This window comes from Sceloporus occidentalis, unplaced genomic scaffold, assembly GCF_023333645.1.
Source record: "Sceloporus occidentalis isolate IW3139 unplaced genomic scaffold, rSceOcc1.0.p SCAF_1, whole genome shotgun sequence".
Taxonomy (NCBI): Eukaryota; Metazoa; Chordata; class Lepidosauria; order Squamata; family Phrynosomatidae; genus Sceloporus; species Sceloporus occidentalis.
This window is the reverse complement of record NW_028316981.1, coordinates 176,316,634-176,387,483: the sequence shown is the minus strand read 5'-3', so window position 1 is coordinate 176,387,483 and position 70,850 is coordinate 176,316,634. Positions and strand designations below refer to the sequence as shown.

Genomic DNA, 70,850 nt, shown 5'->3' with positions numbered 1-70,850 from the left:
ACAACTGCTCATACTAAAGACTGGATGGATGACAGAATGGAGGGGGAGATCAGTGCTTCTATGATAGATTGTGCTCTTGCCTTTGACAACAGGATGGTTGCTTTTTAAAAATAAGAGTTAAAGTACAGTACTTATATTGACCCATGAATAAGTCAACCCAGGTTTTTTGGGTCAGTTTTGGCCAAAATTTATAGACTTATACATGAATATATACAGTAATTTCGCATGCTCTGCCCACAATTAAAGACACAGGAGTAGAGGTAGTTTGAGCACACACAAAAACCATCCCCCCAAAAACCCGACATTGCAATCTTCATTTAAAAAAAAAAAGGGGGGGGGGTTAGGCTGCATATACACTGTAGATATAATGCAGTTTGACACCACTTTAACTGTCATGGCTCTATCCTGCAGAATCTTGGGAACTGTAGTTTTGTGAGGCACCAGCAGTCTTTGGCAAAGATGGCTAAAATTTTGTAAAACTACAAATCCCAAGATTCCATAGGATGTGACTACTTAAAGTGGTGTCAAATTGCTTTATTTCTGTAGTATAGCTCCACCTTTAGAGCATGGCAGATAATACAAACTTTGCCAACTAGCTTTGCCAACTAGCTTGAGACTAAGGACCTTATCTCACACACTTTTGCTCCTGATGTGGGCACAGGCAGGGGCCGTGCATGGCCAAGTGAAAATGCATGTTATTGCATGCCATACTGTCCCCAAGGCAGTCCCATGCCATCACCCAGCACTAAGCCAACCCTGATCAGGGCTCAGCCATGTGATTTTGCTTTGCTGGAAAGCTTCTGTTTTTCAAAATTCATGCACCTGAGCCCTGATGAGGGACGGCTTAGCGCTGGGCAATGGCCTTGAGGACAGTATGGCATGTGATAAAATGTGTTTTCATTCGGCCACATGTGCCCCCTGCCCGCGCACGGATCGGGAGCAAAAATGTGTGTGATAAGGTCCTAACCCAGCCTCTCTTGCTCCTGGTCTCTCAAAATATGGAAAAAATGAGTAGGTTTTCACAGAAAGAAGGGGCTGTTACATAGAGCATGGATAAGTTACCTTTTCAGGGGAGCCATGATTTGCCAAAATAAAATAAAATAAAAATAAAACTTTTATTTATATCCCGCCTCTCTGTCAGTGATAGGACAGTTTAAAAAACTTATCCAAGTTATGTTCTTACCCTAGCTGAGTGGTAGAATGTCTGTTGTCACTGCAGCACATGGTAAGTTCAGCCCCTGGCATCCTCAGATAAAAGTCTCACAGGAGGCTTTGGGAGAATTACTGCTTGTCAGAACAGGCACTCTCATTCTTTAGCTAGGTGGGCAAATTGTTTGATATGCACCCTCCTTTTTCCTCCTAATATTGCTCCCCTGCTAATAGCTACACAGATCAGACTACTATTTCAGGTTCAGAAGTTGGTGATGCTAGATATAATACTGAGCCATTCAGTTCCACGATGTAGTAGAAATAAAATCTGTCCCATGCTGGCTGAGGGATTCTTGGGGTTGATGTCTAAAAGGTAACTTTTTCAAAATCTCTGTCCAAATCCAGCGTTTTATTCTACCTGTCCTTAGTCATCCTCTTTCTCAACGAAAAGGCTCTAAACAACTTAGCCTTTAGCACTCCTGTTGTAGAAAGGTGTTAAATCAGCATGTGTTTTCTTTTGGAAGGTTTTTGTGTACATGTGATCATGTGGGTATAAATGATGAGGATAATGTTACATCATAGTGCCAGCATAGTGGTATAGTGGATTGCACATTGGACTAGGACTCCTGAGACCAGGATTCAAATCTCTACTGGGCCATGGAAACCTACTGGGTGATTTTGGGTAAGTCACAGTCTCTCAGCTTCAGAGAATGGCAATGAAGAAGAAACTTGCCAAGAAAACTCCATGATAGGGTCGCCTTAAGGTCACCATAAGTCAGAAACAACTTGAAGGCAAACAACATATTGCATAAATAATATATTAGAATAAAATATGTTTTAGAGCAATGCTTCTCAAACTATCTGAAAGAGCAGCCCAGCAATTTCTCCCCCCCACCACCATGTGCCAGGAATCAATACCATATTTATGTCATAGTATTATTGTATTTGCAAAGTTTCCTGGCATCTCACCACAGACTGGCAGCTGATGGCTTGCAGACCGGCACTGGGTCATGGTCCACCACTTTCAGCTGTACTGTTTTAGAGTATTCACTTAAGAGAGAATGCATTTAAAATGCATAATTTTGTGAGGAATAAAATAGAAGAGCTCCTGTACCTAGTGTCTGCTAATCTGGCTCAAACTGTAGTTGAGCTTGGCTTAACTGAAAGACCCTGCAGTATGGAGAGGTATCAAGGGCAGCATGCATACCTGATCTGTATAAAGTGTGCCAAAAAGTATATTTGTGTATTTTTATTCATTTTGCCTGGTTTCTGCAGTTCATAGGGAAGGGGCAAGGTGGCATACCCAGTACTAACAGTGTACAGTGAAAAAACCCCTCACTGAACACCCTCATTTACACTCATGCACCTCCCAGTTTCTGATGTTTTATGAAAACAGTTACATAGCCATGTTAATCTGGAAAACCAGTATGCCAAGGGCTCTTGTAGCTCCTTTGAGACCAACTGAAAGAACGTTGGTCCTTGAACAAAAGAACTGCAAAGGAAGATTGGAAAGAAAAATGGCAGTATTGGAATGTATCCACAGCCCTGTTTTTTTGGCACAATTCACACATTATAACACTATCTAACTTCCCAGCCTCATGAGGACTCCCTTGACCCATTCGTCACATTTCCTCTCTCGTTCCCACACGATTTTCCAATACTCATTCATATGGTTATCTGCTCTCCTTGGGTTTAGGCAACATCCTTCCTCCTGCCTTTGTCTTCCAACGACCATTGTTAAAACTGAAATTGTCACCTCATCTCTATACTCACGAAAAACTCCCCACTCTGCTCCATGCATCTGATGAAGTAGGCTCAAGTCTATTAAAGCTCATGCTACCAGCTTCTTCTTTTTCACTTTGTCTCAAAAGTGCTACAAGATCCTTTGGAATACTAAATATCAATTAAACATCACTGACACACTGGCAAGAGTGTTTTTATAGATGTGAGAGCTAGACACATGATTAGACTTTCTGAAGACTGGTACTGTATCTCCACTTAATGACAATTGCTGTGCAGCTACAGTATGTCATAATACATATTTCTGATCACAGCTTGGGAATGGTCCAGCTCAGCTATGGAGAGAGTTCCATAGGGAAGTAATATCCCATCAGGAGAACCCATCAGCCTCAGACTCATCTTTGCCTATCTTTCTCTTTTTGTCCTTTGCCACTTTGTACTTGAATCGGCGGATGGGATCAGTGATGCTCCTCAAAGTCACAGGGTCAAAGTCCTCTGGCAACTGGAAGTTCCTCTCCACCAGATCGGCTGCCTCCTGCCAGTTCTTGAAGCAAGCTGGGCCAGCCTGCCTGATCTCCTCTACAGCATTTGCAGTGATGATGTCTCCATTTGGCTTCAGCACTACCACTACTGGAGGGGTCTTCACAGAAAATCTCAATTCCAGCTCCCTAGAAAAAGGTGTTTATTTGTTAGTTACATTTATACCCCAGCTTTTCCTCTATGGGCTCAATGTGATATACATGGCTTTCCTCATCTAACCTGTTGTATTATCCTTGCAACAATCATGTGAGGCAAAGGGAAAGATACTGACCCAAAGTCACCCAGTGGGTTTCAGGGCTGAGCAGAGAGCAGACCTTGGATCTCCCTACACTCAATTTACTACTCCACCTGGGTTCACGTGATATAGAAAACAGTGTTTCCAGATGAGTGGCTCTCAGAACTACCACTTAAAACTCACTGCCGCTGTCTTATCTTTCCATAAATACATTTCTCTGGTTAGAAACAAGAGGAAGGAGCACCAGGAAATCACCAGAAATATACCAACAGCAAACTTCCATGTCTGATAATTCCCTTAAATTTTGTGAATCGGGCAGGGTGATAGACCCTGGAAGGACCCAGCTTGCAAAGATTTTGACTAGAAGATTAATTTTCCTTGGAAGAATTGGAGCCTTTTTCTGGAAAGCTTTCTGAGGCATGATTTCGTTGCTGCCTGATGATTGCTCATTTCCTCTGTCCGACTACTATATCTGGGTGTAACTGAACCTTGTACTCAACATGAAGATGCAGCCTACTCTGGTACCTCTATGTCTGGACCTGCCTCTTCTCCTCCCACTTTCAGCGAGTAGGTTCGCTTACTTAGTGTTGTGATATCATCATATTATGCATTTCCTGCCTCCAGAAGCAGCAGCCAATGAAATGGGGCAGGAAAAGGCACATCAGGTCAGCCCTGTGACCTGGAGGGAACTGAGCAGAAAGATGTTCTTGTCAGTAGCAGCCCCATGCTGAGCATAATGCATTGTTTTGAAGAGTGCTCACTCCATCAAAAATAATAACAGAAGCAAAGAAATAAATGATGTTCTTTTGATGCCTGTTTTATCGAAACATTTCCTGTATTGCTATGTACTTTATATGTATTAGCCTACTAGCCCCACCACCTTTCCCTTCTCCTTTTATGTATTAGCCTACTAGCCCCACCACCTTTCCCTTCTCCTTTTATGTCATGTCTTTTTAGATTGTAAGCCTGAGGGCAGGGAACCGTCTAATTAAAAAGATTGTATGTACAGCGCTGTGTAAATTTACAGCACTTTATAAATAAAGGTTAATAATAATAATAATAATAATAATAATAATAATAATAATAATGTACAATTGGCTCTCCTTATCTACCGATTTTGCATCCATGGATTCAAGTATCCATGGCTTTAAAATGTTTTTTAAAAATCCAAAAAGCAAATCTTGATTTTGCGTTTTATAAAAGGGGCACCACTTTACTATGGCATTGTATATAATGGGACTTAAGCATCCACGGATTTTGGTATCCATGGGGGGTTCTGGAACCAAATGCTAGCGGATACCAAGGTACCACTGTTTATACTATAGACAACAATGATGGTATTCAATCATTTTCAACATGTCACATAGTAATCCTATGTACATTTCCATAGCAGAAATTACAAATGTTACTTTTTAAAAATAAAACTCACAGAATCTCCCAGCCACAAGGCCAGAGACCAAACAGCAACAACAAACAAAAGGTATTTGGGAGTATTTTGCAAAGGGTTCAATGACACCCAGTCCTGGATGAGTGGATACACGACTGTCATCTTTGAACACACTGTCTGTCTCTCATCTACTATGACTTGTTCCATTTGTTCTTGAATGCTAATCTACAATGAGTTTTGAAACTGATAAGGTGCTTTCTTTTATTTCATCAGCTGTGGGTGACAAATGTGCAATTGACAGAGACAGCCTATTTATTTGTTATAAACAATCATCTGCATGCTTATAAACTGTAAGTGTGAAAATTATATTTTAAAAAGTTAAAATGGCACATATGCCACAATCTAATACAGAAGTGGTTCTCAAACTTTGATCCTCCTGGAGTTTTGAACTTGAACCCACAGAAGCCCTAGCCAGCTTGACTGTCAGGAATTCTGGGAGCTGAAGTCTAAAATATCTGGAGGATCAGAGTTCAGGAAACACTGAAATACAGGGATGAGAGCCAGTGTGGTGTAGTCATCTGAATATTGGATTAGGACTCAGGAACCTGGGTTCAAATACATGCTCACCCATGGAAATCCACTGGGTGAGCTTTGGCAAGTCACATTCTCTCAACCTCAGGGGCAGATAATGGTAAATCTCCTCTGAACAAAGCTTACGCAGAAAATCCCATGATAGGGTCATCATAAGTGAGAAAGAACGTGAAGGCAGAGAACAACAATACTGTATAGTGTTGTATGCTTCAGCCCAGTGATTTTATTACAAAAGAAACAACATACCAACTTCTTTATTTCAGTTAGTCTCAAAGGTGCTACAAGATCTCACTACATACTGAACATATAACCTAATAAATGGAGGGAGGGGGTAATCAATCACATAAAGGTAATAAAAACCACGATTGATCATCATGACTCCATGATTTTGCTACCTACTCCACCACAGGAGCAAGTCACTTCAAAATTAGTTCTGTCTCCTATTTCTGAGCACAGTTCTTTAAGTATCCCAGCTGCACTAAGCTAACCTTTCTGCTGCTGTGTTGGCAGCTTCTTTCTAGGAATTGAGGGCTGAGGGGAAATGGCTTGGCCTGCTCTCATGGATGCTCATTTGTTGGAGGTGTTTAAACAAAGGCTGGGCATACATGCTGTACCTGTATCCTGCATTGAACAGGGGGTGTAGACTTGATAACTCTTAAGATCTCTCCCAGTTTTAAGGTACGTTTGCTTTTGACAGCATCTTTTCATTCATGTGACATTTTTTCCAGCCATGTAAAGAAATAGCAGCTGCTCATAGCCACACATACAGTTGCTGTTAAAGATACAGCTACAATGACAGGTTGAAAAGTTGTCAGTAAACCATGCAAATTAAGCAGATGAGCAAATGGCACCTTATTCAGAACCAGAGCATTGCTCTGGTTAAACTGCAGAATTCTTACCTCTTGAACTCATCATGAAAGGGTAAAAACAACCACCTCTTGGGCATCGTTTTCAGAAACTTTTCTTGCTTCTCCTCAGTCTCGTCCAGTGACACATAGACCAGGACCAGCTGGGAGGCCCTCTCCACATAAAATTCATCTGTGAGCCTCACAAAAAATTCCTTCAGGATGGGCGAAAACTCCTTGCACTCAGGACACTCGCTGGAGCCAAAATACAGGAGCATGACTTTATTCTCCAGCGCACGGTTGAGTTCACGTTCCAGTTCCAACTCATCGCTATCCTTATTGTTCACAATCAGCATCTTGTTGATAAAGAGGGCAGCCATGGCTACAGGTAAGCCATGAGGCCAAAAGGACCATTCTTAGGAGAGACAAACACCATGTACCAGTTTTGAGCACTGAGGAATAAGACATTGACACCAACAGATTTTTTAATAATTTTACTACTCAGTTATAGAATTATTATTTTTAATTTAACAAAGGAGTAAATCACATATTCAACCTCTTGCCCTAGAGTTAGAAAAATGCATTTGTATTAGAAAATCTGGGGAATCAATGGGATAGGGGTGCACTAGGCAGTACTTCACACATGCACACCACTGACAAACAATACCCAGTTTACAACAAGGTTTCCTCTGAAGTCAGTGGCTTCTGGTGGCTCTGACTTCAGGGATGGTAAATCTGCTCTGGCTTTCAGTCTGACCTGCAAAGGAGCTATCCAATGTACTGAACCTAAAATAAGTTCATCATTTTGTATGGTTGCTTTAAAATTTGGACTCACACTCCAAATGTTGGGCCTGTTTTAGGACCAGCACCTTGGACAGCTCCTTTAAAGTTCAAACTGAAGGCCAGAGGAGATTTGCCACCCCAGCAACATTGGAACCAACACTCCCTGAAGAGCTAGATAAATAAGGCATTTCAGGTTAGGCCGGGCTTTGGCTAAACTCCAGTGTTATCATAACCAACAACATCAACAATAACAAATCATTACTACAGGCATAGAAGGGTATTAGGAACATGAAATCTAGTTTATATACTTAAGAGCTATGGTCAGATTTAATGTAGCTGGCAGATGTTAGGCAGCTTTCTCCCAAGGACAAGGACCCACAGTGTCCTTAAGAAATGAATAAGCAATCATGTTTAGATCCAGTTCAGATTTTGCTCACCTTGAAAACTCCTTTGTGCCTGAGAAGAAATGGTGAATCCTCACACTGCTTCAGAAAGACCCATCCAATTCAGTGGCCAATGGTAATGCCTCCCTTGCGGCTATAGTTTAGCACTCTGGGGCAAATAACCTTTCCTGATGGCTATAACAGCTCTACCTATTAATAGAAAAAATATCCAGTGCTTTAATCTTCTTAAAGTAGCCCTTGGGAGATAATATGACCAATGCATTGCTTCCCAGGAATCTATTTATTTTGATGACAGCTTGCTGGCCAGGCAGTGATCCTTGTGAAACAGAAAAGAGTAATTCTTCATTTTTCCTCCTGCACCGTCTTTCTTAAATGGACAGGAGCAACCTGTTGCACACTTGCCAAATAAATAAATCTATTGATAAAAAAGCGCATCTACCCTGCCTTTTCGTAAAGTGCCTAAGACAGCTAATCCATCAATAAAACAACAATAACCATATAAAAGCAGCCATAAAAAATGAAACAGCACATAAAACACAAGACCAAGCAGCTAAAAGTAAAGCTACGACTAGGAGGGGTAAAACAAAAACATGCCATCAACAGGGGGGATAAAAGCAGATCCTGAAAAGCCAAACTTCTAAATAAAGGAATTTTGTCATTGCAGTTGAAGGCCTCTGGAAATAATAATAATAATAATAATTATTATTATTATTATTATTTCCTGCCTCTCCCAAGGATCCAGGCGGGATTACATCAGTAAAAATGATACAATAATACAAAATACAATCAATAAAACACTAATACTGAATTAACCGACATTCCTATTAGTTCTCTAAAATAACAATTCATCAATTCATCAATAGTCAGCCATCATAGTCAGGAGTGAAGCAATCACCATAACCTTTTATATGGAGTCCGGTGGATAAGCCCGCCAGAAAGGGGCCAAGGTGGACTCTACTTAAGTTCCAGATACTGGGTACCAAAAAGAATCCCTGTTCCCTAGAAACCTATGTTGGTTTCTGCTAATGATCTTAATAAATGGGCAGAGCGTACCCTCCAACATTTCACAAATGTAAAACAGGGCAGATATAGCCAAGCAACATAAGAATGAGATGAACATACCAAAAGTTATTATTATGAAAGAACATACAAGTGAGGTGAGGCTGCAGCAGTTTGCTTTTGCTCAAGTTTACAGGGAAGGGCAAGATCCTGTTCTCTCCTCCCCCCCCCCCCCCCAGTGAATTGAGTTCAAACTACTTTTTCACTTTGAACCAGTTTGCAACAATTGAAGTAACCTGAGGACAAAGGGGGAAAGTGGGAAAAGGAGAGAGAATCTGGGACATTTTAAAAACTGCTGAAAAACTAAATGGATTGAGGATTAATTGGGGCTTTCCTTGCCACTTTGAGACAATTGGAGAGTATGGGCAGACATACCCTTATGGGATAAGATGATGTTCAGATCCCGTGATGCCAAAGCATCTAGTATGCATGAAGACGCTTTGGCTTTCCACATTTTTGGATGAGTTCCCACAAGCTTTTAACAGTGGCCAAGCTGGCAGGGACTAATGTGTGTTGAAGTTCAAAATAGTTAGAGAAGTGCTACTCAAAGAAGTGGTCCATATACCAGTGCTGGTCCATGAGCCACCATTGTGACTTTGCAAAAAAGAAAGAAGCAATTGTCACACATGGGAGGAACTATGTTACCAGTCCTTCTTGTTGCTGTGTGCCTTCAAATCCTTTCTGACTAATGGAGACCCGCCTAAGGCAAACCTATCATGGGGTTTTGGAGGCAAGATTTGTTCGGAGGAGGTTTGCCGTTGCCTTTCCCTGAGGCTGAGAGCATGTGACGTGCTCAAGGTCAGCCAGTGGGTTTCATGGCTGAATGAGAATCGAAACCTGGTCTCCAGAGTTGTAGTCCAACACTGAAACCACTAGGCCACCCTGGATTTACAGTCCTTGGCACATTAAAAAAAAATGCCAGTCCCACTATGAGATATAGAGGACCAGGGGTTTGCTAGCCCTGCCCTACAGAACTTTTAAATTAACTGCTACTTGGGGTTTGAAGGTTGTATATATCTCTCGACATCTTTGAGAATGGTGTCTTTCCCTGCTTCAATTTTTTTAAAACCAAACTGCCCCTCTGGCGGATTTGGGGGGCATTTTGCCATTCTTTCCCCCCTCTCTGGGCTGTTTTCTACTAGTGCCTTTTCAGGCCTTGTTCTGAAGTGAATCAAAGGTCACTTCTAATTCTGAAAATAGGCCTCTCCTGGGCCTAACACAGTTCAGGAGGGTCTCCTCAAATGGGGTAAGTCTTTCCCCAAACCCTCTAGACTGGAAAGTCGATCTTCCCAAAAAACAGTTTTGGAGACCACACATGACCCATGAGCTTCACTTCCCTTGCCCATACTTTGACTACCCTTGTGATGAGAAATTTCAACTACATCACAATAAGAGGTCGAGCCTTTATTTGTTGTGACATTACCCATAGTGTACATGGAGGACTGAGAATACCTGTCAATTATAATAAAATGAGACAAAGTCTCATACTTTTTGACACACAATTGTCTGCCTCCAAATGCAAGTTTTTAAAGAGAAGGCTTGTCTCTTTCTCTTCGCTGTTTGCCACAAGCCAGGATAAGCAGCCTTCCTCTGCATTTGGGCTATATACTTAAGACAGACATTTCAGATGAAAATGGGTGCATTTGCACTGTAGAAATAATGCACTTTGCTGTAGCTCCATCCTATGGATTCCTGGGATTGTAGTTTTACAAGATCTTTAGCCTTCTCTGCCAAAGGGCGCTGGTGCCTTGTCTACTGGGCAAGGTTTTCCTGTCTTCCTTTCCTTCATGATTCACTGTGTAAAACATGAGCCAAACAGTTGGCTGTTTGGGATACAAACTGACTCTTCTTCAAGGTATAATTAGCAATCCAGTCCAGCCCAATAGTCCAGTTAGGTAAACTTCATAAAATAAGGTTAAAACAGGATAATGAAGGAAAGCTATGACGCTGCATGGTAAAGCAGGCAAAGGCATCCTAGACCAGATATGTTGGTCTAGTGGCATCCCTATGTTGAATAATTAGAAGAGCAACTGGATAGAAACCCAAACACGATACTGTCATTTTGTGCAATACCTTGCATTGGTTAAGATGAACAAGGAGTGTTTTAAAAAATACTTTTATTCACATATTAAACATTTTCTCTGCATTATTTAGGATCTGTGACACATGTGTCTGTTTCCCAGTGAATATGCAGATTTTCCAAGGCTGTGGAAAATTGCTTTTAGCATAGAAGCGCACAGACATGCGCCTCTGGATATGTGAGACATGCAAAATGACGTGTTTTCAAGGCTTTGTTTTTCTAAACAAAGAAAAACATCCAACGATATCTCGCATCTTCCACAGCCTGCTTTTATCATCTGTTGGGGCCTCTTCAAAACACCTGGATAATCATAAGATCTTAGGATAAATAGAGAGAACTTAGTTCTGCTGTTCTGAAAAATAGATGAAAGGCCATAGGAACATCCTATTCTTTATCAAAACAAAAGAAGTTGAAAATTGTGTCCTTTCAAGATTTAGTAATCAAATAGTGCCTTTGATAAAAAAAAAAAATTAAAAATTGCTCTCAAATAAATAGGTATAATCCATTTCTTTTGAAAACAGTTGTCTTAGCACACAAACATAAAAGTTAAATTGTGTATTCTTTATGACAGCTCGCTTAGAAATAACCAGACACTGGAAAGCATTGTCTAAAGTAAGTACTGTGTCTGGGCTTTGTTCAATAACATATGGAGTACTGGACTTGATGGAAAATTTTATAGTAAAATGAATCTTTCAACAGATCTAGACAGACACTAAATAAATTTATGGCAACATAATTGACCTTTCCCCACTTTCTTTCTTTTTAACTTTTGTCTGCCCAGGTGGAGCATCTGATAGTTTGGAAAGGCTTAATTCAGTTGATGTGTTTGAAAACATCAATGGCAACCTATGTCTCATCACTGACTGAAACCAGAGACAACAATTTGCAGACTTCATTCCCAGTGGAAATCACAATAGCATGGACATCCAAGTTGGCCACTGCAGTAAGATGCTTGTGGATTCTTTAATCCTAATGTTTATTTTGAAGTTGCACTTTTCTTGCTCAATGATTGCATACAACACCTTTAAAATAAGTCAGTTAAAAAATTAAACAAACTAGTGCCTTTTCAGGAAATAATGTTGAACAAAGGTATAATTTTAAACCAGGGGTACTTCCAATGTTCAGATATGGTTGCACTGACATTGGAGGGTGCATCTACACTACAGAAATAATGCAGTTTGGCATCACTCTAAATGCTGTAACTCAGGCCTATGGAATCCTGGGATTTGTAGTTTTACAAGGTCTTTACCCTGCTCTGCTGAAGAGTGCTGGTCCCTCGTTAAACTACAAATCTCATGATTTTATAGGATGGAACCATCCTGGATACCAGTTAAAGTGGTATCAAACTGCATCATGTCTACAGTATAGATGCACCCTTAGTTTGGCAAAAAGAAAAGACAAGACAAAAGGATGTGGGGGGGGGGGGGAGGGAAGAGTCCCTTCTTTTATCAAATCTCTTCCTATTTCACAACCAAGGAGGATTAAAATGATGGCTTTACTTTATGGCAAATGAAAGTGTGGGTAATAAGGGTTGCCTCCACTGCAATACTGAAACACAGGGCAACCTTTTACAGCAGTTCAGCAGACTTACAACTAACTCTTCAGATCCTTTGGACATGAACTCCCCCAGTCCCTTACCATTGGCCATGCTGGCTGGGGTTGCAGGGAGTAAAACTGTGTGCCATTGAGATATGCCTGTACTTCAGAGGAAGGCAATGCCATTTAGCAAGCCACTTCTAAGTAATCCCTGCTAAAGAACATCCTGTGACACTAAAGGCCCATATTGCTGCTGCTGCTACTACTACTTTTGTTGTTGTGTGCCTTCAAGTCATTTCCGATTTATGGTGACTTATCCGACTTGTCATGGGGTTTTCTGGGCCAGTCCCCTGAGGCTGAGAGAGTGTGACTTGCCCAAGGTCACCCAGTGGGTTTCATGGCCGAACCAGGATTCAAAAACAAAACACACTGCAGAAGTAATCCAGTTTGAGACCGCTTTAACTGCCGTGGCTCAATGCTAGGGGATTCTGGGAACTGTAGTTTTGTGGGACATTTAGCTTTCTCTGTCAGAGAGAGCTCTGGTGCCACTATAAACTACAATTCCCAGGATTCCCTAGCACTGAGCCAGGGCAGCCAAAGCAATCTCAGACTGGATTACTTCTGCAGTGTGTTTTGGACCATATTTCAGCATGACGCCACTTTAATTGCCATGGCTCCGTGCTACTGAACTCTGGGAATTGTAGTTTCTCGTGGCGCCACAGCTGTCTGACAGAGAGGGCTAAAGGTCTCGCAAAACAACAACTACAACTCCCAGAGTTCCATAGCAGTGAACAGCGGCAGTAAAAGCCGTGTCAGATGGAGCCTCTGACGTCACAAACGGGCTCCCAGGTAATTGAAGGAGCGCGCGTGACGACGTCAGAGGCGGCGAAGAAAAGCCTTCCGCTCTCTTATTATGACAGCCACAGGCTCTGCGTCGTATACCGCCACCTTCCCGTGAGGCCTCAGGGAACGGCCCCCCGCGCTCTCTATGATGACCCCTTCTCTGCCCTTCTCTCCTTCGCCATCTCTATGGCTTTGGTTTCTCCTGCCCTCGCCCTAAATGTAGCTGGAGGCGGGGCTTCTTCCTCCCTAGGCTCCGCCCCCTCCCCTTGGCCCTATGAGCTGAGGGGGAGGAGCTTCGTCAAGCGGCGGTGGTAAGGTGAAGAAGACGCGCGGAAGGTGACGGTTGGGAGCGCGAGGTATGGAACGGCCGTTTTACCCCGGGGGAGGGGGAGTAAGTGGCGTTACCTTGGCAACCGTGGAACTGGGCCTGGGGGGAAGAGGGAAGGAGCTGTGGCGTTCCCTTGGCAACGGGGAGGGGGAGTGGCGGCGTCGCCCTGGCAACGGAGCTGAAGGGGGCTGAAGAAAAGGCCAGTGAGGGATATCTATCTATCTATCTATCTATCTGTGGCGTCTAGTCTTGTTGTTGTGTGCCTTCAAGTCCTTTGAGACCTATGGCGACCCCAAGGCGAACCTGTCGTGGGGTTTTCTTGGCAAGATTTGTTCACAGGGGGTTTGCCACCATTGCCTTCCCCTGAGGAGGCTGAGAGAGTGTGACTTGGCCCAAGGTCACTCAGTGGGTTTCCAAACCCTGGTCTCCAGAGTCATAGTCCAAGGCTCTGCTCTGGCATAGTGGGCCAAAGTACTCTTCCAAAAGGCACCTGCTCCCTGTCTGATCTTGGAAGCTAAGCAGGGTCAGCTCTGGTTAGCACTTGGATGGGAGACCACCAGTGAATCCCAGGTGCTGTAGGCTATATTTCAGAGGAAGGAACTGGCAAAAAATACCTCTGAGTCTTCCTTGCCTGAGAAAACCCTGTGAGAAATTCAAGAGGTAACCGCAAATCCACACAAACCTGGTCCAAACGCGCACACAGTGATGGTCGGTGCCCCCATAAAATGAAAGGGCTGAGGGTTTTTTAAGGCGAGGGGGAGGTTGTTTGCCATGTGGGGAGGCCATAGGTCACTGGGAGGAAGAGGATAGATGTCAGGACCACGTGCCAGTCATCATTGGGGTGGTTTTGAGGAAGTGTGGCGGATATGGGGTCATCTTGACTTAGGTCCAAAACCCACTGCAGAAAAATCCAGTTTAAGACCGGTTTGACTGCCCTGGCTCAGTGCTAGGGACCCTGGGGATTGAACCTTATGGTGACACCAGAGCTCTCTCTGACACAGAAGGCTCAATGTCTCACAAAACTCCAATTCCCAGAATCCCCTAGCATTGAGCCAGGGCAGTTAAAGCGGTCTCAGACTGGATTTTTCTGCAGTGGGTTTTGGACCTTAGACCTTTAAAAAGCAGCTCCACAGATGAGCTTGTCATAATATCTCAGGACAGCATACACATATAAAACATGTAAAGCACTTCCAGTTTAAAATAGGAACAAGATGAATTTTAAATGTGGATTGTTCTAATGTGTGTGTATCTTATTTGCCCTTTTAAACTGATTTGTATTTTAGCTGATGTTGTTTGTCTGTTAATGGTTGTTGTTCCCTGCCTTGATTTGTGGAGAGAGATGGGTAAGAAATACTACTACTACTACTACTACGACTATTTCTTACCCACCTTTCCTTATGAATAGAGGTGAGGAACAACAAAGATTAACAAACAAGCTAATCAGTTAAAATACACATCAATGTTGTTGTCACTGTAGTTATTATTATTATAATATAATAATAACTTTAATATAATTTAAATTATAATTTAATATGAATAATTAAAAAACACAGCAGCAATTAAAATAAATGGAAAACCACCTTAAAACTGCAACAGTTTAAAGCCATGTGCGTGTATATAAATGAGTCCCCAAAAGCTTTAATAAAAAGCCACGGTTTGGTTTGGTGCCCAAAACAAGGCAACACTGGTGCCAATTGGCCCTCCAAGGGAAAGGGCTCTCCACAGCCAATGAGCCACAGCTGAGAAGGCCCTCTCCCATGTGGTCTTTGCACATTGTGCTGAATTGTGGGCTATACAGCAGGGCCTGTCCTGCAGAGCTCAGTTCTCCTCCTGCAGACCTTGATTCTTGAGCAAGTATCTTCTGCTTGATAAAACAAGGTTTGTTTGTCTTTTAATCTTTTGCTATTTAGTCAGAAGAGCAGGCTTGACTAAGTCATGTCCCGCTCCGCTGCCTCTCTTCATTGAGCAATCTTAGGACTAGGGCTTGCTGATTGGGTTGATTGCATATATGTCATAGGTTCAAAACACACTGCAGAATTAATCCAGTTTGGGACCGCTTTAATGGCCCTGGCTCAACACTAGGGAATTCTGGGAACTGTAGTTTTGTGAGCCATTTAGCCTTCCCTGTCAGAGAGCTCTACTGCCACAATAAACTACAATTTCCCAGGATTCCCCAGCACTGAGCCTAGGCAGTTAAAGTGGTTTCAAACTGGATTATTTCTGCTTGAAGCTGCCCCTTCTGTAGGTGGATTGGGGCCACTGCAACTACAGGCTGCGGCCCCAATCTGCCTTGAAGCTGCCCAAAAAAGGAGCGGCAAAGAGCTGCTCCTTTTTCAGGGTACAAAAAGCTGGCTTTGCAGCCACACTGTGCCCGGAAGCCAGCTTCATGACACACTGGCAATGTGAACTGCCGCGCTGCTGATCATCATGAAGCCAGCGCCATGTAAACAGCTGTCAAAGCTTCCAGATGGCTTCTGGTATGCTTGGGAGTGTGCGGCGTGTAAATGCTGTGCTCCCAAGCCACCCAGAAGGCAGCGCAAAAGGGCCGTCTGTTTCGGCCCTTAGTCTCAAGTTTTCCCTTGAAAGCAGAACATGCCCTGTAGTGTAAGTCTGCACTGGGTACAGTTTGGAAAATGGAGCTGAGGAGGGAAGGAGAGAACTGCTTACAGGTTAGTTACTGGGAGACAGTAGCTTATCCTTCTAAGAGCAAGGAAATATTTTCCCATCCTACTATTCCTTGTCATCTGCTAGCTGGCTCAGACAAGTTGTGCTTTGAAAGGTGTGATAGTGTCATCACCCCTGGCAAGCTGAGGCTGGAGGCTCTGTGACCAGTGAGACTTGATATCATGTGTATTGCTTTAGCATATTATATGGCTGTGTATCTGTGACAAGCTTTCTAAGTAGCAGAACTCTGTGTTCTCACTTTATGTGGTGCAAGTGTAGAATAGGGGGGTCGTCTTGTTACTTGAAGGGATCAGAAGACCATTGTTTAGTGTTTTTGGGAGGGAGCTGTCACTTATATCTGCAGGGACATTCCTTTCTTTGGTAAATATTCATCTCCTTTTTAAAATACTTGGAACCAGTGGATTTCACACCTCCTTTAGTATCCCATTCCATTGTCCAACTATTTATGCTTCAAAAACATATCCTGTGAGCCTGTCTAAATCTGCTGTGCCTTGACTTGATTCTTGTCCTTCCCATGTGACTCAAGTGAACAGTTCCATGTCATCTTTATTGCAGTCTAGATATTTGCAAACTGATATCATGTACTGCTTTAGCTGTCTTTTCCCTAAGCTAAACAAACTTGGTTCTTCCAACCTTTCCTCATATGTCATAAATTCTGGGTACTCTGGGACTGGGCCTGCCCTCCCCTTCATGAAGTATGGTGACAAAATTCATTCAATAGCCCTGAGTTGCAACCAGTACCAGATTTGGTTCTGTTTCAGATGTCTTTGCTGGGAGAAACATTCTTATATGGGAAAATATCATCAGCTTGGTGGTTGGTTTGCTAATTACCGGAACTGGAGAAATCCTGCATGACTTTGAAAATATCTGCAGTATTTTCTTAGGAGCATAAGAAGAGCTTTGCTGGACCGAATTAAATGTCCTCTGGCCAAGTGTTCTGCTTCTTAACAGTGTTTAGACAGATTCTCCTTGGAATGTTACAAACAGGATGTGAAGGTAAACTCTGTCCCTGGAACCTCAGGTCTGGTATTTAGAAATATACTGCATCTGAGAATGGAAGGTCCATGTCACTGTTTTGTCAGGTAATTACTAAGTTATCTTCCATGAACTTGTCAAATATTTTAAAGAATTGTAGTAGTCATCACCACTACTTCTTACAATCACGATAGAAAGAGATCTTGAAGGTTGTCTACTCCAGTCTTTTGTTGATATAGGAAATTTACTATTGATGGATGATGATCCAGCTGGTTTTAAAATTCTCTAAAAGGAGCTATTTCTCCTGAGGTATTTCTACGCATTAGATCAAACCCTGTATCTTCTTTAACCTTATTGAAGTCATTTTCCCTGAAGTCCAGGGAATACCTCTGACTCGACTTTCACCTTCTTCACAATTATGACACTTAAAATGATGTTGCCACTTCTCTTTAAGAACCAAAGTTCCCATTACTTTCACCTCATCAACCAATTTTTCGCTGTTTGTGAGAATCATGTTGAGGATAACTGGTCCCTGTGTATCTTCTGTTAACTCTTCAGGAGTAAATTGTCAGAAAAGTGAGACATTCTAGTAAATTTCAAGGTAGTTGGAAACTTCTATTACTAAATTTTCTAACAATATAGTAATCTGATGAAGGATGGCATCACCAAAGTCTTTGGGCTGCCTTGGCCGTGTTTAGTGGACTCAAATGATGTTGCTATAAATTCCTAGCCTTTTATTTTTACCCAGATGCACACAATCATCCTTCATATGTTGATTCATGATTTTGTTACATGCATTTAATAATAGGGTGGGCACGACAACAAACAATTGGATTTTGGCCCAGGATGGACCAAGTGCCACGTGGCCCCAAGGCTGGTTTTGCAGCCCACAACCATAAAGGGTGAATTTTCTCTTCTAGGTGTGACGAATCACATCTTAAATAGTTAGTAAGGTCTCCCTTCATCTAACATGAAAGAAACTAATTTTTCAAAGTCACAAGTGGATTTCTGGACACTTCTGTCCCCTACTCCCATTTTGGGGGCATTTTTCATAGTCACAGGCCTTGAGACATAAGACTGATTATCAGGCCTGGCACCTTTGTCCAGACCAATTCAGGCCTCTGTACATCACCTTCTGTTTGGTCTGTGTTAGAATGAATTATAGCCTTCAGTCCCTATGCAGTAGTCCAAAGGCTGTAATTGCACTCTTACGTTTTGTTTTTGTTTTTTGCATAATAGTGCGTCATACAGTGCTGTTCTGGTTCCTTGCACTTTCCTATCCTTAGTATACAACATTAAGTTATCATCTAGGACAATGGTTCCCAAACTTTGGTTCTCCAGATGTTTTGGACTTTAGCTTCCAGAATTTTTGACTGCTGGCCAAGCTGGCTAGGGCTTCTGGGAGTTGAAGTCCATAACACCTGGAGGACCAAAGTTTGGGAATCACTGATATAGGATTTCACTGCTGCTGCCACTTATGTTTTGCAGCAGTGGTCCCCCAAACTGTGTTCTTTAAGGGATTTTGGACTTCAGTGCTCAGAATCCCAGACTATTGGCCAGCATGGCTGAGGCTTCTGGGAGCTGAAGTCCAAAATCTCTTAAAGGGCACAGTTTGGGGACCACTGCCTTGCAGGATAGGGTTTAAAACCCTCTCTTGACCAGAATAGCAGGATTCACACTAATGTCAAGTCTACCTAGTCCTTGTGACATGCATCCCATCTACTTCCAGAAGTCTTTCAACACAGAAGATTAGACCCAGTTCCAAGAATCTCAAGTCTTTCCCAATGCCACCATCTGCCTTGCCGGTCATTCACTTCCAGTATGCTCTCTCTTCTTAAGCCATGACTTTCAAAAGAAAAGAGTGACAAAAATACCACACCCCCCCCCAGGTCCATCATCTCCTTAAATAGGACCTCGTGGTAGAAATATATTCAGTGCTATGTCTGGCAGTATAACTTTTCCATGTGGTTTAGCAGTAAGTGCTAATGATCAGAGAACTTTTAAAATCTTGTTGAGTTTTCTTAGGTGCACCAGGACACCACACCCACTGTGGCTGGGATGGCATCCCCAAGTGGCTGGGATGGCAAAATGCTGCCTCTGTCTTTCTCAATAGGAAATGGTCAGTTACTGCCACATACCTCACAGGGGCAGCTGCAGGACTCCTTCCACACATAGAACCCCTCAGTCCTCCTTTGTGCTCCATAGAAAGTGGAGAACGTGTAGCCTTCCAGTTGTTCTTGGAAAGCCATTCCAGTCCTCCTCCATGATTGTTCATTCTGGCTAGGGCTGGTGGGAATAACAATATGACACCGTCTGGAGGGCCATACTTGCCCTACATTGAACAAAGGGCAGTTGTTGCTGTTCCAGGGCTGCACAGGCATTGCCTATGGAATGGCCCTGGAATTCTTGCACAACTCCAAAGACCATTCTTAGTGCCCGATTACTTTGTTCCTGTATATAACATTCTTCCATGTTCCCATCTTCTGCATATGGTTCTCTTCCTCTTGCTTAGAATTGCTTCTTCCTGGCTGCATTCGCACTGCAGAAATAATCCAGTTTGACAGCACTTCAACTGCTATGGCTCAATGCTGTGGAATTCTAGGAACTGTAGTTCCTCTGTCAGAAAGCTTTGATCTTTCAACAAACTACAAATCCCAGAATTCCATAGCATTGAGCCATGGCAGTTAAAATGGTGTCAAAAACTGGATTATTTCTGTTGTGCAGATGCAGCCCTTGTCATCTTTCCAGAAGTGCTTCTTGCTCTGACCAAACATTTTTCATCTTTCTTGGTGACTGGTGTGGACAGTTAGATCGTGGACCTTTGGACTTTTTCTTCCAGCAGGCATACCAGCTTCCATTTGCTGTATCATCAGGCAGAGACTTTGGTTATCACTGCAACAGCTCCTTAGAATCATAGAGTTGGAAGAGACCACAAGGGCCATCCAGTCCAACCTCCTGCCATGCAGGAAATCCAAATCAAAGCATTCCCCAACAGATGGCCATCCAGCCTCCGTTTGAAGACCTCCATGGAGGGAGACTCCACTACACTCGGAGGGAATGTGTTCCACTGTCGAACAGCCCTTACTGTCAGAAAGTTCCTCCTAATGTTGAGGTGGAATCTCTTTTCCTGTAGCTTGCATCCATTGCTCCGGGTCCTAGTCTCTGGAGCAGCAGAAAACAAGCTTGCTCCCTCCTCAATATGACTTCCTTTCAAATATTTAAACAGGTCTATCATATCACCTCTTAACCTTCTCTTCTCCAGGCTAAACATCCCCAGCTCCCTGAGTCATTCCTTCTGCGACCATACTGCGCACTGCTCTTTTGGTATTGTTGCAGCCTTCCTGGTTTCTCTCTGTCAAACTTCTTCAAAGTGCTCCCACATATAATTCCCGATTTTATTGCTCTGATTTTTGAGCTCTATGAGACTGGCCAGCTACTTACAATGTTGTGTAGTTAATCACCCTGGTGCCTGACTAGCTCAGTGATTCACTGCAAGCAGCAGATATTCCCTTTGCCAAAATGATGTGGCACAAATGAAAAACAAGCCAAACTGATCAAGAATACCAAGCAGCCCTGAAGAAAAAAGCCCGTGGCAGTGAATTCCGTAAGTACAACTCTCAGGTCCTTCCAAGGCAGCATACAAGTGAAATTATGAGTGCAACAATAAAAATGGAGTGCAACAATATGAAAAACAAAACATTTCAGGAAGGGGAAAGTCCCCCTTAGTGCACAATGCGATATTTGTCTTTGTTGTCCCCTTTCTCTTCTGTGCATTGTCTGAAGTTGTTTCTCCCTGTTGCTCTGAGCTCACTGACAGTAAATCTCACTGGGTGTTCCCAGGTTTTAGTATTCTATTGAAGAGGGCTGTAATCTGCTCACACAACATGGACAATTTTTGTGAACAGGCCCTTATTTTTATTTATTTATTTATTTATTTGCTGCACTGAAGAAATTGCATTTGGAATGAAATGTTTTCTCCCGATTTGGGTGGATAAGCAGTGATCTGCTTCAAATAGAAAAGCCAGTAAGTTCATACTCTAATACAGTGAAGCTCAACAATAGATGGGGAAGTGAAGCATAATAGATACTTGGACTGCTACGAATAGGAGATGTGTGTATTTTCTAATCATTGACCATAATAGCCTGTGATGTACTTGTACACTGTCTTTTGTCCAAAGAGCTCAAGGTGCTGGTATACATAGAGGTCAACTTATTTTACCCACATAATAATCCTGTGACATAGGTTAATCTAATGACTCACTCTAGATCACTCAGTCAGCTAAATCATGAGCAGAAATGTGGTCTTAATTCTTCCTATAATCATACAAGTTGAGTGTCCCTTATCTGAAATGTGTGGGACCAGAAGCGTTTCAGATTTTTCTTTTTTTGAATTTTGGCATATTTGCCTATACATAATGAGATACCTTGGAGATGGGACTTAGAAGTCTAAACATGAAATTTATTTATGTTTCATATATACCTTTACCCATAGCCTGAAGGAAACTGCACACAGTATATTTAATAATTTTAGGCATGAAACAAATTTTATAAACGCCAAACCATCAGAAAGCAAAGTTGCCATTACCACAACCACCCTTGAAACAGTTTCAGATTTTGGAGAATTTCAGGTCTTTAGGAATGCTCAACCAATAACCATAACAATAATTTGATGTTATGTTCGCTTAACTCATTCTGTATTTGTGTTATGTGTATATTTGTTACAGTACTTTAATTTTTTGTTCCTTGCCTTGATCCATTGGAAGAGACAGATAAGAAATAAGTAGATAATAAGTAATAATTCTTATTCCTGGTTCAGCTCCAATACTCTTAACTATCATAATCATACTGACTTATTTATCTCATCAAGAATTGGCTAGGATAGAATGCACAATACTGGTTTTCATATAGAGCTGTGTGTTAGCTTGCAACAAATTGTGGCAGTTCTTTGGCTTGTAAAATGACTTTTTTTAGTTTATTAAATGGAAACAGGGAGTGTGAAAATTTCTTCTCTACAAGTGGAAGACAGTTTTCCAGAAAAGATAAAACCTCCCACCTGATCCAGTGAGCCGGATGTTTGTAAATTATCTTTGAAATCCTCATTCGTCATAATTGGAGGAGCAGTTCTAATTGTCTGCTGTGATAATTGGGGGGGGGGGGGGGAGCTGCGGCTGGGGAATTTCTAGTTCTGTCTTCAAACAACAGACTGCCCCCCCCCCCCCCCCACATGGATTGGTTATTTAAGGCAGGGAGAGAGTAAACCATTTTGAACTCTTCAGATTGAGAGGCTGCTGCTGAAAGAGTCTTATCTGTTGCTTCACATTTTCAAAACATGGCCTAGTGGTGCCTTCAGCATGGCATCTTTGTGAGCCAAACTTAATTGAGGCCAGGTGGAGCGCCACAGTGGGCACGGGCAGGAGAAGGAGCACAGAGAAAGTTGCAGACACATGCCTAAGACTGAGGCTGGCAGTGGTGGAGCTTGGCTCTGAGGCAGAAAATTAGAGGGCTCTGTGATTCTTACTGCCAGCTCTGCTTCTGACAAAGAGGCCAGTTAAGGACAGAACAGTGCAGCAGGTCACAGGCCAGTGGCTCCAAACTCTCCCAAACATGCTGCCTTTGTGGACTGTGAACTGAGTCCCTTACATCCCTACATGTAATATCCCTAATGTTTGGAATGCTGTTGTGTACCTAGATCTCACTCAGGGGCTCTGAAATATCCTTAGCAAAAATGTAACTGCTGAGTGAGATCACACTTAAGCAGTCTGCAAGAATGGCTGCAGTTGTTATTGTGGGGTGGTTTCTCCTTGTTTTGCTCCACCTTCCTTATACAATCATCTTTGCATGGCTATGTTGCAGACAGAGCCATTCCTCTAAAGCAGGGGTCGGCAACCTACAGCCCGTGGTCTGGATCCGGCCCAGCGAGGCCTTGGGACCGGCCCCAGCCCGGCCCTGCCGCCGATTGCCACCCCCTCTGTAGCTTCAGTGCTGCTCCGGGTGCCATTTTTGGGAGGTCTGGCGGAGGAAAGGCTGCGATGGAGCCCAGGACCTGGCAGGCCGCTGTCCTGGGCTCCCTCGCGGCCTTTCCTCTGCCAGACCTCTCTCTCCAGAGGGAAGAGAGAGGAAAAAGAGGAAAGTGGAGGAAGAGGAATGAGAAGAAGAGGGAGGAGGAGAAGGAAGAAAGGGAGGAAAAGGGAGGAGGAGGAGGAGGAAGAATAGGAAAGAGATGGAAGAAGGGGGAAGGAGGGGAGGAAAAAAGGAAGAGGAGGAGGAAAAGGGGAAAGGAAGAAGAAGGGGGAGGAGAAGAAGAGAAAAGGGGAGGAAGGAAGAGAACGAGAGATGAAGGAAGCAGAGAAGGAAGAAGGGGAGGAAGAGGAAAACAGAGAGGAAGAGGAGGAAGAAGGAAAAGGGAGGAGGAAGAGAGAGGAGGAGGAAAAAGAAGGAAGACTACAACTTCTGAGGCTGTGAATGGTTTTGGGAGAACTGCGTTTTGAAAGGTGTTGCATGAGGAGAGTACGAGGCAGTCCTTATTTTTTATTTATTTATTTTAAAAAAAATTAAATTATTTAATTATTTATTTTTTGGCTTTGGCCCCCCAGTTGTCTGAGGGACAGCAACCCGTCCCCCGGCTCAAAAAGGTTGCCTACCCCTGCTCTAAAGCAGTGGTTCCTAAACTTGGGTGTTCCAGATGTTTTGGACTCCATCTCCCAAAATTCCTGACTGTTGGCCAAGTTGAGTGGGGCTTCTGAGCATTGAAGTCCAAAACCACCTGCAAGATAAAAGTCTGGGAATCAATGCTGTAAAGGATAGTATTGGGGACCCCTGTATTTCCCCCAACTCCCAAGTGCAAGTGGCTGGAAAGGTGGCTCTCAGACGTCTCTTGGCATCTGGGAGGGGCAATGTATATCGCTCCTTTTGGATAAAGAATGATGAATAGTCATGGTGTGACTATGGGTTTTTATGGCCTCTTTTAATTAGAACTGTAGCTGTAAATAGAAAGGAGATTAAGGAGCTGCTGTCATTTCCTAAGAGGTCTTCAGTCTTCAGAGGAGCTCAGGAATTTTTCTTCAAGCCCAGTGGCCAAGCCAAGCTATTCCTTACCTTGCGGCATTTAACCGTGCTTTTAATCTGGAAATACAGTATGTGTTGCTGTAAAATTATGCCAGAAGAATTTGTATATTACCTGCTTAAGTGATGTACTTAAAATGCCCTTACCTCTATACACTTACTGTTTAATCTCTTGTATGGTTCTTTCTAAAGGCAGTGGCAGTTCCACTATTAGGGCTTCATCCACAACTTCAGTATTTACAGAATGAATTGTGTAAATCTAAGGAATTTGTGCTTCCAAGATAAAGATTTTTTAAAAAAAGAATGAGAAGACTGGAACACTAAAAAAAGAGGGAAATCAGATTGTTTCTAGGAACAGGGAGGACGATGAAAAGAGAAGACAGTTATATGAGAAGATGAAAACTTTGTGACGTTCAGCAGCTTGCCTAATATGCTTGGATTTTAGAGACTTATGTACAGATATTCCAAATATTGTTACTACCACCTACAGTTTTAAGGACTAGAAAAGTTGTTTTTGTGAAATATGCAATGGAAACAGATCATTGTCATAATATTTATTAAATTGTTATTAAATTGCCTGATTTCAAATAAAATTGCATGCTGTTTACTATGTAAGATGTTGGCATTAGAATAGATATTTCTTTTTGCTTTTACAGCAGGCAGGCTGCCTTCCAGATATTGTTGGGCTCCACTTCCCAGCATTCCTCACCATTGGCTTCTCCATCCCTGATTCCCACCCACTCCTTTTACAGAGTCTAATACAGAATTCAGTCCAGATGTCTGTATTAAAATCTGTTTGTGCACTCTTTTTAAATAAAAAAATAATTGCCTAACTTTTGTGTCTTTACTCAGATGTCTGTCCGTAGGCAATGTATACTGATGCAGCTTGCCAGACGTCTTTTGAGTGTAAAAATGCTTGTGTAAAATAACAATGTAATCCTGTTGCCCATAGCCTATTCCAGAATGTTGGGTTTTTTTTGCTTATGGTGACCCTAAAGTGACCCTATCATAGGTTTTTCTTGACTAGTTTAATCAGTGAGGGGTTGTCATTGCCATCCTCTGAGGCTGAGAGAATGTGACTTGCCCAAGATCACCTTGTACATTTTTATGCTCGAGTGGTCAACCAAACCCTGATCTCCAGAGTCCAGTGCTGAAACCACTATGACACCTTTGGGTTAGGAGTTCCACAGTCAAGATGTTATCACAGCAAGAGACCTGTTTCATGCACCCACCAACCTCACAAAGTGTTGTGACATGCATTAGCGCCTCCTCTGAAGTTCTCAAATTTCTGACAGACTCATATGGGAGAAGTTGGTCTTCCAGATAGTATTCTTAGGCTGAATCTACACTGCAGAAATAATGCAGTTAGACATTGGTTTAATTGCCATGGCTCAATGCTGTGCAATCCTGGAATTTGTAAACAGAGGTTAGATGGCCATCTGTCGGGTATGCTTTGATTGTGAGTTAGCTGTGTTGAACTGCATTAATTCTGCAGTGTAGATTCAGCCTTAGTATTCCTTATGTGGATTCCATTGATATCATTTTGATATAATCGTAAGACTGATGACTCATTTAAAATTTTTTATCTTTCCAAGAGCTTAAGAATGTACTCTTATGTACTCTAAAGGCACCAGATCCCCCAACTGATCTTGGAAGCTAAGCAACCCTGACTGATGGGAGACCACCAGCGAATTCCAGATGCCATAGGCTGTATTTCTAAGGAAGGAATTGGCAAAACCACATAGAAAACCCTAAGAAATTGATGGGGCCTCCATAAGTCAACAGACAAATTATTGAAGGCATATACATACTGAGTTGCACACATATACTGAGTTGCAGCTATAATTCCAAGCATCCATTCAGTATCTGGTTACAATAGATTATTTTGAAAAAGAAAATTGTTATTTACTCCAGCTCTCAAATGTAACTAAAATGGCTGAATTTAAAGAGGTGGGAAATGTAGCTTCCTGTCCATGGTGCGAGTGGCGCAGAATCCAGAACAGAGCATTTAAAAACATAAAATTCCATTACTTGAACCATGCAAAATGCTCGCTTCACCATTTAGTTAGCCTGTACTCCTGTAACTATAAATATGTCATAATGTAATGCAAATTATACCTTTGTTGTTAGGAAAGCCATTTATTACAATTAAATTGTTACTAGCTCTGGTCTTTCTTAGTAGTCCAGCAAGGGCTCTTAAAGCAGCTTGCAATAAAATTAAGTTAAAATATAAAATTAATTTTTAAAAAATAAGAGTTGAAAACCAAGATAAAAATTCATATCATCCACTAAAATGGCTGCGTTTGTCTAAATAGTTGTGTTTGCTGTAATCTGGATATAAACCTCTTTGACATCAGTGAGACTTGCTTCAGAGTGGATAATTGTGCTATAAATCAGCTTTCAGAAATATGGCTTGCCTGGTGGGGGTTTATTACCATATGATAAGGAACTGAATTGAAGATGGCCTGCCAAGATATTCCAGACTCTGCAGGTCCTGTTTGTAGCTGTCTTAATCTCAGAAAAGTGTGTACTTTGATGATCTTGGTCCATGTGGATAAGCATTTGTTCAAGTATCCTGGGGAGGACCTTTTTTGGACTTTTAATGTCAAAGCCAGCACTTCGGTTTGAGTCACTGTTTTTGACGTTTTCAGGGGAGGAGGAATTGTCTTTCCCATTTATATTGCAGCTTTACTATCCTGTCTGCTAGTGGCTTGCATGTTATTTTGAAGCTGAAGGAAGGAGCACAATTATTATTTTTAAAACTGGGTTTAAAAAAACCCCTTAAGGGGTGGAGGAAGCTTCCTTCAGTGCTCATAAAGTGCTTGAAAATGTGAGAGATTTTTGGCCTCTGTCTACAAGGCATGAAACCAGCTTGCTGAAAGAGTCTGAGCTTACTGTTTTCAGGCAAAGTTCACATTGATTTTCTTTGTTCCTTTTTGCTCTGCCTGTCTTTCTGGCTTTTACTAAACCTTGCCTCTCTGGAACATGTTGCTCCTTCCTATTTGTTATGTAACTGTGTTCTCCTATTTTTCTCTTTGGGCACTCATTAATTAACTGTGTGGTATCTCCCATTGAGAGCTGGGTATGAATTTTAGACTAAAAATAAAGTGTATCTTTAACTAGCTTATCTTTTGTCAGGAAAAAAAAATAAGGCTTTTTTCATATTAGAAACATATGTAGGCTTATAGTTCAGTCGCTCTCCACAGTTAATGGTCAACAACAGGGAATTCTTGTATGTTCAGCCATTGTGTCGGAATTGAACGTAGTGTGCAGAAGGATCTGTTAAGTTGTCAGTCTTGGTGTTACTGTTAGGAGGACGAAGTGTCTTGTTCAGGTCAACTCAAGTGATTTCAGGGTTTCAGAGTTAAACCTAGCACCTTGAATTGACCTGGCAGATATGAGCTTTATTGCAGCATGTCTGCAATCTCACATTTCAGACCATGCCACAGGGTACAGCTACTGAAGCTTCAAGCTGATCTTTTGTGGCAGCTTCAGTCAGACTCCCTTGCAATCAGATATCTTCTCCTGGAAACTTTTTCTAGTTTTACCTTGGCATTAATGCAGCTTTTACTGTCTCTGACAAACCTGTAGCCCTCTATTCTCTCTTGCTGTTTTCCTGTGCTTGCTTCACCTTTGTCCTGCCTGTATTGTACGGCCATCAGCCACTCCATCTTTGCAATCATCATCTGTACAAGTATGCATAAAATGCTGTTGGTGCAAAGAAATGTTAAATCATCCTAGTAGTTAACACTGAACTACTCTTCTCTAGAATGCGCACTATTGGGGTTTGCACTGCTTCGCTTGGCTCCCTTGGCCTCATGCGGTTTTTTGGAGTTTCCTGGTCATGGAGTATTGCAGCAGCTCTGGGCATTTATATTGGCAGTGGAGGTTGGACGTTCCTCCGGATCATCTTTAAGACAGCTTTGAGAGATCTCCTGTAAGTACAATTTTTTCTTATGCAAAATGTACTGTTCTGTTTTCCCCATAAATATCAGATCTATTTCTACAAACAATAAATACAGATATGCCTTGATGGTGGGCACTTCAGTGCGACTTAAGATTGAACTCTGCTCTGTCCAAGAGTGTAGATAATGATTCTTCCTAAAACCATCATTGTTTTTATGCACATGCTCCCCACCTTGACCCCTTATTTCAAATGTGGGATTTTATAGCTCACCTACATGGGTTCTATTTAGTAGCAGCACCAAAGGCAATTTAATACCTCCCTTCACTCCAAATTGGCTTTGGTGCTGCTACTAAATAGAAAGGAGGTCAAGATACAGAGCTCTAAATCTTCTGTTTATAAAGGATTGTGTACATATGAGCTAGGTGAATCAAGGATTCAGAAACTTGGTTTATCTGAGGACATGGTTGAATTAGATGTCTCATCTAAACTCAAGTTGCTAGCTTTTAGCCCAAAGCATTTCATAAGACACTCTTGTGACAATAAAGGAAGATAATCTCATTTGTATGCTGTGGAAAATAAAATGAGTGGTGAGGAGAGAGAAGAATATCATAAAGCCAGCCTCATACTTATATTTGATAATAATTTCTGACTAAGAAATAGTCAGATATCTTTGTGTAATTGATGTGGACATATGGGTTTATATTATTTCCTAGACAGATGCATTTTCTGGCTTGGAGGTAGAAAATGTGTGATGGAGGCCCTAATTCTCATGTCTACCTTGCTCTGAAGTTGAAATCAGCACCTATTTTCTGCATCTTTGGAGTTCCTTTGTTACCAAAGGATTTAGGGCTTCTGCACTTACAAAGACTACCTCACTTTTTATAGTAGCTGTCAGTGCCCTCTGGATCTCCACTTCCTCCCAATGGCATGGCAAGTAAGAAATAACAGCAGAGAATAAAGCCCTCTTAAGAATAAGGAAAGTGCAACTAATGCTTGAAAAGGCTCTTCTGTTCCTTTCCTGGCAGAGCTGGGGGTAGGGTCACTGTGACAGGCCAGCGTCATTTGGCTAAGTACCAGCTGCCTATTACTAAACCAGCCTCTCTCTTCCAGGGCTCCTGCTTCGGACACTCATAGTCAGGAAGACTGTGTAGTTTTCAAGATGTCACTGATTTGTATCATTGGTTTGTTCTGCTGAAGAGTCTTCCAGACTCCTCTTTGATCAACAAGAAAAAGAGGTTTTGCACTGTCTTCCTGGATTTAGGGAAGTGGAATGTGTTAAGTGCACTGTACCAGACTATTATCTTGATACTATCATGACCTTTTTCTTTTTAATGGATCTTTCTTTTGAATCTAAACAGGATGCTCACAACAAAGCTTACCAAGATTGCCTATTGCCAAGGTCCCCCCCCCCCCCCATAATAAAAAAAGCAGAAATATCAATTGCTCTGCTTTAACATTTTCTCTACATGATTCTTCATGCTATTATATATATATCAAACTACAGTTGCAATATGTCTTCAGTTCCAGACAGCTGTAGGTAAAGTTATCATTAGGATGTAGTAACAGACTAAGGCTGTATCTGCACTGCAGAAATAATGCAGGTTGACACCTCAAAGCTATGGAATTATGGGATTTGTGGTTTTGTGAGATATTTAACTGTCAGAACCATGCATGCATGGATTCTGTCAGGGTTCTGAGGAGGAGGTGAATAGAGGGAGGAGGGTTAGTTTTTTACTTAAAAATATGCTATATGCTTGCTTGCTTGCTTGCTTGCTTGCTTGCTTGCTTGCTTGCTTGGGGGCTGATGGGTAGGTTGATAATTGCTGTGGCTTATGGGTAAGTGGATAGCTAGTTGGCATAGGGAGAATGGGATGTATGCAGCTGGCCAGGATAGTTTTGAGAATGATAGGTCTGGAATGTGTGTGATGTGGGCTGCATCGGTGTCTGGTACTAACGGAAGGGGAGTGGATGGCGGAAATGCCTGAGCCTGAAAGAGAGTTGATGACACAGTTTAGAAGGGGAGGGACTGGATTGTAGGGGGGACTAAGCTATGGGAATTGGAGGTGGGTACTAGTTTTGACACTGAATGAGGTTGGGGTTGAGTTTGGATTTTGGGGTTTTTAATATATTTCTTGGCTTTTGGAGGGGCAGTTTTGGCTTAAATGCTGACTGGTGAATTATTGGCTGTGTATTCAGTAAAGTTCTTTGTTGTTTCAAAATCCTGGACTCTTTGTTACACATTGATTCTGAGTTTCATAGAATCATTGAGTTGGAAGAGACCACAAGGGCCATCCAGTCTAGCCTCCTGCCATGCAGGAACTCTAAATCAAAGCATAAGACAGATGGCCATCCAGCCTCTGTTTAAAGATTTCCAAGGAGGGAGACTTCACCGACTCCATTGAAGGAGTGTGTTCCACTGTCGAACAGCCCTTACTGTCAGGAAGTTCCTCCTAATGTTGAGGTGGAGTTTACTCAAGTCCAATATTAACCTCTGTCAAAGAGCCCTGGTGCCATAACAAATTACAGACCCCAGGATTCCATAGGATAAAGCCATGGTAGTGTCATGGTGTCAAACTGCATTATTTCTGTGGTGCAGACAAGGCCTAAAACTTCATAAATCTCCATCCCTAAATACACTTTGAGTAATCTCCAGTAAATGAAATGAGATTAACTTCTGAGTGTGTACTTGGATTGTAATCTTTCTGCACCAACTTCAGAGGAAGTTCTGTTGAAACTATGGGCTTTACCATTTAGTAGATAAATATCCCTAGGGTTGGGCCACTTGCTGTTTTGTTTGTTTCCCCAAATAGTTGCAGTATTTATCTGCTCCCCTCTTGACATGGTTTTCCTTTGGACAAAGAGTTGCTCACTTGATTCCTGAAATGTAAGCAGTTGCAGTTTCACTTAGTTTTTTTACCTAGATACACTGAAGGAGATGCTGAAGGATCTTTTTGTGAATGGGTTATTTTTGTTTGCTCCTTCCTACTTACAGTTATAATGTCAAAGAGAAGCTGGATTTGATACTTGGTTTTTGAAAAAGAGGTATTGTGATTAGATCTACACAAGAGTCTTCCAGTGCTCCCTGGAAGGAAATTATGCACTTGCAACCAGTGTTAATTTTGTATCTGTTAGTGCTTTATGAACATGTGAAAGCTACCTTATATTAGGTCAGATTACTGGTCCAAATAGCATAGTCCTGTCTACTCTTACTAGTAATCCCTCTCTAACTTCTCATGTAGAGCTGTCCCAGCTCTTCTCTCCAAGGACTTGCTAAATGCAAAGCTCTCTGAGATGTTGCCATTTGATTGACTTTGCTGGAAGTGAAGAGCATTTTGAAAATATCTTCTTCTATTGTCTGTTACTACTTGTCTGTTTGTTTAACAAATGAGAACATAGTCTGGAAATAGGGAAAGGATACTGCTAAATGAAAGGAAAGGGAGGCGGTAGAGTGGAGAGCAGAGTTTGCATGTGTGCAACAGTGAAATTTTGTAATAGCTTGCAAAATTTAATGATGTGCATGACACAGAGCTGGTTGCAGGCAGGGAGCCTGTGTGGGCAGCTCCTTTAGGCGGCAGCAATGATCTTAATTCTTGTGTCCTAAGTTTATAAAGAACCTAGTGAAGGATTTGGATTCCTAAAAACCAGTTTTCAGCCCTACTGTTGAAAATATTCTCCCTCACTCAGTATTATAGGCCTAGTGTTTTTGGTTGGCACATGTGGCACAGTAGGCAGTAGGAGAAAAAAATATTACCAGGGAAGTTCTACAGATCTCACTTCCCTTGTAATATTTTTTTCTCCTACTGCCTTTTTAGATGTATTTCTCCCTTCTTCACTGTATTGTACTTGACTGAAAACTTTTCTAGATTGCAATTTAAAACATAGAATTAAGAATGTAGTCTGCAACTTGAGCAACTATGCAGTTCACTAACAAAGAAGCCAGCATGGTGTGGTGGTTTGAGTGTTGGATTACAATTCTGGAGATCAATGTTCAGTTCTGCACTTGGCCATGAAATCCACTGGGTGAACTTGGGCAAATTGCATGTTATCATCCTCAGGGGAAGGCACCTCCTCTAAGCAAGTCTTGCCAAGAAAACCCCATGATAGGTTCACCTTAGGGTTGCCATAAGTTAGAACCAACTTGAAGCCACACAACATACACACACACTTGCAGAGTTTATTTTGAGCTTTATTTTTTGCCAATACTTGTGGCATCCTTTGTAAAATTTGCTTTGTTTACAGATATACAAACAGGGTGTAATAGTTTTAACACTGACTGGACATAATCCTCAGTGTAAGTCTGTCACAACAGAATAAGCTCTAAGCTCTTGAAGCAGTGTACTTGAAGTCAGACTCTGTGGACCATGAAAATCTAGTCACAGTTGTACCTTTTCCTCTTAGATTTGGAAGCATTAAGTTCTGTGCTAAATTAACTGAGATTTTCCTGTTATCATTGCAGGGGGCTGTCAGTGCTTCTACATGTCAAATATAAATTGTACTTTCACCGGAAAGCCAAGAGCAATGTCCCCAAGATATTTCAGGGTGTGGTCTGCAGACATCCTGACAAAGTGGCCTTGATCTATGAAGCTACTGATGACAAATGGACGTTCCGGCGTTTGGATGAGTATTCCAATATGGTAGCCAACTTCTTCTACCAGCAAGGCTTTCGTGTTGGTGATGTCATTGCTATCTTTATGGAAAGTCGACCTGAGTTTGTGGGCTTCTGGCTAGGAATGGCAAAAGTGGGCATAGAGGCTGCCCTCATCAACTTCAACTTGCGTCTTGATTCATTGACTTACTGCGTGAAAACCTCTGGGGCAAAAGCCATCATCTTTGGCGGTGAGCTTTCAGCAGGTGGGACTCTTGTATATTTAGATTATGATCCCCTTAGGCCAGGGATAAGCATGCTCTAGTTCAGGGGTAGGCAACCTTTTTGGGCCAGGGGCCGGGTTGCTGTCCCTCAGGCGACTGGGGGGCCGAAGCCGGGGGTGGAGCTTCCACCCTCCGGGGGCGGGGCCACATGCTGGGGTGGAGCTTCCACCCTCCGGGGGCCAGGCCTCTCCATCTTTGCAGGCCCCTGACAAGGCCCCAGGCCCTGTCAGAGGCCGGCAAAAAAGCCTCTTGGAGGACCCCAGTGACGGCACCGGGCCTCCTGGAGGCCTGCTGCCGCCGCCGGAGCCCTATTGAAGGGCACCACTGATGGCATCGGGCCTCCAGGAGGCCCGATGCTGCCACCAGAGCCCTGTTGGAGGGCGCCAGCGACGGCATCGGGCCTCCAGGAGGCCCGATGCGGCTGCCGGGGCCCTTGAATAGGGCTCCGACGGCTTCAGCGGGCCTTCCAGAGGCCCGATGCAGCCGTCGGAGCCCTATTCGAGGGCTCCGGCGGCCGCATCGGGCCTCCTGGAGGCCGAAGTCTCGCGCGACCTTCTTTGAGGTCGCGTGAGACTTCGCTGCCATTTGGGGCGAAAAAATGGCGGCGCCCAGAGCGGATTTTTGCTGCTCTGGGCGCCGCCATTTTTTCGCCCAAAATGGCGGCGCTCAGAGGTGAAGTCTCGCACAACCTCAAAGAAGGTCGCACGAGACTTTGGCGCCATTTTGGGCGAAAAAATGGTGGCGCCCAGCACGGCTTTTTGCCACTCTGGGCGCTGTCATTTTTTTGCCCGGTGGTGGCAGCGGCGGCGGCAGCGGCAACCGCCCCCGGGGGCCGCAAGGAAGGCCTCCGGGGGCTGGATCCGGCCCGCGAGACGGAGGTTGCCGACCCCTGCTCTAGTTCCTTCACCCAATTTTGTAGGCACCACTTCTGCTGTCCATTGGATTAAGCAGTATGGGTGTGGTAAAACACAACCATTATAAAACAAAGTGAGTGGGGAGCATGCTTTCTCTTAAATGGAGGATTTCTCCCTGGAAGCACAGTTCTCTTAACACATGCCATGTGCTTCACATACACGCTTTTTTTTACCATTGTGGAGAGAGTGGGATTTTTATTTCTAAATCTCTGTTGGCAAATTAGTGCATCGTTGTAAGAGAATAGTCTCTTCGTGTTCTGGAATGTTTGAAACTGCCTCCACTGTATTTAGGCAGGCTTTTAATGTAATAATCATGACAGGGTGCTTTTGTATGAGGTGTGTGTTTTAGTTATATTTTAATTTTTGTATGTTTTCAATGTTAATTTTGTATAGTTTTAATTGGATGAGTTTAACTGTTTTTAAATTTTACCGTAAAGTTTTTAAAAAATGTTTTATTTTGTGAGCTGCTTTGGATCCCTTTTTTGGGAGAAAGGTGGCGTAAAATTTACATAAATAAATAAATAATCCTTTCTGCTGCTGCCCTTAAGACAAAACTCCATCAGAGAAGACTGTGAACTTGTTAAGAAGAAGTATCTGAAAGCTGCTTTGTCTGTAACAAAACCATGTTATACCAATATTTCGCTTATTAAATTGGAAGATTTGTCATGGAATAGCTCATATCGAGACAGTGTCAATGCATACAGGTTTTTCCCCTCAGTGCCAGAAAAGGAGGTCAGTTCTACATGACTCATCTTGTGTGGACTAGAAGTTGTTCAGGGACCTATTGTGGATGGGAAATAAAAATGGCACATATAGATGTGCACAAAGGGTCGTTTTGAACTCTAGTCCTCCTGTCAATATTAACAGTAGCTTTGGTCTGGTACTGGTAGTGCAGTATGTTTTCTATTTATCTATTTATAAGAATGACATGTGTCCTTCAGTAAGAAGTCCCAGAGACAAGTACAACTAGCTAATTTGAAACAGTGAATACATAAAACTCCCCAAAAATTAAAATGGCTTTAGGATCAGGATACCTGATTCCATATGAGCCTATCCAGGTATTAAGATACTTACTGGAAGATGTGCTTACAGTATTGTATTCATCTTTATGGATACCATATCATTTCAGTCTTTATCAAATAGCTTCAGGAAGTTGTATATCTGAAACGTGATGTATAAATGCCTGAAGTTAATAAATCAACCAGGAACAGCATTTTTTAAATAGCCATAATATCCAACATTGTTGTAGTGATATTAGCCACTCAAAAGGATCCCTGTTGTAGAATATATTTGTAAAGTATCCTCTCTCACACACATGATAGATTTGTGCGCACGTAGCCTTGCAGCAGTGGATAGTCTGCTCTATGTTTGTGTGTGTGCCACATACCTTGCTTTAAAAATAAGAAAGTTACTAGCATGAGAGTAAAAAGTATTTTTAAAAGGCAGAAAGATTCCAAGGCAATGCCATGGGAGATGATACTGGGTATGGTCTAACTGTAATTAGCTTGCATCTTTGGTTGTGCACAGCTAGTATAATTTGCATATTCATAATTGTTTATGTGGTAAATTTCACAGTTAGAGTTTGTTATATTGAAACAAGCAAATGCCAGCCATTTACAATTTAGCATCAGCTTCAAATAATATTCTGAAAACTCAGTGACTTGGATGCTTATCATGCTGAGATTCTTGTAACAAAAGACTGTTTTGGGTGTTGCAGCTATATCTGAAGTGAATGGAGGACTGGGGAAAAACATGGTCAAGTTCTGTTCTGGAGACTTCAGACCTGAATCCCTCCCTCCAGACACCAAGCACTTGGATCCTCTTCTTGCCAAGGCATCAAAATCGCCTCCAGCTCAGGTTCCAGCCAAGGGATTAGATGGTATGTTTTCTTGCAAACATATGCTTGTGTGAGCCATAGATTTGCCCGCAGGGCCCATTAACATGCCAGCAGTTTCTCTGCTTTTCCTTGATTTGTGATGGAGGCACAGGTGTTGTGTGACCTGTCTACCAGGTTCATGTTACTGGGTATTTGGTATCTGGCCTAGTTCCAGGCAGAAGTGGGGACTAAATGATTGTACCCTCAGGCCTGTGCACATGGTTCAAAGCAAAGCTGCCTCTGATGACTTGGACTGTGGGAAACTGCAGGTAAGTGGCTTGTGGGCACAGAGTCACTTTTCTTTATTGTTCTGTGTTATGCCTCTAGAGTAGCCATCTGAAATGGTTAGATTGCCATGGCGGAGAGAAATAAAAAAGAAACTAAACCTTTAGCTCATTCCTTGTTTTTGTCTTCTCCCCCCTAGATCGACTGTTCTACATCTATACTTCTGGCACAACTGGAATGCCAAAGGCTGCCATCGTGGTACACAGCAGGTAAGGAGCATCAGTGCATCTGTCCTTGAAACTTGGTCTTCACTTGCTCATATTCAGGATAGTTTTCATTTTTGAAAACTCTTATCAAGTGCACAGATATTAAAGAGATGCTACTGGACACTGGATTATGGGGCCCTTCTCTTTGAAGTTGTCATCTAGCAGGAAGACTTACTGCTTCCACTCTGTCTCTTGGAAAGGTTGTGAGCAAGGAGGAGCAAGCAAAATGAAGGTTGTTCAGGCTCCTGAGGAGGTTGTGTAAATTGTATTGGGGTGCCTACCTAAGATGTGCATCTTTTCTTCCTATTATGAAATAATGCCATTGTAGTAAATTATGTAGGTCTCCATTTAGTCACCCCTGCACCCCACTGTATGACAGCACGGAGGAAGAGCAGTAGTGTACCTAGAAAAGCTTATTTACTGCCCTGGACCCAATGTCATGGGCATAGTAAAGTGAACAGTGATTGAGATTTTGTAGGGTGCAGCTATTTTGAGCTTGCACCTACAGGCATATATTTCTGATAACTGTAATTTTGAAAAGATCTTGGTAGAGCTGTGGACAGAGGAAAGAAGTGCCATTGTAATGAGAGTTGGAAAGGAATTGTGATAGAGAGCATGAGAGGACTTGCACTGGAAAAGCCTATCTGGTCTGTTATTCTATTCCAGAGCAGCCAGCCAGATATCTCGAGGGGTCCTTCACATGTGCAGTAACACCCACTTGCTCATGTTCTCCAGCAGCTAGAATTGAGAAGTGCCCTGATTCATGATATAGGAGATAATATAAAGCCAACATAGTGATGAGTAGTTCTTGCAAGTACAGTGCGCCCGCGTCATACGCGGGCACATTATACACTGCTTTCAGCAGGAAGAAGCAGCGGCGGGAGGCGGAAGGAACAATGGCTTATGTGCACCCATGGCGTACGTGCGCCACCATGAGCATGAGGGCTAAATAATGGGGCTCAAGCATACACGCAATTTCTTTTATGCAGGGGGGTCTGGAACGGATCCCCCGTGTAAAAGAAGGGACCACTGTATTAGCCTCCATAAATGTGTCTTTTAAAGTTGTCCAGGTTGGTGGCAATTGCTACATCTTCCAACAAAGTTCATAGTTTACATGTTGCTTCCTTTTCTCTGTTCTGAATCTCTCATACCTGGCTTCATTGCAAGACATGACTGTGTCTTTCAGGGAGAAAAACTTATTTATTTATTTTATTTAGGTATTTATATCCCGTCCTTCAGCCCTAATGGCTCTCAGGGCGGCTTACAATATTATTTTTAATCAGACAGTTCCCTGCCCTCAGGCTTACAATCTAAAACTTCTTGCTATCCACTTCCTCCAGGTGGTGGATAATTTTATAGACTTCTGTCATGTTCTCCCTCTACCCAACTTATTTCTGAGATAAACAATCCATAATGTTGTAACTTGGATTTCTCAAGCACACCATTTTGACTGTGCTTTTCCAACTCTGATAGTTTGATTGTTGTCTGCAGTCTCCTTTTCGGAGAGAAAGGAATAAACACTAAAGCTCTTAGCATCAGCAGGCGGCAAAATAAATAGGTGAAAAGTTAAAGCTGCAGATGGACCAAGCAGAAATGACCCTCCTTAAAAAAAATTAAATACATTCTGAAGATGTTAGCTATTGTGATAGGGCTGCTTAAGATAACTTAATCCCTCACATCACTATGGTGCCATTATAGAGCTTAGGGGAATCTTTTGTAAAGCAATCACACAGCGGTTTTCTGTGTGAAGTCATTGTGTGAGTTTAAGTCCATCATTCAGCTTCTTCTGAGAGCTATTCATGAATATAAATCTAGGATCTTGTTGACAGTCTTTGTGCAATGTCACAGGCATGTGTTTGTGACATTGAAGCAGAAGTTGTGTTTATGTCAGCTGACTGTTGGTCCTTGTTTCTGCAAAAGACATGCTTTCATCAAATAATAGCTTTCATCTAGTAATAGCCAGGAGGAATTATGTGGCCTACCTTGAAATTTGTTCTTTATTTCCTTGTAGGTACTACCGAATAGCAGCTTTTGGTTATTATGCCTACAAAATGACCCCTCAGGACATAATCTATAACTGCCTACCACTGTATCACTCAGCAGGTAGGCAGGAATGGTTGCTGGTTCTTTCAGGATGGAGGCTGGCTCTAGCATGCTAGCGGCTCTCTGCCATTGAAAGATTTTGGTTTCCCCTCTGGATCACAGTAAACCTGACATACTAAAAGACTTTCTCTTTCTTTCTTTCTCTTAGGGAACATCATGGGTGTTGGCCAGTGTGTGATCCATGGCCTGACTGTAGTGATTAGGAAGAAATTCTCCGCCAGTCGCTTCTGGGATGACTGTGTGAAGTACAAGTGCACAGTAAGGAGGGCCCTGAACTGCTTGTAGGCACCACAGTTTGTAGGAGGTGGGAGCAAATATATTTGTGGGTAGGCTGTACTTGGAAAGACAGCTGCAGGTTACAAAGTTTAAGAAGACCATTTGACATACTGCAGCATGGTGGGGTGAGGGCCCTAAATCAGAAATTATCTTCTGGCAGTTCCAACATAAAATTTTATTAGGGTTATACCACATACTGTGTTTGTGTTAGCTTCTTATCCATAGGTGCCTCACCTGGATGGGAGATATGAAAGCCGGGTCAGTCATTTAACAGTATTTGGTGCTGAAGCATTAAATTCTGTGAATGCTCCTGAGAGCCAAACAGCATATTCCTTGTCAAGAGGTCTATGATGTGGAAAATTCAGAGACAATCTAGTGCTATTGAAACCTAGTGGAACTATGTGTGGATAGGCATGCATGTGCAAATGTTAACATAGGGGCTATGCAGGCTGCCCCTTTTTTCAGCCAGATCGGGGCCATGGTGCCGGATACAGTGCCGGAGGAGCGCCGTGACGTTGCACCCCGTGTGGAGTGGCACGCGGCATCATGGCACCCTGGGGTGTAGCCAGGGTGTGCATTGTGGAGATGCTACGCCCTGACTTCACCCCCCAGCCAGCCCAAAGTGCTGGTCAGAAGAGCCCCATATTGAATTAGTTACCCATACACACTCTCTCTCTCTCTCACACACACACGGATATATATATATATATATATATATATATATATATATATATATATATCTCACCAAGATATGTTGATGGCTATGGGGGGAAAACTCAAATGTGCTCTCCCTGGTCCTGTATCCCAGTGTATCCTGGCCTGTAGTGTAAAATGATCTGTTTCCTCTCACTCTGCCGCTCTGTGTCACTCAAGGATCTGCTACGTGAGGCAGCCACTGCACCAACACAACTTTTCTCTGAACAGAGATGACCTGTCAGCTTTCTCTTATCCTTTGGAAGTCTGGTATTGAGTTCAGCTGACTACAGAGCTGTGTGCCTGTCTGTGATCTGATAGTGTATTTTGGTTCAGCCTGCCAGCTGTACTGCAAAGGGATATTCCAGCTGTGAATCCCTTGACTTTTTTACCTCCCATTGCAGCCATGGCTATTTTGGGTAACACAGAGAGGCTGAAGGAGTGAGAAAATCAATCTCTTCCCTGGCACCCTTGCTGAGTGTCATGCGTGAACCTAATCAAAGAAGGAACTGGATTGATTTCTCCGCTCCCCCATTGCATTGGGAAGGTTGAATCAAGAATAAATTCCTCAGGTTGACCTTTACTTGCTACTTGTTTGCAGTGCTGGGTTTTGCTTCCTTTTTGAAAAGCCTGACTACGACTGAAATACTGTGAACACTTATTTGATAGCAAACCCTATTACACAAAGGTGGTTGCTTCTCAGTAAACATACTGAGTTAGGCTATCTCAGTTTCTTGTCATGGCATGTAAAAATTGCATCCAGACAATGATACAGTTGTTTTCAATTTAGATGGGAAGCTAGGCTAGCAACAATTTTTGTAGTCCAAGTAGCATATGGGGACAACTTCAGGGCTGTGATATACCCTCTCATGACTATGCTGTAAGAGATTTCACGTGGATAGAGGAGATCCTTTATTTGAAAATGTTTTTAGAGTTGTGCAAGTAGTATTTACTCTTCCTGTTTACACCTCTTATTTTTCCAACAGGAAAGCCACATCCTAGGGCTATATCTCAGAGGCTGTGTAGACAGGCCCTAAGGGGTGGCGGGATGTCGCCCCTTTCCTAGATGGATTGGAGCTGCAGGAACCGCAGGCCACAGCCCCAATCTGGCCTTTCCAGGGCACAAAAAGGAGCCACAAAAAGTGGGTCATTTTTTGCGCCATGGAAAAGGCACCATAGCCGCTGGCTCTGCGGCTTTTTGGTACTCCTTTGGTGCAGCACATGTACACGCTGCACCAAAAGAGTGCCATGACGCCTCCTGCTGTGTAGTGGGACACGTGGCATCATGCCGGCATGGGTGCAGAGTCGGAGTGCGCAGTGTGCAGTCACCTTGCCTCCACTCCACCCCGATGCCAGCATTTATTGCCAGTCTGTACAGCCCCTCAGTTTTAAAAAATCATATTATTTATTTATATACATAAATATACAGTTCTGAATAAGAAAGTATTCTTGGTTCTGAAATGTTGCATGGAAGTATTACAGTAGGCCTTCTGCACGAGAGAGAGAGAGAGAGAGATCAGGCATTGCCATATTAACAGAGATTTAAAAGATGGTAGTTATCCCCCAATGTAGATGCCTAGATTACTTTTATTTTATTTTAAATTGCTGTGTAATGAATCAGGGTACACTTATAATACTTTCAAATACTTTAAATAACCCTTTCCCTGCTTATTATTCAGATAATTTGGAATTTAATGTACATGATCCTTCACCATGGTTTATTTTGGCTGGGTTCAATGGAAGTTGCAGCCCAAAATATCAGAGGGGTAGTAGGTTTAAGAAGACAGTTTTTATTTTTATTTTTTAAATAGTAGCATTTTATTATCTGAGTTAAATTCCCATAATAAGCCAGGCAGCAATTATGGACTAATGGCCTATATAGCATTTGGCATACCAGCACCTGAATTTTTGTACCTTAGTTCCCATTATCTCCTACTGTTAATCATATTGGGTTGGCTCACCTGGGAGGGGAAATCTAAAATATTTGCAGGAACAAAAATTCCCCATTAATAGTAACATTTTTCAAGTTATAAAAGTAGTTTTGATACTCAGATGCTCACTTTGTTACAAGACACATGCAGAGAGAGAGAGAGAAAGAGAAAGAAAATGTGTCCATTTTTTCCCTGAAAGCAAAAGGTAATAAGAGAGATTTTCTTTCCTCACTTCTTAAAAATAATTGGAAATGTTTCCATCCAGTTTTCTTCAGATCTAGTTTTCTTCAGATGTTACCAAACGACTTTCTCAAATTAATTTGTCTTGCTTTTCACAGATTATCCAATATATTGGAGAGATCTGCAGGTACCTATTGAACCAACCAGTGCGGGAGGCAGAAACACAGCACCATTTACGGCTGGCAATAGGAAATGGCTTGAGACCCACTATATGGGAAGATTTCACTCAGCGCTTCCGAATTAAACAGATTGGGGAATTTTATGGGGCTACGGAGTGTAACTGCAGCATTGCTAATCTGGATGGAAAGGTACATTAAGGGGCTACCATGACCATTTATGTTTTAGAGTGTAGTTTTATGGATTTCAGTTCATTAATCTGTTTGGGCAAATTGTGATCTGTTAAAGAGACTGGACAGTGTCCAGTTCGCCTGTTGCATATAATTTGCCGAGTCAAATTTTTGCACTCTTGTGTGTTTTCCCAATTTTGAAAGTGTGTTAATTTGGGAATACCTCTCTGCAGCCACCTTTGTCTGCCCCCACCCCCCCTTTCTCTCTGTGTGTGTGTTGTAACAGGACAGCTGCTACTCAGTTTTTAACATTGAGGGAGATACAAAAAGTCTTACCAATTTGCTCTAGCTGTGGAGCATGCAGTAAGAGGAAGGTGAAATGATTTAAGTCACTGAAGAAGTAATTGGATTAGTTGACAAATCCCTTCACAGAGTAGGTCACTATGAGGTGTGACAGCATGGAAGGTGCTGAGCGTGGAAGGGATCAGTTCTAGCATGTTTTGCTTGCCACCAGGTCATTGTTTTGAATCCTGATAGGTATAGGGCTTTATTCTTTCTTTTATAGTCTACTACAAGTGGGGCTGTCAACACATTTTAGGAGCATATCCCCATCCCTGGAAAGAAATGTTCTGATTCAGGGCTTCTGCTGGCTTGGAGTAAGAACCTTGTAGCATTGTTCAGGAGGTACAGTTTCAGGAATGGGGACCTCTCTCCTCAGGGCCTTTCCTGTTTTGTAACACTGAGATTTTGTCCTGAACCTGAACATTCTGTTGACATATAATAATTGGGACGGAGAGGTGTACCAAAGAATGAAAGAGGGAAATTTTATCCTTTTTATATTCTTGCTTCCTCAACATCTTTGTATAGTTAAGGAAATGAAGGCAGTTTAAAAATATCCCTCACAGCACATATTACCTCCTAATCTGCATGGCACATATTCTCCCACTGCCTCGAAACACTTTAATACCCCACTTCACAATATTTGCTATAACCTGTCAACTTGTGCATTCCAAACCCCTCTTTTGCATGCTTTTTAGTTTCCCTTTTGTTCTTGTTTACTCAACACCTCAGCATTCTGTATATCTTGAATGCTCACAGACCCTTGTCCTGGAGGATAGTATATATGTATATAGAGAATTATATGGATCATAGCAAACAATTTGTTCTTTTAAAGTAAACTTTGCTCTTTCTTTTGGCAGGTTGGTGCCTGTGGCTTCAACAGCCGGATTTTACCAAATGTATATCCTATCCGACTGGTGAAAGTAAATGAAGATACCATGGAACTGATTCGGGATTCAAATGGGCTCTGTATCTCCTGTCGTCCAGGTAAATACACAGTGAGTGCCATGTACGTCATACCTTGCCTGTAATTGTGTCTTGTGTGGTTTTCTTGCATGAAAGCTTGAATTTTGTTGCAAGCATACTTGATGCCATTAAACAGGTGGATAATTACACTGTTAGTTATGCTGTTTTTAATCTATGGTTTTAACTTGGAAGGGAATTTGCAGCATTGCATGTGTCTCACTTCACTATAGACTCCTTTCTAAATTCATCCATTTAACTTCACCCAGCAGTCATGGGAATGTAAGATATTTTTTTACAAAGTCAAACCACTAGTCTGGGTAAGTTACTTGGTGATTTCTCCAGCCTTATTTGAGGATTGAATCTGGGGTCTCCTGAATACAAAGCATATGCTTTGTCACTGAGCTGTAGCCCTTTCCCACAATTGCACTTTCTTTCACCAACTCTCTTATCAATGTGCTGCATCCAAAATATCTATTTACAGCTATGTCATTGTACAAATTCAGCTTGTAGTTGAACTCATTCCCACAGAAGGGAGAAGGAGGAAAACTGTTTCTGTAAGGGAACTGCCCAAAGGTTACTGGTGGACAAAGCTGAATTGAAATGAAAATGTGACAAGCATTCAGGGCCTAAACACAGCTGTATGTGACAATATCCATTTTTCAATTTTTCAGTTCAAATGTGGTAGAGATGATAAGTGATATAACCAAAACCTATCCATCTAGCCACAAATTTTCTTATAGCAGTAAATATGATCATGATTGATTATTCTCTCAGGAATTCTTTCTCTTTCTCTTTCAGGAGAGCCAGGCCTGCTTGTGGGCCGAATAAACCAGGAGGACCCCTTGCGTAGGTTTGACGGTTATGTCAATGAGAATGCAACTAACAAGAAAATAGCCTACAATGTCTTCCAGAAAGGGGACCAGGCCTACCTTTCAGGTATTCCTCTTTAGTCAGTTGTCTTGATTCTCAGTGGATAAAGACAGTACAAGCTGTGGTCTACAAGATACTGTAATTCTCCCTCAGACTAAGTATACCAAGGCCCGGAACAGATGGCTAGGAAGGAGTGGCTGGAAGCTATTTCGGTCCTGATTGGGCTGGGACTGGGGTGACCACATGGCCCACTCCTGAAGTGGGCTGCCACTGCAGTCCCAAGCTGCTCTGGCGAGGGGTTAATCTAAATCAACTCCCCTTTAGACTGGCTTTTGCCAGCTTCCAACCACTTGGGGATATGTGTCATCTAAACACCCCCCCCCAAAGTGTCTGGAAGTCACCTTATTTGGCCCATGTGTTTTGGGCCTAAGACCCCCAAATCGCCCAAGTGCTAATATTTTTCCTTGAGCACAGCCCCATGATGACAGCCAAGTGGAGCAAGAAACATCTGATCCAGCATTATTGTAGTTAAAAATGCTGCTTCCAAGTAGTGTTTTGTGTAGGTGTGACAGTTGAAAAGCACCATTCACTTTACATAACTTGGCTCTTTGATGTGGGGAGGAGCAGAATAACAATTAATCATGTAGTTTCTTCTCTAGAGCTTTATCACTTCATGTGCAGCTAGTTTCCATCGAATGTAGTGGTCATTCTTTGTTTGGTTAACTATAACTATAGATCTGGGGTGGGCAAAGTGTCATGTTGCCCACTCCAGGGCCATTTTTATGGCCTTCCAGGCCCCTTAGGAGGTTAAAAAAAATTCAAATGTTATTTTCTGTTTTTAAAAATTTGCTACAGAGTACCCCCCCCCCCCAGCCCTGAAGGGATGTGGAAGACATTTCCACCATGTTGTGAGGCCCACTCAGCCAAAGTTTGGCAAAAAAAAAAAAAAGTTTGCAAAATGTTGACAAGACAATCTTTTATTTAAAAAAGTTTTAAAAAAAGTTGACAATTATTTTTGTCCCCAAATGAACTTTAAGAAGTGTAGGGGAAATTTTCCCCACATTATGAGCCCAAGAGAAGCCTTTAAAAAAAAAGAAAAAAGAAGTGAAAAAGTCTTTTAAAAGTATTTTAAAAAGACCTCTCCTGGACCTAAAATGGCCCAAGAAGGCCCCCAAAACATGCTGAAATTGGCCTCTTATTCCCTAGAAGGTATTTGGAGACAAAAAACTTGGTGCGCTTTTTTTGCAGGAGCAAAAAAACTCCAAAATCTCCTGCAGGGAGGCTAATGTGGCCCACCCTATCCTTCTGCTGTTGCCTTCTGCTGGACCATATGAGTAGATGCCTTTCTGTCATGTACAGAACAGATTCCTGTTTGTTCTTGAGCCTTCCATGTGTTCTACATGGGTAGAAGATGTGTGATCCTTTAGTTACCTTCTAACAGTGGCTCCCATAAGCCATAGCCAGCATAGCCAGTGGTGTGAAATGCTGGGAGTTGTAGTCCAACAATTTCTGGAGCGCTGCACTTTGCTCTCCTCTGTATTGGTGAACACAGAGCAATATGATTATTTTACTGTAGTCTCCAGGTGCAACCCCCTCACCCCATTGGAAGGTACAGCTTTGTAAAAGTATAGGCCATAAGATTCCCTGATTTAAAGATGAATTCACTGAATATTGAGGACCATCTGCTTCCTTGTAGGAGATGTACTAGTGATGGATGAGCTTGGTTACATGTACTTCAAAGACCGGAGTGGAGACACATTCCGGTGGCGGGGGGAGAATGTCTCCACCACTGAGGTTGAGGGAATCCTGAGCCACCTTCTCAGCAAGACGGATGTTGCAGTGTATGGAGTGGAGGTACCAGGTAATTTGAACTCTTGCTTTTAGGATTTAGAAATGGGCAGGGGTGGCTGTTAATAGGTATGCCTGGTCTCAAAACTAGCTGTTGCTTCTGGGTTTGAGATCCTGCAAGCAGCCTTACGAGAAGGAAAAATTAACTCTACAGTAACATGGTATGTCAGGAAGATGACATAAGTACACGTCACATAGCAAAACAGCCCGTTTTTAATCACGCAATTTGTCAGTCCATATTTAAAATATAATTATGGGACTGGAACATCACATTCACATTACCTGATAACAGGCGTATTAAAAAAAGGATCTGATATTAGCTCTAGGAACAATCCCTGCTTGAATTATTGGGGATCTAGTTACTTATTGTGGACCAATGTATCAGTAGGTCTAAGTGACAGTTTTCTCTCTATGGATCTCCTAAAGAATTCAGGCTCCACATTCAACATCTCTTTACATCTTTTGAAAACAAGAAACTTCTCACCAGCCAAGCCTAGGTGATGATACATTATGGATGCTAAATGCTTCATCTTTTCTTGCCTCTTGATTTAAAAAAATGGTTGAACAAATGCGTTTGACATGGTCTCTCTTATGAGCTAAGCTCACCTGAGGCTTGATGAGGTCACTGCCCTATTTACATAAGTTTCAGGAAAGATATTCAATGTTTCAAAATCTAGTATGGGGTGGACAACTGCCAGGGGTTTCAGGGCTGTGTTGGCCTCCTTCAGGACCACAGAGGGCCTCAATCTCCCATGTGCCCACATCATATTTTTTATATTTTAAGCTAACAATATATTTACTAAAATTGGCCAGCAAACCTTTTGGTGAAGCAAGTAGTTTCACTGCTTTTAAGCCTCCATGACCTGTTTAAGAAGAGGGCTTTATTTAATTAGGAAGTAAACCCAGAATTTTGCTTTTATGTCCTGGATAAAAGGTTATTTTCAGTAAGAACAAACTAAAAAATAAATATTGAGGGCCTTTGAAGCAGCATGCAGCTTGTGGGTCATACTTGGCTCATGTATGGTCTCATAGACAGGAAAGACTCCTACATTGACATATTTCACAAAACATCCTGAAGTTTTTAAAGGTTTCCCATTCTGTTTTGTTGTTTTGTATTCACATTCTTTGTGTTCATGGATTTAGCTCTGGGTTAGAGACTTAGGCGGGATACAGACGGGCAAAAAGGGGTGTATTCATGACGTCATGAAGGTAGAGCCTTCAGACGGGCCTTACCTGAATGCCGCCATGAACACGCCCCCCGCACGCCCCAAGCGGGAAGAAGCGGCATTAAAAAGGTGCTGCTTTTCTCCGCTTCTTTTCCGTTTGATGCGCAGCTGCGCAGCTCCGTCTGTAAGCTGCTGCACCGGTACGCCAGAATTGCTACGCCGCTAATTTAAGTTGCCCATTTAAAAGCTCCGAGTCAGCTGCGTCGCATAATGAGTCGGGGTCCTGGAACATGCGCAGTTTGCAGTCAGGCTTTAATTGTAGCGTCAGCTGCCATGCAGGTGTGGAAGCTGCAGCACAGCTGCAGCACATTTTAAGACTCCTAACCCTAACCCTAACCCTAACCCTAGAGCAACATGTACGCATGCGCTGCTTGGAAAGTTTGGACTTTAAAGTGAGCCCCTACACACATTCCTGTGCCATTTTCACCTAACAATAAAAACCACTAAAACTGTAAATATTTACATATATACAAGGGAGGTGATGGGGTATGGCAGGGGGACAGCGGTGGCAGCGGCGACAGCTGTGGCTGTGCATTGCAGATTCAGCAGGAGCGCGGGGACCAAAGGAGAGGAGGCATCCATGATGCTGGTGACACTGGCAAAGTGCAAGAGGACAAGGATGCCAACACCAGCTGATCACCAGCTGGCAGGAGACTACCATTGTTCTTGGGCAGAGCGGGGGGAAAAGTTTTAAAGGGGCTTGGGCACTTTAAATGTGCACATAGGCTTTCTGCCGCCGCTGCTTAGCGCTGCAGCTGCGCATCCGCCAGCCGGCAAAGGAAAAAAAAAGCCCCGTTTTTGGCCGCCCGTGAGGAAGCTGCCTCTCTCTTTGCAGCGTCCTCCGAGGCGGCGGTTTGGAAACTGCGGGTCAGAAACGGCCCCAGGTGAGGCGTCTTCACTGCCCCCCATGTGGAAGCCCCATCTCCTGAGCCACGCCCCCGGGGCGGGCGGTCTGGAGGCCCGTATTCAGCAGAATACACCTCCAAGACGTCTTCCCCTGCCCGTCTGTATCCCGCCTTAGAGAAGTGGAAGGGCAGATGTTTATCTGGACAAAGATGGAAGAGGCAGGAAGGAACAATATATTAAACAAGATGGAGGACTTATTTTTCTGGTTTAAGAGAAAAGTGGTCTGGTGCTTCCAGGCCAGATGCTGTTGCTCTGCCTTGAAGCTACCCAATTCTTGAAAAGTTGTTGCTATCTCTGGATGCTTCCAACTTTACATGTTGTTTTCTTGTTGTTGTGTGCCTTCAAATTGTTTCCAACTTGCGGCAACCCTAAGGCAATCATGGAGGGGTGGGATTTTGGTAAGAATTTGTTCAGACAAGGTTTGCCATTGCCTTCCCTTGAGGCTGAGATCATGCAATTTGCCCAAGGTCACCCAGAGGATTTCATGGCCAAGCTGAAATGTAACTTCTTGCCACTGGTGCCTGATGTAACCATCAAGAGGCCAATAATGTATGTGTGTACACTTCTAGTGACCCAAACACATTTATATAAAAGTGGCTGTAAGTTTCTCTGGGCATTAGTCTTTTCGAATGAGAAATTTGAACTTATTCTGAGTTCTGTGGAATGTGGGAGGATTCAAGGAAAATAGGTATTGTAAACAAACTCAAAATAAATAAGAAAATTACTACTGGAGAATGAACAAAGAGACGCTCTGATGCACAGTGTTCTCAGACAGTCTTAAGTTGTATTCGTATTTCTATTGCGTGAGTGCAGCTAGACGGCTCTAATTCAAAAGTATCAATACCAGATTGCCCATGAAGACACACATGTCGGATTCTGGTTTGGGACTGATAAATTCCTAGCTGTTTTTACCTAGTTTATCTATACCAAGATGTCTGTTCTCAAGAGCTGGGAGAATAGAAAGAGAAACTTCCTTACACAGAAGGGGAGGGTGTAGGATTGAAAGGGGTATGGGGAGTGAAGTAGACGATTTACAGGCACCATGGTGTAGTGGTTTGAGCCTTGGGCTGTGACTCTGTAGACCAGGTTGTAATCCCTACTCGGCCATGGGAACCCACTGGGTGACCTTGGATAACTCACATTCTCTCAGCCTCAGAGGAAGGCAATGGCAAACCCCTCTGAACAAATCTGGCCAAGAAAACCCCATGATAGGTTTGTTTTAGGGTTGCCAGAAATCTCAAATGAGTTGCAGGCACAAAGTAACAACAGCAACAACAGGTACCAAAAGCATCCACACTTTACTCTGCCCTGCCTAAATGGTATTCTAGCCTTTTCATCAGGCCTAAAGACTTTGTGTTGATATTTTAAGAAAAGAAAAAGTTAAGATTTTCAGGACACTGAATTTTGAAGCCAGGGTGTCAAATTTTATATTTAATCAGCAACCCCACAGAGATGTGAAGTGCTGCAGGCTGCCAGAGGACTTCTCTTGGTTGCTCTCAGTGGGGCAGCTGGGGTTTCTGGAATGAATTCTTAGAACAGAACACAAACCATGCTTTCTGCTGAGTCACTGAAGAATAGCTGTTGACCTAAATGAAAGGCTGAGAGCAAATTGTTAAGCAAGCAAGAAGGCATCAGTATCTCTTGACTTGAGAAAATGTTCTACTGGGTGCCCATCAGCTGCTACCTGAGCCTCTGGGTTTTATCTATTTTCTTATTCTAAAAATATATTTATCCCACTTTGCAGCCAATAACAGTTTCCAAAATGGGGTTGCAGCCATTAGTATTCAGTTCACAAAGCTGCTGGGGAAATGGGCACTGTGTATAAATGAAAATAATGCACACACCCTGCACATTCAGACTAAAAGACTGGAAGAGACACAAGGGAAAGAATGGGAGGAAAGGAAGAGAGGCGAGATCATTTTGACAATGGGGCAAGTTGTAAAAAGCAGTCACATCAATTTAGTGTTGGGCAAGTGTCCCTTTGCTATTGTGTTTGCTGAGAGGATGAGTTACAATGACCAAATGGTTCTCTAGCTTTTGACAGGAGTAAGGGTGACCTTTGCTATGCAGCTACAGGACAACTGATACTTGGGAAGATTCCTTTCTGGTGAGAAGGCGGGGGGGACATGGTCCCTTCAGCTGCTTGTTATTTGCTTCCTTGGCTGGTGATTGAAACCAAGCTCTTTTTAAGCCCTTAAGATTTGACCCTGAGAGAGCAAGCTGTTACTTGGTTGATATCCAACTGTGGGTTTTCACAAATTCAGAGCTTGTTGCCTCTTTGTGTGTGCCAAAATGGGATGGTAAGAGTGTGTTCCTTTCCTTACCTCTGATGCTTTTGCTTTAAATTCCAGGAGTGGAAGGCAAGGCTGGAATGGCAGCCATTGCTGATCCAGAAGCCAAGCTGAACCCTAATGTGCTGTACTTGGAGATGCAGAAAGTGCTCCCCCCTTATGCACGGCCCATCTTCCTCCGACTCCTGCCACAGGTTGATACCACAGGTAATGGCAGATCAGCAGCAAATCCTCTGTTGTCACACATCTTAGGAAAAATTAAGTCACCAATAGTTTCCAGTTGGTTATAACACACTGTAATACTATATCTTAGTAAAGAATGTCCCAGAATTACTTGATCCTTATATCAATTCCCTATTAAGCTGAGGCAGAAGTGAAGGCAAAGCAGAAGATGCTTCCTCTCAAGAGATCTGGAAAGCAATTTGAACATCCTGTTGCTTTCTTTAAAAAATTGCATATTCATATGCAGTATCAAAACACTGTATCTAATAGCACAAGGGTACAAGTTAAAACACCATTCCAAAGATTGTGGGATTGTGGAGACATCAATGCATCTTTGTTTTGATTCATTTATATAATAGTAAATAGAAACCAAATTTTCCCAACCAATTCTCTAATAGTAGTTTATGCATACACTTCCACTAAGTGGGATCCTGATGCTTATCAGTACTCTATCCAACCATGAAATGGGTGGCTTTGTTTTGCTTTTTTGGTAGTACCTCTTGGGTTTGTTGGTGACTAAGCCATCAAGAATAGTAACTGTGAGTGCAGTTCATTAATGAATAAGAATAATTCGTCCACATGCATGAATATTAGGCATGAACTATCCCACTCAGCGGTTAGGCTTGCTCTTTGTATAGTAGCTGAATAAATTATAATTTATATATATAGACAGAGAGAGAGAGAGGTGTTTTTTAAAATGTTGCTGGAAGGAAACAGGAGATATTTTAATTGGGTTTCTTCAAAAAGCACTGATTCCCAAGTAGGCTGTTAGTCAAGTTTGTTGTTAAAGAATCCATTGTCTGTGTCCACAAAGAAGCTGTCTGTTTGCTTCAGCGTGCAGGCATTCTTGTTTATATTCACTCATGTTGGAGGAGAGCCTTTTCATGATTGGCATAGGCTGGAAAATCTCCTTCTTTTGCTTTGGAAAGTGAGAAACTCTGATAGCAAAATGAGCTACAGCCAGACCTAAATATAAAAATGGCCTGATCAAATCAGTGTGTGATGCAGATTGCATGTCAGAGAATTAAATATATCAAACAGTAGCTTTAATTAAACAAAATGTAAGAGGAGCCACTTGGTATTTTGCTGCTGAGTAGCAAGTATTAGCTGGGGACACATGACTGATTTATGTTGTAAGAGAACCCAGCTGTTGCGCCAGAGCTGCATCTTTTTATTTGAAATCTTAAAGATAGAGCAAATTGACTCAAGTTCATAGGCACCAGACTTCACATACATACATACTTGCTTACTCCTGCCCCACTACTTTTGTCTTAGTATCTCCACAATACATTGTGTTCCTTACTAAACCTAGGATGGATGACTTGGGAATAATATAAAGGAAGAGTTGGGTCTGCATGGGACTTCTAACCTAGAAACAAGAGGCAGTACCAGTGGCTGGAATTTAAGACCCAACTCATTTAAAGCACAGATAGTGTCTGTTATTGTGATGACTTGGGAGGATGCCCTGAGGAATGTGTAGCTTGCCCCTGTCTGTTCTTGGACCCTTGGAGCTCTCCTGCAGCATTCCTTCCTGGAATTGACCCACAGAATCCTGGGAGTGCAGAACTCCCAACAGGATCTCGATGTATTAAATGGAAAGTGGGACATTTTCAAGGAAGAAAATGTAGGTGCAAGAGACATTAAGCATAATTTCCTTCCCACCTGTCAGTTCTTTGCAGAAATTTCCCCTTTCCTGTTCCACCCAGAGCTTAGAAAAGCTACTTTTTGGACTGCCACTCCCAGAATAAATTCTGGGAATTTAATGGAAAAACCTTCCCAAGCTCTGGTATTTGCCAGCTTGTTTTGTGAATGCCTACTCTTCTGATTGGTTAGTTAATGGAGAAGTATATAATGTTAGGAAAGAGCAAAGGGAAGAAAGTGAATTTGGAAGTGAGAAAGAGAGGGTGCAAACAAGCAGATAGACAGGAAGGACATCCAGAAGATGGGGAAATGGATGCAAAATATTAGGAACTGCTGTCTGACCACTGATAGTGAGCTGATGTTGCTTTAATATTTAAAAATTTATAACCCTTTTCCATCAACAAACAAAAAGGCTCAATACTGTTTACTTCGTAAAGTACGATAAGAATGGAAACATTCTGAAACATCTTAATCTTTAAGTTCACACTATAACGGAAATTGGCAAAGTGTAGTCTTGGGGTTACACCAGGCTCCCAGTTTGTGGCCCCTAAGCACTCCTTTACTGGTAACCAGAGAAAATTGCCTCTCTTGGAAGCAGTAGTTTGCCTTTTAAGTAGCTCTCCCCCCCCCCCCCCCTCCGGTACAACTTTAGACATACCATTTTTCAAAATATTTTCTCTATTCTTTCCCCCTGTAATAGATCTTTCTTGTTTGTTTGTTTTTCTAATAGGAACTTTCAAAATTCAGAAAACCCGTTTGCAACGAGAAGGCTACAATCCACACCAGACATCTGATAGGTTATATTTCTTGGATGTAAAACTTGGCAGGTACTTACCAGTGGACGAGTGTGTGTTTGAGAGGATCCAAACCGGGAAGGTGTCTCTGTGAGTTCATCATTAAAGGCTACTGAAGAAGAATTTGATACTGGAGGGCCTTGCTTGGATAGAGAAACAGACTTCACTTAATAAGTGAAGGAAGGTTTTTATTTCCAACCTTCACAACAGAGACAGACCTACTTTGGTGTGGGAGTGGCCCTTTCAAGAAAAAGCACATTAGCCATTTTCTGAGCAAAGAGAGTATCCTTTTTCTACTTTTCAGTCCTTAGAACAGTGTTTTTCTTTTTTATAACCACTACATAGAACAACAGTGGTATGAAACAGGAAAGGTTTATGGCCTGCTTGATTTATACCCTCAGTATGATGAGTGTGTCTGAGCCTGCAAAAGCACTGATCAGGCAGCATACAGTGTGTCTGCTGGCTACGTTTCCATGCTTTTGAGGTCACAGGATAATTGCTATGAACAAAGCCTCCAATTGATTCAGTGTTTCTAGGTTCTTAATTTACACTTTTAGTCCTTTGATTGTCTTCACTGTGAGATTTGTCCTGGGTTTATATGGAACTTTAATGAACTGACAGATTTGTAAAAATATAACATCTTTCATTTACAGAGACTTTGGTCTTTTTTAAAAAAACATACTAATATTAAATAACATGTGGGTGTTCGGTCGGATGCTTAAAGCAAAATCAAATTTCTGTAGAAAAAGTGTATAGCAAATGTGCTTGGCTTTGGTGGTATAGCTGAAGAAGTATGTTGTGGTATGTAAAAGCTTCTGCTCATCTACAGATCATCGGCCCTATATATCGTGTCCGTTGTGAGGGAAGTCATTTCTGCCCACCCACATGTTGGTTTAAATGGCCGTTCTAGTGCCAGAGTTGTTGTGTTTCAAATAATTTTTTGTAGCCGATCCAAAATCTTGGGAACACAGTTCAATAATGCCATGGACCATGTTTAGACTTCCTGGTCTGCTCTGTTCTGTGTAGGAGACATGCCATTTCTGTGTAGGAGACACGCCATCTGATCAGAAAATGTGCATTGTATTGTTCATATTCACCTCCCATTAGTACATGATTGTGGGCCTTTCTAACTCTGCTTTTTTTCATTAGTGCAATTTTTGTTGTTGGCACTAACCATTTTTAACAATAGGAAGATAAAAAGGGAGTGTTGAGTAGTCTGTGTTGACCACATATTCAGAGATGCTGTAACTCTTTCTTGTGATCATGTTGATGTCTACACCACTGAACACAGAACTGTACCACTGTTTATGCACACTCCTGGGATATCCTAGGAAAAATTACTGATTCCATTATTTTACTGTAATGTGTTAGAATGTTCTAGTTCATTTCTTTCTGTGCCCTGAAATACTTTAGATGTGGAGAATTTGTCATTAATGCACCTTTACTCATTTGAGGCAGGAATAGAACTTTGCATAAAGACATTTTACAAACACCTCTGGAGAACAATGTTACGTTCTATTATTAAGTGAACACAGTACTAGAGAGGTCATTGTCAAGTAACAGTTCAGAAGCCAGTGGAGTGTGTGGCTCTGTTTTTTATTAGATCCAGAATGTGCCTTTCATAATGTCTCACATGAATTTTAAAAAACAAAACAGATTATAGATGTGTAATAAACATAGCGGTATCATTAATCTTTGGTTAAAGCAAAGGCACCTATAGCAAACCGAGCCCCATTATTTGGAGAAAAGGCAATAGGTTTTTTTAAAAGAAATCATTCATGATTTGAATGACATCATGCACTGACTAACTCAGTTATTTGAAGCAAAGTTACATTTTCAGATGGGGTTACTGTTGTCAAAATATAACTTTGTTTTGGAAAGCAATTAAAAGAATAAATTCACCTCAAAAGCCCATCTGAATTTATTTTGCATGTGTATGTTCTCTTGCTGTGTGTCGCATACATATATACATGGAATCCTCAATGTATTCAGGTTCTTATCATTTTAGTTAGGTGTAGAGTCAATCTTCAGTGTTCGTCAACCTTACGTCTGTGCCGTCAAGTGATGTTAAACCAGTGGATGGAACTAACCAAGCAGAAAGGTCATAACTCAAGACAGAACCCTTTATTATGTCTGTTTGCCCAGGCCACATAGTCCAAGCGTTGTCTGTTCCAAAGTCTAGTGTGCATGTATGCCAGCTATTTTGTAATGACTGCAGAAGGAACAGAGGGTGCAAAACAGGTCTCAGGCATGAGAACAGAAGTACTTTGAGAGTTGCCTTCTCAAGACAAAGATGGGGGACCTTTCTAGCCAAAAAGTATATGTGACTTGGGAAATTTCATTTTAAGTAGCACAAACTACTCTTATATGATCTTGTGTTGAATGTCAACGGACACTGATTGTTTATTAATAAACAGGTAGATATAACATGTCTATGTCCCCCATTTCCCACCTGTGCATCTCTTATCTTTTCAACTGCATCTTTTATGCCTAGTTGCATATGTTAAGATCATATGCAATAATGCCTTTAAAGTTTTAATTCCCATTAAGTAGACTTCGACTTACAGTGATGCTATGAATCAGAGACCTCCAAGTCACCCTATTCTCAATAACTTGCTTTTAAAATATGCCAGTGTATATTCCCTCAAACAGCCTGAATATTGCTCTAGGGACAGCTTGCTTCCATTCTGTTGTTATTGACATTTTTAAGGCAAGCTAGATGTGTGCTCCTGTATGAATTTGTAGTTGAGAAGATTCCCAGCTGTGTGTGTCATTACATCCTTGTAAAATACATTTCACAAATCATATGTGGGCTTCCATTGTATCCTAAGGAGGGTACAGTAATACCATCCAGCCTTGGAGGGAGAGATGCAGGCCCAGCTCCATCAGGCCTGGCCTGGACTAAGAAGCAGAGCCCTCCCTCCAGTTCATTTGCTTTGGTCCAGGCCTCAGAGGGAGAGAAGAATTGCTGGACCCAATTCCCTTCCCCACTGCCATTCCCTTCTCCTTTTGTGTCATGTCTTTTTAGGCTGGAATAAGCCTGAGGGCAAGGATCCCTCTAATCAACCATTTGTAAGCCACTCTGAGAGCCTTTATGGGGTATAAATACTCTCAATAAATTAATACAGTGAAATACAGGAGGATGAAGTGGAAGTACAAGACTTGTGTGTGTTTTCCCCCTGTGGCTCTTTTGTGCTCCCTTGTGAGACAGAGATGTAACTATCAGAACTGTGTATTCCATCTCCACCAACGCAGAAGTTAGGATTTTTAAAGGGATTTTTGGCTGTGCACTTCAACAGCCCAGCATTAAATTAACAGGAAGCTTTGTTGCAAGCTTTTGAAGCTCCACTGCCTTCTTCATAAGGTAAGATGTTACATACCAAACAGGAGAAACATTTTAGATGCTAGTAAGATGTCTGCATTTTGTTGTTTCTCTCCTTAGTTACGATGGTATGGGGAGGGTATCTTTAGCAGGCTGCCCCCTCCTCCTCTGGCCATGGGGCACTTGGGCAAAGTCCAAGAAATCTAAAGTCTATTTGCATATCAACAAGAATCCCTCTTTTGCAATCCAATGTCTCCATTCCTGTGAAGCCACAGGCCTCTTTGTAGACCTAACCCTAACCCTGTCCTTGCTGCAAATAGGGGGATAGGATGAACACTCATAGAGTCCCTTTTTCCTATGAGTAGCACCAGCAGCAGCAGACAAGGCTTGCCCAGAAAGCTGAGGGTGCGTTTGTTTCCTGGAGGGAAAAGGACAGCAAGAGGACACAATGCAAACCTTGGAAGGGCTTTCCACTTAATTTCAGCACAATGGACAAGTGAAGTCTATTGGGAGCCAAGAAGGCATTTTAATGAACATGAGTAGTACATCAGAAAATTTTGGTGGAGTACGTAATAAAATACAGTATATGTTGTATAAGGCACCAGTGTGATGCAGTGGTTTGAGCACTTAACTACAACTCTAGAGACTAGGGTTTGAATCCTGGCTCAGCCATCAAACCCAGTAGGTGGCTTTGGGCAAGTCAGTCTCTCAGCCTCAGGGGAAGGCAATGGCAAACCCTCGGAAGAAACACGCCAAGAAAACCTCACAATTGGTTTGCCTTTGGGTCATCATAAGTTGGAAATGACTTGAAGGCGTCCAATACACACATGTAATATAGCTGTAAACAAACCATATGAAATGAATTTATATAATAAAATGTATATATTTTAATTACTATATATCTATCTAAACCTATATGTGTGTGTGTGTGTTTTATACAGAATGTGTATATAAATTTAATATATGTATATAGATGACATGTGTGTGTTTGTGCAATTCATATAATTTATTTCTGTAGAATGTATGCCATAGGCAGCTTTATTTTACCTCTTTTAACCGACTGTATGTGTATAGTGCTGTGTAAATTCACAGCGCTATATAAAGCTTAATAATAACAATAATGCATATAGAATTTTATGTGTATGTATGTGTATATATATATATATATGTATATATGTATGTATGTATATTATATGTAATGTATATAATTTTATATAATTTATATGCAATGTAATTATGTGTATTATATAATACGGTATATACATAATAAATAATATACACAGTATACATATATAATGTAAGGTAATAGACATAATTATATATACACAGGTAATTTGTCGCGGCCTTAGCTTTCCGTTGTTGCCAGGTAGGTCCTCCATTTCCCCCCGAAGGTCCTCCATGTCTCCTCCTCCTTCCCAGTCCTGGCCTCTGCTGCTGCCTTGGCGCTGTTGTCCCTGCGGAGGTCCTCCCTGCCAGTAGGGGACGTCCGTGGCTCCCTTCCTTCCTGGAGGACTCTCTCTCTCTCTCTCTCAGGGGCCGTCCTTCCTTTTTCCCTTCCGCCCGGTCCCCCTCGGCTTCCTCCGCCACTTCCGCCCGGCCCCTGTCCCGTCCCGCCATGCGTCCCCCGGGCCCCGCGGCCAGGCCCTTCCGTTCCCCTCGGCCGCTGCTGCTGCTGCTGCTGCTGCTGCCTCTCCTCCTCCTCCTCGCCCGCCATGCCCGGCTCGTCCTCGGCGCCTCGGCGCGGGGCTTCCTCGCAGCCGCCGCCGCCGGCCCCTGCTGCTGGTGCTGCTCCTTCCCCGCAGGTGTCGGTGTTCCCTTCCCCGCAGGAGCTGGGCTCCGCCCTGGCGCAGCTGGTCTCCCAGCGGGAGGCGCAGTCGGGCCCCCGCTTCTCCCTGGGCCTCTCCGGGGGCAGCCTGGTCCGCCTCCTGGCCCAGGAGCTGCCCTCCGCCGCCGCAGAGCCCGCCCGCTGGCTGCTGGCCTTCGTCGACGAGCGCCGCGTCCCCCTCGGGCACCCGGACAGCAACTACGGCGCCTACAAGGTCCTCCGCCCCCTCGGGGACACAGACAGGGCCCTCGCTGGAAACTGTACACCTCTGCTGGCCTTTGCTTTTACTTCACAGACAGACAGACAGAGAGAGAGAGAGGGGTGGGGAAGCAAACCTTAGCAGCCCCAGGGAGGCCCCCAGAGAGAGAGAGAGAGAGAGGCATCAAGCTCTCTCTCTATATATATATATGTGTGTGTTTATATGTATGAAGTAGCATCTCTCTCTGTGTGTGTGCACGAGAGAGTAAGAGGTCTGCTAAAGTGTGCTTTGCACAGAGAGCAAAAAGGAAGGTCGGCTTCCTAGAGAGAGAGAGAGAGAGAGGAGGAGGAAGTCAACTTCATCTCTCTCTCTCTCTCTCTCCACACACACAGCGGGAGGCCCCTGATTCCAGTGTGTATACACACACACACACCCAGACACACATATATAAACATGCACACACAGGGAGAGAGATGCTGCTATGTAGAGGTGTGGGGGGGGGTCAGCTTCATATCTTTCCCTATACATAGACACACACACAGAATGTCTGTTTTATATATATATATATATATATATACACACACACACACAGAGAGAGAGAGAGAGAGAAAGGTCTGCTCTCTCTCTCTCTCTCTCTCTCTATATATATATATATATGAAGAAGTTCAGCTTAGGAGCTCCTTAACAGTCAAGGCATTCTCATCTTGCTTAGAAATGCCTTTCTGGAACAGACCAAAGCTTATCCAGTTCAGCATTCTTTGGGAAAGCCCCAGTAACTATACATGAATCAAAGAGGGAGGCTCATTCGCAGGAAGACCCATTTACATCAGGAAGCCAGAACAGGAAAAGCAGAGGCCCCAAGTGAGTGAGTGAGTGAATGAATGGCTGGTGGAGGCTTTCTGCGTTCTCCACTTCCCTACTTGCTGCTTAAGGGTTCTTCAGTCATATATGGTCTCTCCTGCTCTTCGCTGGAATCTCTGGTTTCCTGGCGGCTAGTCATTGTGTCATGGAAGAGTGCAAACCTGGAATCCAGTAGCACTTATGTGTGCCTGTGCCCACAAGTCGCCTGTCAACTTATGGCAACCCCAGGAATCTCATAGGGCTTTCTTAGGCAACAAAGGCTCAGGTTCTTTTGCCAGTTCCTTCCTCTGAAATATAGCCTGAAAGAATATCAGAGACTAGAGTCTGTTATGGTTTCTTTTTCAATTACTCTAATGTGACTTGTATTTATTTGTTTCAGACATATCTCCTTCCCAAACTTGCTGTACCTGAGGACCAAATTGTTGTTATCAACCCTTCACTAACTGTAGACGAAGCAGCTGCAGATTATGCCGTGAAGCTGAAAGAGGTATGACTGGAAGCGTGTGTGTGTCTCTTTGAGGTAAACTTGGTCTCTAATAGTGAAATCTTATAGTACTTAACAGTATTTGCAGATCAAGCCTGAAAAGGGACTGTTGTCATATATTCCATTTAGAAGGACTGTGAAGTATACCTCAAAACGGTTGCCTTAATAGCCAGTATGAGATGGAAATTCTGAGCTGTGCTTTTGCCATCCTCTGGGAAGACAGTTTGGATTTTCTAATTCAGAGGTAGATGTTAAGTGGCCCTCCTGATGTAGTTGGACTGGAACTCCTAGCATTCTTGCCCATTGGCTATGGTGCTAGGGCTGCTAGGAAGTACAATTCAACAACATCTGGAGGGCTTCAAAATCCCCACCCCATTTAATTCATATAGGTATCAATGGGGGACAGTATTTTCCCAGGTGTTTGATGCCACAAATGTATACCCAACAGCTGGGAGTGAATACCTTAGAACTGGGGAATCTGTGAGCCTCCAGATGTTGCTGGACTGTAGTTCCCATCATTCCTATCATCACACTCAACTGGCTGTCCTGGGTATGGCTGATGGATATTTCAGTCCAACAATGTGTGTAAGTCTACATTTTTCTCAGCTCTGCTGTACCTGTTTAAACATACATTACCTGAGTAGAGAGGGCTGCAGACAAATACAGGTTGAGTCTCCCTTATCCAAAATGACTGGGACCAGGGGGGGTTGGGATTTCAGATGTTTTTGGATTTTGGAATACGTGTATTTGCATACACATATGTAATGAGGTATCTTGGAGATGGGACCCAGGTCTAATCACAAAATTCATTTATGTTTCATATACACCTTATACACATAGTTTGAAGGTAATTTTATACAACATTTTTAATAATTGTGTGCATGAAACCGAGTTTGTGCATTCAGAAAGCAAAAGTGTCACTATCTCAGCCACCCATGAATTTATTTTTGGTTTTGGGATATTTCAGAACTGTGTGTAAGGGAGACTCAGCCTTGACTCATACAAGCCTCTGAAAGGAAAGAACATGGAAGTATATCCCATAATGGTTTTCTTAATAGCCAGGCACTTGACATTTCTTAATAGATTACCTTGTAATAGAAGATGGATAGAAGTCACTTCAAGAAGGAGGTGGGTCTGTAGTGGTTGCCTTGGAAGCGACTCTCTTTGCCTTTGAAATGAGGTTGAGGTTAGTGGACAAGATACAGGGGATGACCTCATAATACTGGCCACATGGCAACAGAACCAAATATGGGAAGGAATGTGAGCATCAGGAGTTCTGTGCTTCTGTCACATGTTTGAATCTCCCTTGAGAGGCATTCTGGTATGCTGCTGGAATGCACATCTCTGGTGGACAAACAAATGTACCCTTTTTTTTCTTCTTCTAACATGACAGCTGGAGAGTTTTAGTTTTTGAAAACTGTGGGTGAGGTAAGGTCAGCCCTCACATATAGGGATGTTGTTGATTTGCAGCTCTTATCAGCTGTAGCCAGCAATAACCCATGGTGAGGAATGCTGGGGTTGTTGTCTAGTCATAGCTCAAGGCTTAGATTTTGCAACCTCTTGCTCAAACACACAATTGGGGAGTATGTGAGTCTTCAGGCGTTGTTGGGCTACAACTCCCTCTATCTTTTGACTGATACCAGGCCCTCTGATCTAACATATTCAAGGATAGACTATTCCTCATTTGAGCAGATTAATTCCAAGGAATTAATTGTCTGGATCCTGCTGTAATGCTTTTCTTATGTCAGGCAAATATCTTTTTAACTATCCTTCCGTTCTTGTAACTTTGCTGATAATCTATTTTAATTTTAAGATCTCTAATTAATTGTGTTTTAACGGGCTGCATGTGTATAAAATCAGGCGTGTGTGTGTGCTCTTTTCATTTCTTTGTTGTGTCTCTGCCTTGCAGGCTTTCCAGGGTGATGATATGCCTGTGTTCGACCTCTTGATCTTGGGAGTGGGGCCAGATGGACACACCTGTTCACTTTTCCCAGATCACCCCCTCCTACAGGTGAGTCAATTACAGGGGCGGTGGTGAGTCTTCTCTTGGGCATATGGCATCTTATTGCAGGAGATCTTGCCTCCCCAGAGCTGAAGAAGTTGTGGGGGATGGTTTCTAAGTAAGCTGTGTGGAAACAGATTAGAGCTTACTGGTAGTCAGCTCTTATCCCTCAGGCAGGCTTCCTTTCTAAAAAAAAGAAGAGAGAGAGAAAAAGAAAAGAATTACTATTATTATATTATTATTATCTTTATTTGTATCCTGCTCTTTTTCCAGGACTCAGAAAGAAGTGAAAGGAAATGAGCAAACCAACACACTGAAATTGATTTTTAAAAAAAAATAGCAGCAAAGGGAGGGAGCTTATTGAATTGGCATATTTTGAGACTGAGGATGCAGTTTGAAATCACTTTAATTGCCATAATGCATCCTACAGAATTCTGGTTTGTAGTTTTGTGAGGCACTAGCATTCTATGGCAGAGAAGGCTAAAGACCTTATAAAATTAAAAATCAAAGGATTCCATGGGATGGAGCGATAGCACTTAAAGTGATGTCAACCTTCTTTATCACATTAATACAGTAAGTAGGTGTAGGGAGGCTAAAAGGAGTGGGGGCAGTCTGGTAAAGGATGAAGTGCAAGCCTTAACTTTAGCCCTACCAACTTGCACCTTGAGCCCACCCATCACTTTCAGGAGCTGATTTCTAAAGAAGCAACATAGCCCTTGGCCTGAAATGAGTCTCCCACAATTGCCATGAAGAAGAATGCTTATACCTAGCAGAGATTCTTGATTATCTTAAAACACTTGAATGTTGGGTGCACAAATCCCTGTCCTGAGGTAGAAACCTGATGCTATTTGAAACATATCTTTACTGAGGCCCAAAACAAATGGGCAAAAAAAGGTGCCTTCTGCACCGTTTGGGGTTGTGGCGATTAGATGACACACGTCCACAAGCCATGCTGAAGCCACACTGGGGCTGTGCCAGGGCTGCCTAACGCAGCCCTAAGGGAGCTAATGTTTTCCATTTCTTTCTGCACCTCATTTGGGACCACAGCAGCAGGCACCCTCAGGAGTGCAGCATATAGTTGCCATGGTCCTGAGCTGATCCAGGATGGGAGCAGCTTCTGGCTGCTCCTTTTGCCCCATCTGTTTCAGCCCTCAGTATCATCCAATTTAAAGACAGGTTGCCCAATCTTTGCCTGTCTTTGGGCTGTACAGACCAGCACAATACACCAGCTTCCCGACAGCATAGAAGCATAGCATACAGACACTGTATGCCCCGGCGATGCCCCAAAGCCAGCATCATACCGCTCACCCAAATGGCAGGCAGTGTTGCGGCGCTCTGGCTGTACAACGTTCATATGCCGCAGGAGAGCTGAAAAGGTGGTGCGGCAATGGAAAAGCCACCCTTTTTTCGACACAAAAAGGAGCAGCATTTTACCACCTCTTTTTGCGTTGGAAAAAAGCTGGATCGGGGCTGCAGTGTGCCATTACCGCAGCCCCAATCTGGCGTTCAAAGGGACGGCGTCAAACTGCCCCTATACAGCTATCTGTTTTGGCCCTTTGTCTGACTAATCAATAATTTCAGTTAAATATACATAAATTTGCAGAAAACCAAAGCTTCAACATTTGTGCCTTTGGGGAGATGTGAAAACTCATATAAGAGGACTTAAATTTAGTAAATGAATGCTACACTTGGCTGTTAGAGGAAATAGCAGTGATTTTTCTGTCTCTTTTTTCTATTGCACTAGTACATTAGAACAAAAATAGCCCTAGAATTAAACAAGCAGCAGTCAACTTGCAGACCCACAGAATAAAATTGGCTGCACCAGTTAATCAATCAGAGTATTAATTAAGCACACAGTTTAACTTTTGAAAGCTTCCTGCCTTCTTGTTTGTGGGTCTGCAGGAGTTTATTGGCAGAAAATATGGCTTTAAGAAATCCCCTCAAATGAGAGGAGTCTGTTTTCCAATATTTTGAGTCCTCCTCCCGCAGCATAGTTAAAAAAAAATTGCCTTATGCAGGTACCAAACTACATAAAAAGGAAGTTATAAATTACATTTAGGGATCTTTTCCTCTGGATTCCTCCAGAATTTTTCCCCATTTTCTTTTGGGGCATGTTGATGCATCACTGCTTGCTACGCTACTGCTGCAGATAAGGAAAGGATAAGACATCCCTTCCCTTTAATTGTTTAAGCTGTGGCTTATCCCTTAGAGGTCAGAAGGACGAAACAGAGGGGACAAAAATTCTTGCTTACATGTCACAAATTCAGTGCTCAAGTGATGGCCTTGTGATGCATTACAGAAGTTTCCTGTGCCATGGTCAAGCTATATACAGTGTGCCTGCACTATAGGCAGGCGCACCATACGCAGCTTCCAGCTTACGCGGAAGCCGTGCGATGGGAGAATGAATTGTGCATGTGCCCATGGTGCACGCACTCTCCCACGCCACGAGCCCCATTCAATCGAATGGGACTTGAGCTTACGTGCTATTCGGCTTACGCGGGGGGGGGGGGTCGGAGCAGATCCCTTACGTAAGCCAAGGGTGCACTGTATATGCACTCTTTCTCTTTCTTAAGCATCGGACTGCACCAGTTATGACTTGTCTAGAAAAATATCCACGCCTTAGATGTGAAAGGGGAGAGGACTAACCAGAGAATTCAAAATTACCCTTCTACAGCATTTCCTCATAGAGTGTATGTTTAGTAAACCACCTTGAGCCTCAGTTTTGTGAGAAAGACAAAATAAATAAGGAAGTAAAGTATGTGGGTGTGTTGAGTACACATCTGTAGTTATTTAGCACCATGACTCATTTGCTAGCTGTACATGGAACAGGAAACTAATGTGTTATAGGTGACTATATTACCTATAGTTTATTTTGGGGGTAGTGACATTGCCAATGATTTTCCTTTTAAAAAGTAATATGCTGAAAACAGGTTGGAAATGGTTGCATGGCATATTCTACTGTTTTAAGAGCAGTGTTCTCAAAATATTCTGTAAGAATTTTCAGGGGATAGCCACGTTGGTCTCTTGCAGCAAAAACAAGGAAGAATGCAGCAGCTCAAACCCTAACCATTTTTCTTTGGCCTATAAATTTGTGTACTGCAGCCCACTTCATCAGATGCCAAGTAAAATTTGTTGGCCTGTAAGGGCGCAAACAGACAGGCCAAAATAAAGCTGCTTCGGGTCACTTTGGAGGTATGCTGTTTAAATGGCACGCTTATTTTAAGAGACCAGAAGCTGCACCAAAGCTGTGCTACAGTCCTTAAGACTGGAGTGTGGCTTTGGCATGGCTTCCGGTCTCTTAGGACACATGCTTCATTTAAACAGCATACTTCCAAAGTGACCCGAAGCAGCTTTATTTTGGCCTGTCTGTTCAGGCTCTTTAAACTGCATCTGCACTGCAGAAATAATCCAGTTTGACACCACTTTAACTGCCATGGTTCAGTGCTGTGGAATTATGGCCTGATACAGACAGCCAAAATAAAGCTGCTTCGAGTCACAGTGGAGGTATGGTGTTTCAATGATGCATGCGTCCTAGGAGTCCAGAAGCCACACCAAAGCCACACTCCAGTCCTGAAGGGCTGGAGCATGGCTTTGGCGCAACTTCTGGACTCTTAGGACGCATGCATCATTGAAACACCATACCTCCACTGTGACTCGAAGCAGCTTTATTTTGGCTGTCTGTAAGATTTATAGTTTTGTGAGACATTTAGCCTTCTCTGTCAGAAAGCTCTGAAGCCACAACAAACTACAGTTCCCAGTATTCTGTAGTATTGAGCCATAGCAGGAAAAGTGGTGTTAAACTGGATTATTTCTGCAGCAGGGATGCAGCCTAAGATGCAGTAAGCATCTTGTTGAAATAACATCTTATCATTTAGGCAACATAGCTGTGCCGTAATACCACTGTTATTCCTCTCTCCTTTGCCGTGTTTGATTCCTTCTTTCTGTGGCAGGAGCGGGAGAAGATAGTGGCTGCCATTAGTGATTCTCCAAAGCCACCACCAGAACGGATCACCCTGACCCTCCCAGTGCTGAATGCAGCGAGGAGTGTGGTGTTTGTTGCCACTGGGGAGAGCAAGGCTGCTGTGATAAAGGTAACTTGCAGTTATATGTCTTTCTCTTCAAGTGACTGCTGCAAAAAAATTTCCCTGGATCCTCTGCTTTCTGGAGGGGCAACTCCCTGGGCTGCAAAACTGGCCACTTAAATCTTAAAACCATTTCTTATGTGCCTCTCTCTATGGATTGAGATGGGAACCAACAAGTAATACATGACATCAGTTAAAAGAGCATATAACACCAGTACATATTAAAAATGAATCAATCATACAGTGGGCCCTTGCTATATGCTGGGATTTGATTCCAGTACCCCCTGTGCATACCAAAATCAAGTCCCATTAAATATAATGGCATACTAAAATGGTGTCCCCATGTATAAAATGGCAAAATCAAAGTTTGCTTTTTGGAATTTATATATTTTTGAATACTTTCAAGCATGGATGCTTGAATCCGTGGATAAAGAATCCATGGATATGGAGGGTCAACTGTACTTTAAAATTTATATTTTAAAAATAATTGGGATAGGCCTGCTGGAAGGCCTTTAGGGATTCATTCATTGGTGTCCTAACTCTCAAGCAGGGGAGGAGAACTAGTAGGTTCTGATACGTCCCACAGTGGCTTCTTCTCTGGCTCAAGAAATATGTACAGAAGCGCCCTCTTCTGTCTGTTCTAATATTTCCAGGAACAAACTTCCCCCTTAGCAAAACCATCATCATCAACATCATCAGACAAAAATGCTGAGGCCCTTGTGAGCACCTTAATTATAGCCTTTTCTTGTGTTGCTTAGAGGGAAAGTGCTACATGGTGGCAATTCCTCTTTTAAAATAGCAGGGCTTTGCTTGTTTAAAAGATAGCATTTCCATGCTTCCCTATATTGATGTCAGGAGGTTGAATCTGTGACCTACCTGCCAGTCTGTGTTCTGCCTTGAGCTCTGGCATTTTATTTGATATTGAACCTTGGGAATAGCCCTGCCTGAGACTCTTAAGGATGGAAGCTTTTGCAGTGCTATCAATGCTATTGTATTGTGAGTCCCACTCTTGGGGAAAAAGTGGGATATAAATAAAGAAATTGAATGATTATGCCTTATGGGTTGCATGATCCATGTACTTCATAACCAAGGAGCTTGGAATACTATTTTTTTGTGAGGGAGGGGTCAGATATATGTGTTTCTAAAAGCTGACTATTGAAATTAAGCAACTTGTGTATTACAGTCGGCCCTTCTTATACACGGATTTTTTATACACGGATTCAAGCATCCACGGTTTGAAAATGTTCCAAAAAAGTATAAATTTCAAATATCAAACCTTGATTTTTCCATTTTTTATAAGGGACACCATTTTGCTATGTCATTATATTTACTTGAACATCCACGGATTTTGTTATCCACACGGGATCTTGGAACTAAACCCCAGTATATAAAAAAGGTCCACTGTATTTGTTTTTTTTTTAATTTCTGTCCCACCTTTTCCTCAGATTGATTTCTCAAACTGGCTTACAACAATGTAAAACATTGTTTAAAAGCCAAAAAATACAAAATTTCAAACACAGTTTATTATTGTGTTACATTTAAATACTGTAGACTGGCCCACTTAAATGATAAAACCACATTCTAATCATCATCATCATTAACATATCATCATCATTTCTTTCTTACCTGCCTCTTCCTATGGATCAAGGTGGGGACCAACAGATAATGTACACATGAAATCAATTAAAAGAGCATATAACACATGCTAAAATCATATAAATAATAATTTTGTCCAGTACTGGTCTACAGAAATGAATCTGCTGCTGTTCTGTGTCACCTTTTTCCTAGTTTGGGGCTCAAATCAGCTTACAACAAATGAAAAAACACATTGTTGAAAATTCACAGGATACAAAAGTTACGAGATTAAACAATCAAAGAAGTAAAACCAGATTAATCATACCGTATATAATTGACTATAAATTGATTTCATGTATAATTTGAGCGCAGGTTTTGGGGCCAAAATTATGGATTTCAATATGATCCATGGATAAGTCAAGGGTAAAACCTAGGGGCATGTAACAAAGGATCTAAAGTATGAAGCAAAGATAAACGAAACCAAGTACTTCCACCAGAGGATGGCTCCTTTTTTGTAAAAGAGTTAAAGTACATTACTTGCATTGACCTTTGGATAAGTCCACTCAGTTTTTTTGGATCAGTTTTTTTACTAAAATTTCTAAACTTATACATGAGTATATACAGTACATCATTAAACATGCACATGTGCACACACACACACACCAACACAACAATTAGCAAGATCCATTGCACTGTAATCACTTATCAAATGCTTGTAAAAACAGAAAATGTTTATTTCTCTGCCAAAAAAAATGTAGGGAGGATGCCAGCCTAACTTCTCGAGAAAGGGAGTTCCAGAGCGAGGGGGCAACCACAAAGAAGGCCCTCTCCTCTGTAACCACCAGAAGTATCTGTGAGGGTGGTGGGACAGAGAAAAGGACCATTCCAGCAGATTGCAAAGGATAGGCTGGTTCATAAGGGTGTATACAGTCTTTCAGATAACCTTCACCTAAGTTGATGGCCATAGCCCAAACCACTAGGTACACTGTCCCACCTCTCCCTCCCCACACGCTACTTTTGAGTTTTCATCAGCTATTGTCTATTATGCAGAAGGTCTTGCAGCTTATACACATGTATCTTTTAAAAATTGGACAACCCTTTATGCATCTATAATGGGAGATTGTTAGATATGGACACTGAAAGCACACCCCATTTGCTTTCAAGCCTCTGTATCCCCAGCTGCCTACCAACCATGCGGATTCAAAGTTTAGTGAATGCTAAGGCAGTATTAATGCTGAAGAGAGTTAATGTGGTATTAGTGTTTTGAGTACATGACTAGGATTCTGGAAAGCCAGGATTTTAATCCTCATTCAGCGACAGAAACCCGCTGGGTGACCTTGGGCAAGTCATACCCTTTCAGCCTCAGAGAAAGGCAATGGGAACCCTCTGAATAAATCTGGTGAAGAAAACCTACAATAGGCTCACCATAAGTCAAAGTTGACTTGAAGGCACATAACAACAATTAACACTGAGTTGGAGTGGGGGTAAAACTATTCTGAATCTTAAGTTTTGGAAGTATTTGGTTGTGGGGAGGTAACAGATCCTTCAGGGTCTTCAGCCTTTTGAGTAGCATGTACAACTTATAAAGTTCCAGGTTATCAATTTCTAACTTTCTTTTTCTTGGGACAGCGCATTTTGGAAGGTGATGAGGAAAACCCACTACCAGCTGCCCTTGTCCAACCTCATACTGGAAAGCTGTATTGGTTTTTGGATGAGCCAGCTGCGAAGGAGTTGACGATTCCCTTTGAGAAACACTCCATCTTGTAGAAGCTCATCTCCTGCACCCTTTAGGGTTGGAGAAAAATCCACCAAGGACGGGTTGTGGGTAGAGCCCCAGCCCACTAACATTCCAGGGCACAGTCTCCACGTCTGGTTGTAGCACTCAGGAGCAGTACTAAACTAAAACACACACACACACTTTTTCTGTTTCTTTTCCTCCCTTATTTTTTTTAAAGAAGTGGTACATTTGTGGAGCACTGTGTAACTGATATGATTATTTCTTTAGACAGGACAAAGTGTGAAATAGGACCTGGTGAGTCCAGCTACTAGATGTAAAGGGAATCGCAGGGAACAGCATTACATATACAGTCTTTTATCATGTGAATGGTCTAATGTGGTGTACAAGTGAACGCACAATTAAAGATGTAAAATAAAGCCACAGTGCTGGCACAGTGTGCCCCTTTTTCTGTGTGACTTTTTTCAGCTGCTAAAAATGAGGGAGAAAGAGGCTGGAGGTGAGTCCACTTTTCCAGATGCATCTAGAATGGCAGATCATTATGTTTGTTGTTAGTTGCCATAAAGTCAGCTTTTGCTTACTGTAACTGTGTGAACGAGATACCTCCAAGACACTCTGTTGTCAACAGCCTTTCTTCTTCGTGGTCTCTGCGAATCATACAAATGGGTTTTACTGCGCCTGCGCAGTGCTGCTCGGAACCTTCTGGAATCACTGGGCAGAGTTAACTCTGCAACATATTGAAACTTTTTGGCGGTAACTCCGCCCACCCGTTATAAGGCCCCTGCCTTCCCGCTCTTTTCCCCAGTTCCTTTTTTCCGCCGCGCTCGCTGCTCCTAGGAACTTTCGCTTGCTCTTGGAATCACTCTCGTTTTTTGAACTTTCGGACTGTTTTTGACTATTCTCTCTCTCCCGCCCCTGGTAACTCGGACATTTGGACTGTTTGACTTCGGCTTTGGATCTCCCTTCAATTCGCGAGATGTCTCCCCCTTTTAAGAAATGTGACATCTGCAGCGGAAAGGTTCCTGTCCAGGACCCCCATTCCTCTTGCCTCTTCTGCCTGGGCCGGGACCACGACCCTAGGGTCTGCAGCCTCTGTAAGTCCATGTCCTCCCAAGCCCGTAAAAATCGGGAGTCGCGGCTTACGTCTGCTATTGCCCAGGGCAAGATCAGGGAAGGGGACCCTCGCCCGGCGTCAGCTCCTTCTGCCTCGGCTCCACCTGCCCAGGCGCGCAGCGGCCCTTCCAGCGCTCCTCCTTCTACTTCTTTGGGGCAGGACAAGGGGAGTTCAGACTCTTCTCGCCAGCCGGCCCGGGATGCCGCCCCCAAACCCCTAAAACATTCCCGCACATCGGGGTCAGTCGGGCAGGAAACGGCTACCGGCCGTACGGAAGGAGTTCCATCTGAGACACCGGGAACGTCCCGGGCGGCTCCGGAGAAAAAGAGGTCCAAGTCCAAGCCTGGTTCGGACCCCACTCCGAGGAACACCGCCTCCGAGGAACCCTCGGGCTCGAGGGATTCCGTTGCCCGTACCGAAGAGCGAGCTGGTCGGACGGCTACTATCTCGGAGTCCCCGATCCAGTTTTTCCCTCCGGATGCACCGCCTCGTCACAAGTCAGCCAAGAAGAGGCAGTCTTCAGCACCGGAGGCGACCTCATCCTCTTCGGCTAAGAGGTCCAAGTCGACCTCCAAGACTAGCTCCCATAAGGGCTCACCTTCCAAGAGGCGCTCGGACGATGCTTCCCTCCCTCGCAAACCGCACCGGGAGTCCCGCCGTGACCGCCCGCGTCCCGACTCTCCGGGACGGGCCGACCCTCTGGCCACGCCTATGGTGGA

The 70,850-nt window shown here is 42.7% G+C and overlaps 3 protein-coding genes across 7 annotated transcripts; 2 read left to right on the top strand and 1 right to left on the bottom strand.

Annotated features, from left to right (window-relative positions):
- Positions 1–3,209: 3,209 nt before the first annotated feature.
- On the bottom strand, positions 3,210–7,743 carry LOC149322792 (nucleoredoxin-like protein 1). The gene is made up of 3 exons (XM_089483145.1): positions 7,708–7,743; positions 6,542–6,939; positions 3,210–3,557 (listed from the first exon to the last, which is right to left on the bottom strand). Exons 2-3 carry the CDS (start codon positions 6,865–6,867, stop codon positions 3,260–3,262), a joined length of 624 nt encoding a protein of 207 aa, XP_089339271.1. The 5' UTR covers positions 6,868–6,939; positions 7,708–7,743; the 3' UTR covers positions 3,210–3,259.
- Positions 7,744–13,245: 5,502 nt separating this feature from the next.
- On the top strand, positions 13,246–53,584 carry SLC27A1 (solute carrier family 27 member 1). Of its 5 annotated transcripts, none has more exons than XM_089483099.1 (13): positions 13,246–13,548; positions 28,012–28,179; positions 32,606–32,985; positions 35,650–35,811; positions 36,233–36,302; positions 38,311–38,402; positions 38,551–38,660; positions 41,641–41,850; positions 43,029–43,155; positions 43,933–44,070; positions 45,701–45,865; positions 50,336–50,482; positions 52,869–53,584. In XM_089483099.1, the coding sequence occupies exons 2-13, from the start codon at positions 28,013–28,015 to the stop codon at positions 53,024–53,026; spliced, it is 1,926 nt and encodes a 641-aa protein (XP_089339225.1). In that variant the 5' UTR covers positions 13,246–13,548; position 28,012; the 3' UTR covers positions 53,027–53,584. The 5 variants fall into 5 exon arrangements, with proteins under 5 accessions (XP_089339225.1, XP_089339190.1, XP_089339217.1 ...); XM_089483064.1 differs by having other exon boundaries at positions 32,606–33,000; XM_089483091.1 differs by lacking the exon at positions 13,246–13,548 and adding an exon at positions 13,565–13,583 and having other exon boundaries at positions 32,606–33,000.
- A 4,343-nt stretch (positions 53,585–57,927) lies between these two features.
- On the top strand, positions 57,928–69,456 carry PGLS (6-phosphogluconolactonase). Its single transcript, XM_089483112.1, has 5 exons — positions 57,928–58,293; positions 59,519–59,626; positions 61,533–61,634; positions 65,576–65,716; positions 68,912–69,456. The coding sequence occupies exons 1-5, from the start codon at positions 57,967–57,969 to the stop codon at positions 69,047–69,049; spliced, it is 816 nt and encodes a 271-aa protein (XP_089339238.1). The 5' UTR covers positions 57,928–57,966; the 3' UTR covers positions 69,050–69,456.
- Positions 69,457–70,850: the final 1,394 nt, after the last annotated feature.

Excerpts from the sequence above, each read along its gene's own strand:
- PGLS (XM_089483112.1), top strand. The coding sequence starts at position 57,967 with ATGCCCGGCTCGTCCTCGGCGCCTCGGCGCGGGGCTTCCTCGCAGCCG. Across the intron at positions 61,635-65,575 it reads CAGATCACCCCCTCCTACAG|GAGCGGGAGAAGATAGTGGC; the intron begins GTGAGTCAATTA and ends TTTCTGTGGCAG. Across the intron at positions 65,717-68,911 it reads GCAAGGCTGCTGTGATAAAG|CGCATTTTGGAAGGTGATGA; the intron begins GTAACTTGCAGT and ends TTCTTGGGACAG.
- SLC27A1 (XM_089483064.1), top strand. The coding sequence starts at position 28,013 with ATGCGCACTATTGGGGTTTGCACTGCTTCGCTTGGCTCCCTTGGCCTC. Across the intron at positions 33,001-35,649 it reads TGGCGGTGAGCTTTCAGCAG|CTATATCTGAAGTGAATGGA; the intron begins GTGGGACTCTTG and ends TGGGTGTTGCAG. Across the intron at positions 36,303-38,310 it reads GCCATCGTGGTACACAGCAG|GTACTACCGAATAGCAGCTT; the intron begins GTAAGGAGCATC and ends ATTTCCTTGTAG.
- LOC149322792 (XM_089483145.1), bottom strand. The coding sequence starts at position 6,867 with ATGGCTGCCCTCTTTATCAACAAGATGCTGATTGTGAACAATAAGGAT. Across the intron at positions 3,558-6,541 it reads TTTCATGATGAGTTCAAGAG|GGAGCTGGAATTGAGATTTT; the intron begins GTAAGAATTCTG and ends ACCTTTTTCTAG.